The 72,089-nt window shown below is 34.8% G+C and overlaps 2 protein-coding genes, 2 long non-coding RNA genes and 1 pseudogene across 23 annotated transcripts; 4 read left to right on the forward strand and 1 right to left on the reverse strand.

Moving 5' to 3' along the window:
* Positions 1-24,242: 24,242 nt before the first annotated feature.
* Positions 24,243-28,252, reverse strand: LOC139902900 (uncharacterized). Of its 20 annotated transcripts, none has more exons than XM_071885578.1 (10): positions 27,858-28,252; positions 27,439-27,744; positions 27,251-27,323; positions 26,717-26,972; positions 26,486-26,633; positions 25,885-26,389; positions 25,229-25,339; positions 24,842-24,909; positions 24,605-24,692; positions 24,245-24,520 (listed from the first exon to the last, which is right to left on the reverse strand). In XM_071885578.1, the coding sequence occupies exons 4-5, from the start codon at positions 26,943-26,945 to the stop codon at positions 26,545-26,547; spliced, it is 318 nt and encodes a 105-aa protein (XP_071741679.1). In that variant the 5' UTR covers positions 26,946-26,972; positions 27,251-27,323; positions 27,439-27,744; positions 27,858-28,252; the 3' UTR covers positions 24,245-24,520; positions 24,605-24,692; positions 24,842-24,909; positions 25,229-25,339; positions 25,885-26,389; positions 26,486-26,544. The 20 variants fall into 20 exon arrangements, 13 of the variants coding, with proteins under 13 accessions (XP_071741679.1, XP_071741678.1, XP_071741681.1 ...); XM_071885580.1 differs by having other exon boundaries at positions 24,246-24,520; positions 25,885-26,172; positions 26,243-26,304; positions 26,717-27,323; XM_071885581.1 differs by having other exon boundaries at positions 24,247-24,520; positions 25,885-26,125; positions 26,243-26,304; positions 26,717-27,323.
* Positions 28,253-28,677: 425 nt separating this feature from the next.
* Positions 28,678-33,127, forward strand: LOC139902901 (uncharacterized). Its single transcript, XR_011777792.1, has 7 exons — positions 28,678-28,793; positions 29,661-29,768; positions 30,154-30,463; positions 30,555-30,749; positions 30,834-31,051; positions 32,105-32,227; positions 32,693-33,127. It is a non-coding gene; the product is annotated as an uncharacterized lncRNA (long non-coding RNA).
* Positions 33,128-33,538: 411 nt separating this feature from the next.
* LOC139901949 (uncharacterized) lies at positions 33,539-37,280 on the forward strand (annotated as a pseudogene).
* Positions 37,281-37,601: 321 nt separating this feature from the next.
* Positions 37,602-43,513, forward strand: LOC139898389 (uncharacterized). Its single transcript, XR_011777003.1, has 3 exons — positions 37,602-37,759; positions 38,524-38,635; positions 43,323-43,513. It is a non-coding gene; the product is annotated as an uncharacterized lncRNA (long non-coding RNA).
* Positions 43,514-44,738: 1,225 nt separating this feature from the next.
* Positions 44,739-45,528, forward strand: LOC139901950 (uncharacterized). Its single transcript, XM_071884611.1, has 2 exons — positions 44,739-45,299; positions 45,409-45,528. Exons 1-2 carry the CDS (start codon positions 44,739-44,741, stop codon positions 45,526-45,528), a joined length of 681 nt encoding a protein of 226 aa, XP_071740712.1.
* Positions 45,529-72,089: the final 26,561 nt, after the last annotated feature.

A 72,089-nucleotide genomic window follows, 5' to 3' on the forward strand; every position in this document is an offset into this window, starting at 1 on the left:
TTTAGGATGTGTGTAGATTATCGAGAATTAAATAAGTTAACTATCAAGAATCGGTATCCACTACCGAGAATTGACGACTTATTTGATCAGCTGCAAGGATCATGTGTGTACTCAAAAATCGACCTAAGATCGGGCTATCATCAACTACGTGTCAAAGAAGAAGACATTCCAAAAACTGCTTTTCGGACACGTTATGGTCATTACGAATTTTTGGTCATGCCGTTTGGGTTGACTAATGCGCCAGCTGTATTCATGGACCTCATGAATCGAGTTTGTAGTCCGTATTTAGATAAGTTTGTTATCGTTTTCATTGACGATATTCTTATCTATTCCAAGAGTGAGCAAGAGCATGAGCAGCATTTAAGGTTGGTATTAGAATTGTTAAGAAAAGAACAGTTATACGCTAAATTTTTTAAGTGTGCATTTTGGTTGAAAGAAGTGCAATTTCTTGGCCACGTTGTTAGTAGCAAAGGAATTCAAGTTGATCCAGCTAAAATTGAGGCCATTGAAAAATAGGAGACTCCTAAGACACCAACGCAGATACGCCAATTTTTGGGTTTAGCTGGTTATTATAGAAGGTTTATTCAAGATTTTTCCCGAATAGCTAAACCATTAACAGCGTTAACGCAAAAAGGGAAGAAGTACGAATGGACTTTTGAGCAGGAGAGTGCATTTCAATTACTGAAGAAGAAGTTGACTACAGCACCTATTTTATCGTTACCTGAAGAGAACGATGATTTTGAGATATATTGTGACGCTTCGCGACAAGGTTTTGGTTGCGTCCTTATGCAACGGAAGAAAGTTATAGCATACGCATCCCGACAATTGAAGATTCACGAGCGGAATTATACGACGCATGATTTAGAATTGGGAGCAGTAGTGTTTGCATTGAAGATATGGAGACACTATTTATATGGGGTTAAATGCACTGTGTTTACTGATCATAAAAGCCTTCAACATATTTTTGACCAGAAATAGCTGAACATGAGGCAACGTAGGTGGGTCGAGCTGATAAACGACTATGATTGTGAGATTCGCTATCATCCCGGAAAAGCGAATGTAGTGGCCGATGCTCTAAGTAGAAAGGAACGGGAACCAATTCGAGTACGAGCAATGAACATAAAAATTCGCATGAATCTCAACTCACAAATCAAAGAGGCTCAACGAGAAGCTCTTACTAAAGAAAACATAGAAAATGAAATAATGAAGAAGTATGGGAAATAACTCGTTATACGGGAAGACGGAATTCGATATTTTGCAAACCGTATTTGGGTACCAAAGTTGGGTGGATTAAGGAAGTTGATATTGAACGAGGCACATAAGACAAGATACTCGATACATCCCGGAGTTGAAAAGATGTATCAAGATCTTAAGATGCATTATTGGTGGCCTAATTTAAAGACAGATGTTGCAACATATGTTGGGGAATGTTTAACTTGTTCCAAAGTCAAAGCAGAACACCAGAAGCCATCAGGGTTACTTCAACAACCAGAAATCCCAGAATGGAAATGGGATGGTATTACCATGGATTTTATCACAAAGTTACCTAAGACTGCCTGGGGTTATGACACCATTTGGGTAATAGTTGATCGTCTCACCAAATCTGCACATTTCTTGCCTATAAAGGAAACAGATAGAATGGAGAAACTATTACGATTATACATAAAGGAAATTGTTTCAAGGCATGGAATACCTATTTCCATTATATCCGATCGTGATAGTAGATTTACATCAAAGTTTTGGCAATCACTACAGGAGGCCCTGGGAACCCGTTTGGATATGAGCACCGCATATCATTCGCAAACTGACGGGCAGAGTGAAAGAACAATTCAGACTCTTGAAGACATGCTCAGGGCATGTGTGATCGATTTTGGAAACGGATGGGATAAATATCTACTATTAGCAGAATTCTCGTATAATAACAGTTATCATGCGAGCATTAAAGCTGCACCATTCGAAGCATTATATGGAAGGAAGTGTAGATCCCCTATCTGTTGAAATGAAGTAGGAGATCGACAATTAATTGGTCCCGAGATCATACACGAAATGACTGAGAAGATAGTACAAATCAAGGAGAGATTGAGGACGGCCCGTAGTCGCCAAAAGAGCTATGCCGATGTCCGAAGGAAACCATTAGAGTTTCAGATCGGTGACATGGTTATGCTAAAGGTGTGATGACCCGGGAATTTCTGACCAAATTTAAACTTTAATCTTTATATGTTTACGACACGATAAGCAAGATCTGTTATGTTGAGTTTCAAAAGATTTTTTTTAATTAATTTCATATATGCATTTAACCTTTGATCACTCCTGACGATTCACGAACAATTATTTATATATATGAGTATTATTTGTAAATATATAATAATATTAAATCTGTTGATTTAAAAACAAATACTTAGTACTTAAATTATATATATTGTTAGTATATAAAAAAAATACATATATTTGATTTCGAATCTATTTAATAAACGATAGTAATACTTATTTGTCAATCCTTTGATAGTAAACAAGTTAAAGACGAACTTATGTGATTTTAAAATAAACGGTGATCCGAAAATGAGTTTTATAAATTATAGGCCTAATAATAATATATTTAGAAGTTATTAGATAAATTTTACAACGTTATATGTTTTACTTGAGGTGAGAGGAAATAGTAATTTAATTTTTATTTATTATTTAATATAACAACTGTTGAACTATTAAATCATTACAGATAATTGAGATTCATGATTTATAACTGGTTGATTACTGTACGCATATTTGAATTAAAAATGTTACCGTGTTATAATTGATTAATTATATAATATAATATATTATATGAGATACATGTATTATATATCTAGCTACATTTAATTATAAACGGGTGCTCATATGATTAAAGTTAGATTATTAACTATTATTTATATACATATACAAAACTTAATAATTTTTGTTAATTGATGATATGAACCACACAGTTCAAAAGTGAAATGTGACAATAATGTTACCCACACCAAAAGTGGTGACTTGCAACGATGATGAAATAGCATTAATTACATTATTTCTTGTACAATAATGAAATAGACGTTTTTGGGGATTTATAAAGACACGTATATATTCGGTTGCAATTTAAAAAGATGACTAATTATAAAAGATCTTTCGGTTCATATATGAGGAAAAGTTAAAATCTAATCACGTGAAAGTATCAAAGAATAATTCAAAAGGATAGGTGGTCCATTTGAGTCTCTGTCTCACCAACTCCACATACAACCTGTGTAAATTGTTCCCTCTCCCTCTCTATATGTGTACATGTGTGTGTAGTGTGTTCTTCTATGTGAATAATGTGTTCTTCAGTTCTCAATCGTCACCCATCTATATTCCCAAGTTTCTGTCAATTAAAGACAGCTGAAACTCACAGCTAAAGTGCTGTTGTGACGGCCTCTATCCGCCATTCATCATCACCACACTCAACCCTATCACAACCACAACAAACCACCATCAAATTGTCAATCGTCTGTTTGTTCTGTCTTGCAGCCCTTCACCACGAAACCTCATTGAAAACGCTACTACAGTTATCCTTTTATCCTGTTTGTTCAAACCACAAGATGAGCTACGGTTGCTGCTATGTTCTCCATCCGTTTCCTATTTACAACGGGTGTAAACCACCACCCTAACACCATCACCATACACATACCAACGATCACCTCACCATAACTTACTTCCTTCTTCTCCTCTGAAAATCATCGAATCACCGTCACATCTAATAAGGAATAAAAATATGATTATCAACGACCTGCAATTCATATATTACTTTCTCTACTGCTATTGCTACTCGATCACATCATTAGACCCACCTGATACCCGTTAATTTCTGTTTCAGTTATGAGCACCATCCCCATTAGAAACTTCATGGTTTTTGATATCTGTTTTATCTTTTGTTCGAAAACACACCCCAACCCACCATAATAAATTTCATCAAAAACCCTCTACAACCACCAAGAATATATTTAATTCCTGCTATTGTTCTATCAAATAATATTACAGGAATTATAAAGGGAATAAAGGAAGTAAGAGAAATAATAATGAATCAATTGCATACTTGATTAATTAAGGAAACGATTTCTGTATCAATTGATGATGATTAGGTCGATAATGATGATCTGATGCAGACTCTATAATTACACTAAAGTGTTTATCGATTCCTCCCTAATCTCAACGGACATCCATCAAACACCACTTGTGTTAGGGTTGCTGCTCCTCTGTTCGCAAATTGTTGTATCTACTTTCTTCAATGTCTGACGGATTGATCGATTAAAGAATGAAGACCTAGATCGATTGATTTTGCTGCTTTATCCTTTTAGGGCTGGACGAACGTTCTCACACACACCCAGCAATCGAGTTATTTTTTTTTTCACACATCTTGGGCCGTAGCTTGTATTATTGGGCTGAGATTCATTGTTGGACTTCATGATCCATTAATAAATTTTGGGTGTCAATTGTTTTGAAGGAAATGAAAACAGAAATACGTATTAAATATATATATATAAAATATGAATAATAATAATAGAAAAATAAATACAGATGGATGGTTAGTGGCATGTGTCGGGTGTTCGAAAGGTGACGGGTTCGAGCCTCGTATGGGGCAATCTTTTTGGAAAAGCTTTAAAGAGGGTATATTTTCTTAATTTCATTTTTATTATTAGTAATTATTATGATTATTATTAATGTTATTTGTATTATAAATATAATAATAATTATTATTATTATTATGGTTATCATTATAATCATATTATTGTTAGAATTTGTATTATAATTAGGAATATAGTTGGTGTTACAAGTATCATGAATGTTATTATTATTATTATTATTATTATTATAAGTATGATATTATTATTAAATTTAAAAACTATAACATTATTATCATGGATAGGTTTATTAATATTACTAGTATGAAAATAATACAAATTATTATTTTCATAAATATTAATATCGGAACCACTTTATAAATATTAGTATTATTATTATAATTAAAATTGTAATATCATTATTATCATTATTATTGTTATATGAACCATCATAATATTATCATTTTATTTTTATTTTTATTAAGATTATCATTATTAGTACTATTATGATTAAAACTTATTATCACTACTAATAATTTATTTAAAGTTATTGTTAAAATAAAAAGTATTATGATTATTAATAATATCAATACCATTATTAAAAGTATTATGTATATAAAAACAGAAGTTTAAAAATATTATTATTAAAATTATAAGTATATATTAACTATATTAACAAATTATTTTAGAAATATTCATATATAACAATTTAAGTATCTTTAATATAACATTAGACAGATATATATATATATATATATATATATATATATATATATATATATATTAAAATATTAATATAATTATATAAATAATAATCATTTGAATGTATATACAACTTAAAAATATATTTATCAAGATAAAAATGGTATAACTAATAAGTTATATATATACTCATTTGATTACGATTGTATGTATTAATGAATATACAAATCATATAGGTTCGTGAATCCGAGGCCAACCCTGCATTGTTCAGTCGTTCAATGCCGTCATATGTATTTTTACTACAAAATACAGTATTGTGAGTTTCATTTGCTCCCTTTTACTCTTTAAGTTTTTGGGCTGAGAATACATGCAAATGATTTATTAACTGTTTTACAATATTTATATGCGTGAGTTTCATTATTCCCTTTTTATATACATTTTTGGGCTGAGAATACATGCAAATGCTTTATTAACTATTTTACAATATTTATATGCGTGAGTTTCATTAATCCCTTTTTAAATGCTTTTACAATATATATTTTTGGGACTGAGAATACATGCGCTGTTTTTATAACTGTTTTACGAAATAGACACAAGTAATTGAAACTACATTATATGGTTGAATGATCGAAATCGAATATGCCCCTTTTTATTAAGTCTGGTAATCTAAGAATTAGGGAACAGACACCCTAATTGACGCGAACTCTAAAGATAGATCTATCGGGCCCAACAAGCCCCATCCAAAGTACCGGATGCTTTAGTACTTCGAAATTTATATCATGTCCGAAGGAGGATCCCGAAATGATGGGGATATTCTTATATGCATATTGTGAATGTCGGTTACCAGGTGTTCAATCCATATGAATGATATTTTTGTCTCTATGTATGGGACGTAGGTTTATGAGAAATGGAAATATGAAATCTTGTGGTCTATTAAAATTATGAAATGATTATTTATGTTAAACTAATGAACTCACCAACCTTTTGGTTGACACTTTAAAGCATGTTTATTCTCAGGTATGAAAGAAATCTTCCGCTGTGCATTTGCTCATATTAGAGACATTACTTGGAGTCATTCATGACATATTTCAAAAAACGTTGCATTCGAATCGTCGAGTTCATCGAGATTATTATTAAGTCAATTATAGTTAGATGTATTATGAAATGTTATACATGCCGTCAACTTTCGATGTAATGAAAGATTGTCTTTTCAAAAACGAATGAAATGTTTGTAAAATGTATCATATAGAGGTCAAGTACCTCGCGATGTAATCAACTGTTGTGAATCGTTTATAATCGATATGGACTTCGTCCGGATGGATTAGGACGGGTTGTTTCAAAAGGTGTCACCTTGTAAAGGTGTAATACATTTTGGAAAAAGGGGTAAACTGAACCCAAGGTATGTAGGCCCGTTCAAGATCATCGAACGCATCGGACCGGTAGCTTATCGACTCGAGTTACCACAACAACTCGCCGGAGTACATAATTCATTTCACGTCTCAAAACTCAAGAAATGTCTTGCAAAGGAAGATCTCACCATTCCTCTTGAAGAAATCCAAGTCGACGAGAAACTACAATTCATAGAAGAACCAGTCGAAATCATGGACCGTGAAGTTAAACGGCTCAAGCAGAGCAACATACCAATCGTTTAGGTTCGTTGGAATGCTCGAAGAGGTCCCGAGTTTACTTGGGAACGAGAGGATCAGATGAAACAAAAGTACCCACATTTGTTTCCCGAGAACGCAAAATAAGTACAACTTTAAAATTTCGGGACGAAATTTATTTAACGGGTAGGTACTGTAACGACTCGGATTTTTCCGATCATTTTATACTTATGAGATTAATATTTACATAAATTAAACCATACCAACATGATAAGCAATCCAAATTGTTGAGACTTGTGTTTTTGAAAAGAGTTTTACACAACGTTTGACCGTCCAATATGACCGATGATATCACGAACTATATAACATACGATAATTATACGTTTGTGTATATATATGTATTTATATATATTTAACATGATCTAAGGATGGTTTAACATCTCATTGTGTACTAATGACAATGAGTTATAAGTATATTTTGAAACTACTAACTTAAGTTTTCAAAACGATAACTATACGTAACATTCTTTGATATATATACTTATAATCTATAATGCTTATATATGTATCGTATATATAATGTATTTAATCACTTTTTAAGGACTTAAATACATAAAACAATATAAGTATATTCACAAAAGATAGCTATATTTGAATTCTCGTTCCGTTTCCTCAAGATTTCTATACGTATATCTAGGGTATATGTACCCGTATCACACCCAGCTTCTATACGTATTTACTATTGGTATATACACATCAAATCAACATCCTAATCAACATTATTACTGCCCTAGATATTAGGTAACTAGGATTTGTCAAGTAGTGTAACAGACTCGTCCCACATCGGTGGGAGAGGAAAACAAAGCACTCCTTATAAGGGTGTGGATACCTCTTCTGGTGTTTACCCGAGAAGCAAATTCGTGAGGTAGAAGTGCGATCCGGGGTTGTACTCGTGCGCGGGTAGCCCGTCGGTGATCGGCTTGTGTCCAAAGCGGACAATATCATACTACGGGCTGATGGCGATGTTACTTATGGTATCAGAGCTGGAGCCCGCATTGATGTGCACTGCGGGGACGCAGTATCCCGAAGGGGGGGAGAGTTGTAACAGACTCGTCCCACATCGGTGGGAGAGGAAAACAAAGCACTCCTTATAAGGGTGTGCATACCTCTTCTGATATGACGCGTTTTGAGGGTGTTTACCCGAGAAGCAAATCCGTGAGGTAGAAGTGCGATCCGGGGTTGTACTCGTGCGCGGGTAGCCCGTCGGTGATCGGCTTGTGTTCAAAGCGGACAATATCATACTACGGGCTGATGGTGATGTTACTAGTAGCATGAATTATTAGTAAGAAAACAAAATTAGGAATCCTTTTCTTTCTTTATAAACTAAAAACGTTTTTATGAATGAACACTATTTCTTCACTCCATTTTCTCATACCTACACCCTCATTTCTCTCTCAAAATACTCCAAACTTCATACTTGATCATCTCCAAGCATTTTCCCCATCATTTAGCTTCAATTACAAGCCTTAAACACCATAAGAAAACTCTTTCAAGAACATATCAAAATAACCACCCATTTGAAGAAGTTTACTTCCAACCTTTTGATCTAACTCCACCACTCTTTGATTCCAAGATTATTTTTTATCTTTTGCAGTAACTTTGTCCAAGTAACTTGAGGTAGTAACCTTGTTCATAATCTTATTCAATTCATATTCATATAGCTATCTTATTTTGTGGTATAAAATTTTAACAACAAGAACATAGTTTGAATGATTTCAAACTTGTTCGCAAACTAAATAGATCCTTCTAACTTGAATTTTAAAACACTTCAAGACCTATAATATATCATAATGATATGCTAACTTAACAAGATATAACTTGGTTTTACAAAGAACATCTTAAAAACTGAATCTACGTCGTCGGAGTGCAACCGGGGGCTGTTTTGGGTTGGATAATTAAAAACCATCTTGAACTTTGAATTGGAAGTTCATGTTCTGGAAAAATGATATTTCTTATGAATATGTTAACACATAAAGATTTTATGGTTTAACTCAAAGTTTAAGTATTTTTAGAAAAATGATCATTAAATGTTGTTTTTATGATGGAAAATGATCACTTTCATAAGTTTCACCAAAGTTTGACCTATAACCTATGATTTCGAATACAAACTAAGGTATTTTCAGTTCATATTCTTAAAATTTGACTCGATCCAAGGAAGTGGCAAGTTGAACCAACACAAACGGAGTTGTAATGAAGAAACTACGACTAAAACAAGATTGGGTATCCGAAGCTAGTTTAGCTACGAAAATATTTGGAGAAAAAGTAAATTAATCATATCTTTTCTAATTAATATGATATTTTATATATAATTACTTATGATTTGATTTTATATATTTCAGGACCACCCATAAACAACACGAGAAGATTAATCATAAGACCTCATGATTATACGCAACACGTCATTTGACAACACGGTACTTTATGTACGCAACACGTCATTTGACAACATGGTACCATGGGTCGAGATTAATTCTGATCAATACGAATACGATGGGGGTCTTTATTTATTTTATTTAAGCAACTAATTGTGGACCACTAACATCGGACTGCTAACTACGGACTAAGAAAATATTAAAAGTATTAAAAGTATATATATATATATGTAACGATTACTTAAAAAGAAAATATGTTGATATATTATATATATGGTTAGGTTCGTGATATCTATCGGAGACCAAGTCGAATTAAATACCTTCAAGGCAAAAGTGAGTATATAGTCCCACTTTTAAACTCTAAATATTTCGGGATGAGAATACATGCATTTTATGATTTACGTTATGGACACAAGTGATTAAAAATATATATTATACGTTGAGTTGTACCACTGGCATACTTTCATGTAACTTGGTAACTACTATTTACATGAGGTATTGTAAACGCGAATCCTGTTGATAGATCTATCGGGCCTGACAACCCCAACCGGACTGGACGACCAGTATTCAACGGTTGCACAGTACTTCGTTTCGGTGACTACACTTGGTACGGTGTAGTAAGATTTCATAATAAAAGGAATATGCGACGTTGATTAAATGTTAAGTATGGTTATCAAGTGCTCAACAACTTAGAATATTTTTATTAAAACGTTTATATATGAAATCTTGTGGTCTATATTTATAACGCTGCCGGCATTAAACCTATATCTCACCAACTTTATGTTGACGTTTTAAGCATGTTTATTCTCAGGTGATAACTAAAAGCTTCCACTGCAACATGTTGAATTTAAGCAAGATCTTGAGTATGCATATTTGTGTCAAAAATAAAACTGCATATCGGAGGATTTGTAATGTAAAATATGTTGGAAGTCGTATTGTTATTATCACATGTAAAGTTTGTAAGTCTAAGATTATCGCTAAATGATAATTATTATTAAGTTGTTTAAACCTTGTATTTGTAATAAAAGCTATGGTTTGTATTGTAAAAACGAATGCAGTTTTTGAAAAATGTCGCATATAGAGGTCAATACCTCGCGATGAAATCATATGTTATTGTATTCGTCCTTATGGTTAAGGTCGGGTTATGACAGTGCGTTTGATAAAGCTGAATGATTTAGTGCTGAATGATTCAGAATCAGAATGGTCCAGAGCATCTGAATAAGGTTTGCTCTGAATGAAGATAAGCTGTTTGATAATCATTTAAAATGAACGATATGAACTCACTAAAACTACCTTATTAACGTGTGACATGAATAAAAAATTCAATATACTTGTTAGTTAGGTGATCAGAATATGATTTGAGGAGAATATTATAGATAATTTAGGCTCTTAATGGTTAAGAGAGTGTTTTATCTCTGAATGGTTTAGAGCTGAATTCTGAACCATTCAGCACCATATGTCATTCAGAGGTCAGAAACAAATGCACTGAATGCTGAATGGTTCATCATTCAGTGCTGAACCATTCCATTAAGAGGCAAACAAACGCACCCTAATTACACAAAAAACTTATAATTATATATTTGCCTCCCTTTTTACCTTAATTGAAAGACTTTCTGCTCACCTTTTTGTAATTGATAATACCTATAAGGTGATACAATTGTTCGAATCATATATCATGAGTTCTTATACAGATTATGTAAAAAAATTGATTGAAATAAGTTTCCGTATATATGGATGTAGATATTTACATTTACATTTAACATATTAACTATTAGACAAAATTTATAATAGTACCAGGGGTATTTTCGTTCTTTCACCTTTTTTTCCCTTCTTTCTTTCTTTCAAGTAACACCACAAAAGCCCCACAAACTTTGTTCAAAAACTAAAATCGACCCCCAACACAGGGGGTTAAAGCGTCAAATCAAAATTTTCATAAAATATCTTAAATAAACTCCACTCAAATATTTAACAGGTCATATTTTCTCGCTCGCAACAAGTTAAATTTTTCCGACACCATCCTTAAACTCGAAATAATTTTATGAACACAATGTCACTAACTATACGCAAAACGGACACTTTTAAAAAAAGCTAAATATTTAGGGTACTTTTCATATATGTTGATTTTTCACTCGCAGGCTCCGTAACTAAACACAATAAAATACATTAAAAATTGAACCCCCAGCGCGAAGCGAGGGTTCAAAAACTAGTTAACATACTAACTAATAGACAAAATTTGTCTTTTATGTTATGAATAGTACTATTCGCATTTTCACTTTTCACAAAACTAACCCCCTAACTTCCATTAAAATGCAAATCAAACCCCCACTTTATACCTATATTCTAAATTCTAAATTATTATTTATCTCATTACTAAAATCAAAAATAATTAATAATAACACCCACTACGCTTTACCGACTTGTACGCTGCGCTCAAATAGTTGAACCTACATGTAACACCGGCCATTTTTTTTTTTAAATACACAGCGGAAGACTTTATTAACAAACACACTATTAGTCGTGTCATTACATTAATCTGAGTAATTAAGTTTAAGTTTACACCACAGTGTTACGTTATCACAAAACATTATTTATACAAAAGTCCAAATCAGAGTTGGGTTGTCAAACATGTCTTCTGCAACAGCACCCATCCCGACTAGCAGTACCTAAACCTGCAAGGGAAGAATATGTGGGGGATTAGCGCACCGCTAAGTGAATGGAATCTATCTAACAGATATAGCTTAAGTCACACACAAGCTATATACTAACAATAACACATGCTACTACCAACTAGCATACAATAAGACAATACGAGGATCGGCGGCTTGTACGAGCATACGACTCCTAGCTGATCGGACTTGAGTCTACCGATAGTCCCTGCTACTCAATTCAGAGTATAGTTATCCAGATGCAGGGGATGCATCATTCACACTATACTCCACAATCAGTAGCCTATGGACCCAACCTCCCCTAGGCACGTTTGACCTCATACGGACTCTAACCTCTCCTAGGCACGGTCTTGAGTCCCCAGTCTCCCTAAGCCCGACTGGTGCCATTCACACAGTGTACATATAAATCACATACAACATCAGACATACTATATTATTCTAACATGGCAATTTCTACACTATGCATGGTAAAAGAGTCAACCACAGTAGCATGATATGCTACTTAAACTCTATCCGAAGATAGACCCACTCACCAATTACCAGCAACTGCTCAGTTATTATTTCTGAGCTTCCTCCTTGTCCTTATAACCTGAGAACAACACAAACAAAGTTAATGTACATATCCAATAAATAATATAATCATTTCATACAATTAACTAGGTCATAACACCATATATTCATAATTTTATGAGTCTACATCATGACTCCATTCAATAATGGCATACAGGTGCGTGCAAAACATGACATACACACTAAAACTCCTTTTCTGGCCTAAAAACAGTTTGATCTAGTTTCTTAAAAGTTCACCATTGAAAAGTATTCTTTATTACGATTCTAACGATAGTTTATTCATCAAAAACGGAGTTACGTTTTGAAAGATACGCCCGTTTCAATTTCATAAAAGGCACTGTAGCAATAGTGACACTGTAGCAACTCGGTACTGTAGCAACAGTGACACTGTAGCAAATACCGAACACTGTAGCAAATAGTGATACTGTAGCAAAATACTGTAGCAACTAGTTCGAACACATTCGCCGATTTCGTGATTTTTTCCCCAAAAACTCGATTTTTGAGCGATTTCGATCAAATTTTAAGCACATGGAAGCTACTAAACATATATACAACCTATTTCTAACATCAATTAACACATACAAACACATAATATGAAGATTCAAGCTCAAAATTCATCAAAAACCCATTTACACCCAAAACCCAATTTCTATGAATTAAAGCACGAATTTAAGCTAACAAACCTGGATAAATGATCACAAGGATGATATGAATCAATCCTTAAAGCCTCATAATCCAATTTAAGACTTAGATCAATTAGGGTTTGAGATGAGATAAGTTTGGTACGTACTTGTTTGAGAAAAGTCTAGAAATGAGAAAATATAAGCAGTTTACACTCTTAAGTGGGTATTAAAACCCATACCCCACAACACACGGGTATTTACCAGTTATCATATCTGATAACCTTTCGTATCTCCTTAGGCGGTCCTAACGGAGTCCAAATTAAATAAACCAACCTGTTCTGGGACCCTTGTCACAAACTGGTCACAACACAATTATAATAATTAAAATAAAAGCACTTAAGACTAAGCACAAACCCTAAGGGCAAAATAGGCAACTTACAACTAGCCCGGGTTTCAGTCTGTTACAAATCCACTCCCCTTAAGAAGATTCCATCCTCGGAATCTGATCTTGATCAAACAAATGAGGGTAGCGTGTTCTCATCAACTCTTCTGTCTCCCACGTAAAATTAGAACCCAAACTGTGTTTCCACTCAATCAACACCATCGGAATCTCTTTCTTTCTCAGCTTAGTTACCTTTTGGTCAACCACACGGACCGGCTCTTCCACCAATTTCTTATTAAAATCGACCCTTAAATCTTCTAAAGGAAGAAGTTGTGTTTCATCGTCGACTTTACACTTACGAAGATAATATACGTTGAATGTATTATGAATACCAGCTAACTCTGGCGGAAGATCTAACACCACAGTCTGATCATTCAACACTTCACTGATCGGAAACGGACCAATAAATCTCGGTGCTAACTTACCACGTTTACCGAATCTGATAACCCCTTTCCACGGCGAAACTTTTAGATACACTCGTTCACCCACATTAAAGGTTACCGGACGTCTACGCGGATCAACATACATTTTCTGCCTGTCTCTAGCGGCTTTCAACTTTTCTCGAGCAATTGCAACTTTTTCGGCTGTCATTTGAACAATTTCGGGACCTGCAAACTGTTTCTCCCCAGCTTCTAACCAACAAGTCGGAGTTCTGCAATGACGACCGTATAACATTTCATAGGGCGGCATCCCTATACTCGAATGATATGAATTATTATACGCGAATTCGACCAACGGCAAATGTGTATCCCACGAACCACCGTATTCTAACACACAAGCCCTTAACATATCCTCCAAAGTCTGTATCGTTCTTTCACTCTGACCGTCTGTCTGAGGATGATAAGCTGTACTTAAATTTACACGTGTACCAAGATTTTGTTGAAGACTATTCCAGAAATTCGACACAAATCTAGAATCCCTGTCTGAAATAATCGATAACGGCACACCATGTCGACTAACTATCTCTTTCACATACAATTCAGCTAACTCACTTAATGAAGCTGTTTCACGAGTAGCAAGAAAATGAGCACTTTTGGTTAGACGATCCACTATTACCCAAATCATATCATGTCTTTTCTGAGTTCGAGGTAATTTTGTCACAAAATCCATCGTTATATGTTCCCACTTCCACTCTGGAATCTGTAACTGGCGTAACGAACCATAAGGTTTCTGATGTTCTGCCTTCACTTGAGCACATATATGACACTTTTCGACATATCAAGCGATATCTGTTTTCATTGTTGGCCACCAATACACTGTTTTCAAATCATGATACATCTTATTACTACCTGGATGTACTGTTAATCTGGATTTGTGAGCTTCTGTCATGATTAAATCCCTCAAATCTCCAAGCTTAGGCACCCAAACACGACTGTTTAAGGTCTTTAGTCCACGTGAGTCATCAATTAAGTCCACTTTTCGTTTGGTCATTTGTTCAGATTTAATATGTTCGTCCTCTAAAGCACAGGCCTGAATGGTTCTTAAACGGTTAATCAAATCTGAAGTTATATTCAAACGAAGAAATTTCACATTTTCACTTGCCTTTTTACGACTTAGCGCATCTGCAACCACATTTGCCTTACCCGGATGGTATTTAATTTCACAATCGTAATCTTTGACCAACTCTTGCCATCGTCTCTGACGCATATTCAATTCTTTCTGTGAGAAGATATACTGCAAACTCTTGTGATCTGTACATATAACACAATGGGTTCCATACAAATAGTGTCTCCACAGTTTTAAAGCAAACACTACTGCATCCATTTCAAGATCATGCACTGGATAATTCTTCTCATGAGCTTTCAACTGTCGCGAGGCGTAAGCGATTACTTTATCTATTTGCATTAATACACAACCCAACCCAGCAAATGACGCATCACAGTATACCACGAAGTCGTCTGAACCTTCTGGTAAAGCTAATACTGGTGCCTGACACAGTAGCTGTTTCAAAATCTGAAAAGCCTTTTCCTGTTCATCAGTCCATCGAAAGGCTACATCTTTACGAGTCAACTTAGTCAACGGACCTGCTATTTTTGAGAAATCCTTGATAAATCTGCGATAATAACCGGCTAATCCCAGAAAACTCTTAATCTCAATCGGAGTCTTCGGAGAATTCCAATTCATTACCGCTTCTATCTTTGTCTGATCAACTTTTATACCCTCGGCACAAATCACATGACCCAAAAACTGCACTTCACGTAACCAAAATTCACACTTTGAAAATTTTGCAAATAGTTGTTCACGTTTCAACATGTTCAAAACCTGTCTCAGATGTTCAGCATATTCACTTTCGGTCTTTGAATACACTACTATATCATCTATAAACACAATCACAAACTTATCTAAGAACGGGCGACACACTCTATTCATTAGATCCATGAAGATTGCTGGCGCATTTGTCAACCCAAACGGCATGACAAGAAATTCATAATGACCATACCTTGTTCTGAACGCTGTTTTTGGTATATCTGATTCAGCAACACGAACCTGATGATATCCGGATTGTAAGTCTATCTTAGAAAAGAATGAAGCACCCTGTAACTGATCGAACAAATCGTCTATTCGAGGTAACGGATACTTATTCTTCACTGTTCTTTTGTTCAATTCACGATAATCAATACACATTCGCATTGACCCATCTTTCTTTTTAACAAACAATACCGGAGCACCCCACGGTGAAGAACTCGGTCGGATAAACCCACGATCTAAAAGTTCTTGAATATGTGACATCATTTCACGGATTTCAGACGGCGCTAATCGGTATGGAGCTTTTGCAACTGGAGTTGTTCCAGGAACCAATTCAATCTTATATTCAACTTCCCTTACCGGCGGCAGACCTGGTAACTCATCTGGAAACACTTCGGGAAATTCTGATACTATCGGAATATCGGCCACTGTTTTCTTTTCTTTCTTCGCATCAATCACATATGCAAGAAATGATTCACAACCCTTTGCCATTGACTTTTTCGCTTTCATCATGGTTATCAACAGAAAATTATACCCTCCCCGCTCCCCTCGGGCCACAACACGGGTTCCATCGGTCGAACGAAAGGTAATCATTTTCCTATCACACTTAATATTAGCCCTAAGCGAGCTCAACCAATCCATTCCTAATACTACATCAAAGCTAGGAATAGGTAACACTAAACAAGTCACCGGGAAAGACTTCCCTTCGATCTCTATACAAACCCCAGTCACATAGGTTGTGACGGGCGTGGTCTTACCATCAGCTACTTCTACACTAACCGGCTTGGGTAACACAGTAGCTGGTAAATTCAACTTAGCACAGAAATCTAGGGACATAAAACACCTATTGGCACCACAATCAAACAATACGCGAGCAGGTATTGAGTTGATTAGAAACATACCGGTGATCACTTCGTCGGTTGCCACAGCATTCTCAACCGACATCTGAAAAGCTCTAGCCTCTGCTGTTGAAGGGTTCTTCCTCTTCTGCCCACTCGAGGCAGTTGACCCTCCAGCTGATGCTGAACCCGCCCCTGACCCTGCCCCGGAACTACCACTCTTCGACGGACAACTAATTGCACGATGCCCTGGTTTATGACAACTCCAACACACACTATTCGGATACGGGCATGCTGAAGTCTCATGCCCAACAACACCACACTTTAAGCATCTTCTTGTAGCCTCAGAACACTGACCACTGTGAGAAGATCGACACGTGTGACACCAATTCCCTTTACCTGATCCAGATCCAGTACTACTCTGACCACTTTTACCCTTTGATTTAAACCCACTAGACTTCTTGGATTTAGATCCTGATTGACCAGATACTTGCCCACCTTGTTGTAGCACATTACCAAACATTCTGTTTCTGGCAGCCTGAACATCACTTTCTACCATCTTAGCCATCACAACAGCTTGAGACAAGGATGTAGCTGTTCTAACAAAAGTTCGGTACTCTGGCAGAATGATATTAAAAAAATGCTGGATACGAGAAGCTTCGTCTGGCACCCACTGTTTTACAAATCTCAGTTTATCCATATACTTCTCTACTACTTCATCAATCGTCATTTGAGGTGTCATCTTCATTTCAAGAAACTCGATCTTGATTCGGTTCATATCAAATGGATTACAATACTGTTCACACACCTTCCCATGAAACTGTTCCCACGTGATCATACTCACTTGCTCTTTCGGTATACTGGAAATCAAAGAATCCCACCAAATCATAGCCCTACCTTTCAACATTCGACTAGCATATGTTACTTTCAGCTCGGGTTCACACTGGCACGCTTCAAATACCCTTTCAACTTCTCGCAACCAATTGAGAGTTACAGTCGGATCAGTACTTCCAGAGAACTCGGAGGGTTTGCAATCACGGAAGTTCTTATAAGTACATCTTTTGGGTGGTTGCATGTAAGGTTGATGGAACATTTGCATTTGGTATGGATTCATCATCATGGGATTTTGGTAAGTAAAGGTGTTTTGTGGTGGCATATAATATTGGTTAGGTATTTGATTCTGAAACTGGTTCTGGGGCACATTAGGTATCGTTTGGGATTGCGCGATTGGGAATCCAGGTGATGTATAATCAATAATGGCATACAGGTGCGTGCAAAACATAACATACACACTAAAACTCCTTTTCTGGCCTAAAAACAGTTTGATCTAGTTTCTTAAAAGTTCACCATTGAAAAGTATTCTTTATTACGATTCTAACGATAGTTTATTCATCAAAAACGGAGTTACGTTTTGAAAGATACGCCATTTTCAATTTCATAAAAGGTACTGTATCAAATAGCGACACTGTAGCAACTCGGTACTGTAGCAAATAGTGACACTGTAGCAACTCGGTACTGTAGCAAATAGTGACACTGTAGCAACTCGGTACTGTAGCAAATAGTGACACTGTAGCAAATACCGAACACTGTAGCAAATAGTGACACTGTAGCAAAATACTGTAGCAACTGGTTCGAACACATTCGCCGATTTCGTGATTTTTTCCCCAAAAACTCGATTTTTGAGCGATTTTGATCAAATTTTAAGCACATGGAAGCTACTAAACATATATACAACCTATTTCTAACATTAATTAACACATATAAACACATAATATGAAGATTCAAGCTCAAAATTTATCAAAAACTCATTTACACCCAAAACCCAATTTCTATGAATTAAAGCACGAATTCAAGCTAACAAACCTGGATAAATGATCACAAGGATGATATGAATCAATCCTTAAACCTCATAATCCAATTTAAGACTTAGATCAATTAGGGTTTGAGATGAGATAAGTTTGGTACGTACTTGTTTGAGAAAAGTCTAGAAATGAGAAAATAGAAGCAGTTTACACTCTTAAGTGGGTATTAAAACCCATACCCCACAACACACGGGTATTTACCAGTAATCTTATCTGATAACCTTTCGTATCGCCTTAGGCGGTCCTAACGGAGTCCAAATTAAATAAACCAACCTGTTCTGGGACCCTTGTCACAAACTGGTCACAACACAATTATAATAAAATACTAATAAAATAATTAAAAATAAAAGCACTTAAGACTAAGCACAAACCCTAAGGGCAAAATAGGCAACTTACAACTAGCCCGGGTTTCAGTCTGTTACACTACAGGGGTCACTACTATGCTACAGTATTTTTTATTTTATTTTTTTTGTCTACGACGATAAAAGAGGCAACTTTCGTAAAAGAACCAACCCTTCAATGTTATCAAAAGATGTCGAAAAAATTCTTTTTTACAAAATAGATGAAGGCTTTTTTTTTAACTTGCACTCAAAATGGAGCCCCCGGCGCGAAGCGAGGGCTCCACAACTGGTATTAACTAATAGACAAAAGTTTTGAATAGTAACTAGAGGCATTTTCGACTTTCCACCTTTTTTTTTTTTTTACTTTAACTAAATTTCATTTTACCAACAACGCCCCCCCCACTGTTTTGAAAAATTCAAATCGACCCCCAAACAGGGGGTAAAGTGTCAAATAACCATTTTCATAAAAATTTTTAAATAAACTCCACTCAAATATTCAACGGGTCATATCTTCTCGCTCGCAACGAGTTAAATTTTTCCGACACCATCGTTAAACTCGAAATAATATTAGGAACACAATGTCACTAGCTATACGCAAAACGGACGCTTTTTAAAAAACGCTAAATATTTGGGGTACTTTTCATACACGTTAATTTTGCGTTAAATTTTTAAAAGTCGACAATTCCATAGCGAAACTCGGAGATGCACATATATTGTTAATTTAAAATAACATTTAACTCTCTCACGGGTTATACCTTTTAGTTCGATTCGAGTTGCGCTTCAACGACATCATCGTTAGCCACAAAATAATTTTACTAAACGCAATAAAATACATTGAAAACCGAACCCCGGCGCGAAGCGAGGGTTCGATAACTAGTTTTAACTATTTATAAGAATGTCCTTTTGAAAAGTTTATCTGCCAATTGGGTTAAGTTTCCGTACACCTTGGTTAGCAACTATGAAATTGCTCTTTTCTCGTTTCGACTTTTCATTTGTAATTGCTGTAATGGGACTGCCGATTTGTTATGAACTTGATGAAAAACAGAGGTCAACCGAGGTCAAAGATGAGGCAATCTGTCGTGTGGAACAGCTTTGCCCATTCCCTTATGATCTCGTACAGCGTGAACTCAAACGTTATCAAGTAAACACTTCAGATACTCATATAAACACGAATGTTATATTTGGAAAGATGGACTGGTTGGGTGGGTTAGCTAGTGATACCAAGTAGGTTTGGGTTGGAATCGGTCAGTTCATTTTGGGTCGAGATGGGTAAGTTGGGTTGGGTTGACCCGTCACTACAATTTTTAATTTTTTTTTCATTTTCTTAATGTTCTATAAATAATTAATGAGATTCTTATGATAGCAAAAACATTATTTCTACAGAATGAATTTGGTCAATTTAAATGATATTGGAAAATTGTATGCATTTAAAATGTGAATTTTAAGATTTCTGGTCACAGTTAGGAGAATTGGTTGGTTTGGGTTGACTCTATTACTTTTTGTCCAAATTTTGATTTAGTTTTTAACAGTGTTGTAACAAATTTGATAAATAAAAAAAACCTTTCTCTGTCAGTAACTTAATGACCCAATTGACTTGTTATTAGGCTAACTTTTATTTTTGTTTACCCAGTTTTAGCGATTAAACACAATAAATTCAGTCCAAAGTTCTACCTCTATATTTCCCTAAATCGTTAAATACTAACCAACAATTATATTGTACAACTCTTGTTACTTGCACATATTCATGACCCTTGTTTTCAATGGAATTATTATCAGATGCCGAGATCGTTTGGTGCCAGGAAGAACCAGTGGCGAAGCCAACATTCTAAATCGTTGGTGTCACAAAATGGCTATGTTTGATTTCACCTTTTTCTAAGAGTAAATAATCACGTTATCTGCAAGACGTTCTTTATAAATAAAGTTTCCTCATATTCACTTTAATCAGAGTAATAATCTAATATTTTTTTATAAATTTTCTAACAAGAGGAACGTCATTAGCACGTTATATAATATAATATTGACTCCTATGGGAGTAAATTTGCATATTAAATAAGAGAGTAAATATATAATATAATATAATATAAATAAATTAAAAACATAAATAATTTTTTTTAACACTCATAAATATATGACTTTTCACATTCTTTGTAAGATAAATAACTGTAAATTAATTTCATTGATTGTAAAAATTCCCTTAACTTATGAATTGCGGTTTAAACCTACTCAAATGTCACACAAACTTATTATCTTTTTGATAGTTAATTAATTTCAAAGTATTTGTTATGTATATATAAATAGTACATACTCATTTCCACACATACAAGGTAACTATGTTTGAATCTTTCTGCTACATATAGCTGTGATCGATAACTCAGACACAACGATATGTAACAGGTATATATCTACAAACTCTATTAGCTTCTTAATGTAGATTTCAGTAGAATATTTTCATTTTATACAAGTATGCTTCTAAATAAAATTAATATGATTTCATTTGTATCTGTTAAAACTATTTTTTACATTTTGCAAATAAACAAATATTGATTGGAGTACATCAAAGCATTATGTTTGTACTCTTAATTGTCAAATGGAGTACTGTTTATAGTATTCGATTGTTATGTTGAATATGGTGAGCTGGAAATTGTTGAGCTTGATACATGCATTATGGTTGCTTATTAAATTCAGCTGAACTTGAAGGCACGTGATAGAAACAAGTTTTCATTGTAAAATAGATACATGTACTGGAGGTTGATCTGTTGCTAGATTGGGTTCAGATGATCAATGAGGTTTTGTGTCCAACAAATGACAAATGGATAGAAATCCTCTTTATCAATTCATGATCAACTTGTGTTTTTGTTTTCTTTTGAGTTTTCTTCGCATTTATTTTTCTGGCATGTGTTTGTCCTTCATGTTTATAACTAATTTGCTGTTAATAGCCGATTGCGGATAAAGTTTGTAGAGGCTTAACTTAATAATGGTTCATTAACAATTAAATTACGTTAGTATCTTAAGCTGTTTCAAGGTGTGTACGTACATATGATTTGTGCTTTCTATAACATCTTAGTCAAGGGTGATCAGTTTTGTTTTTATATTGTAATGTGGCAACCAAACTGGAAGTAGATTGCTTTTGTCCTGATTTGAGGAGTGGTTATTTATGTTAAAATCATAAGTGTGTTCGTTTTGATGATAAGATTTTATTTATTTGTTGTTTATCTTTGTCCAATAATCTATATATTTATATATTTTTATGTGTTTTTATATATTTTACAATCCAGTGAACCTGAAGCTTTATGATTATTACTTTTCAGAAGAAGGAGTAGATGTTTCTTCACTTTTGTGAGAGTCATGACGAGAAGAAGAAGACTCCTTTTGTCGAAGTTGGAGCTTAGTGGTTCTTTTTGCGTATCTGAAAGTTATTGTTTATCTCTTATGATTTGTATAGATATATGAACCTGCATCAACAATCATGTGCAACAAGTATTACTATATCCACCTAATGTATAGAATTATTTGTTTCATATATTACTAAAAACACGAACCATAACCATCTTCGTGCAACGCACGGGAAATGCACCAAGTATACTTGAAACAACACTACAAAATAGGACATTGAGATAAATAATCCACTCATATTACAACTTTCGTTTAATGAAATGCAAACACTTATTATTATTATTATTTTATAACTATTTTAGTAGATAAATTATGTACAAACTAATGAAATATCAAGAATTGATTTTCCATTATATTTGCATTAAGTGCCCCACCTTTAACATAGACTTTATTGTTAACTACTATGCGATAATATTTAGTAAATGTAATGATACATGACCTATATTGTACTGAAGCTCGTTTTACTTAAATTTTTTTTTTTTTTTTTTTTTGAAAGGCAATAAATTCTATTATATAATTAAATGCTAGCAAGATGCTAAGAATTACAATAGACTCACGAGATGAACATCACACGAAAACAACAAACCTAAAGCATCACTTGAATTGGCCTAAACACGAATTTTAACACGAAATAGCCTAAAACACGGTTTTTAACTTGAATTGGCCTAAACACGATTTTTAACTCCACAAGACATTGGAAGAACCGACCAGCAAGGGTAATCTCTAGATATCTTCAACCCAAACACGATTTTTAATTGTTAATTGTTTGATTTAATTTACATATGTTTTTATTACATTATGAATTATATTTCATCATATTTATCTTCTTCTTTTTTCATTTGCCAATAATTATTATTTCAATACATTTTTATTTTTATTTAACTTTCAAAATAACGTTCATAATATTTAATTTTAAATCCGCAAAATTATGAGTTATAGATTAGTTTAAAATTAGTTGTGGAGCCCTCGCTTCGCGCCGGGCGCTCCGTTTTGAATGCGAGTTAAAGAAAAAGTCTTTCCTTTTGTGGATCTATTTTGTAAAAAAGAATTTTTTCGACATCTAACATTGAAGGGTTGTTCCTTTTGTGAAAGTTGCTTCTTTTAGCGTTAAAGTTAGTTGATCTATTTTGTAAAAAAAAATAATTTTCGACATCTTTTGGTAGCATTGAAGGGTTATTCCTTTTAAGAAAGTTGCTTCTTTTATCGTTGGAGACAAAAAAAAAATATGTAGCACAGTAGTGGCCTATGTGGGTCCTACTGTTTGAGCGCAGTGTAGAAGCCGATAAAGCGTGGTGGGTGTTTTTGGTGTTAGCGATGGGATAAATAATAATTTATAATATAGGTATAAAGTAGGGGGTTCGATTTGTATTTTAATGAAAGTTAAGGGGTTGGTTTGTAAAAAATGAAAAATTGAATAGTACTATTCATAACAAATAATACAAATTTTGTCTATCAGTTATATTGGTAACTACATTTTAAGAGCCCGTGCGTTGCACGGTAGCTCTAAAAAATAGTTTTTCATAATCGTTACTATTTGTACATCATTATTTGTTGTTTATAGCAGTTTACTGACGAAACACTTTAAGAGCCTGTGTGTTGCACGACAGCTCTACAATCAAATACCTCCCGATTATCTACACAATTACCGGAACAATATTATATCCATAATTTATAAACGTAACTATTGGTCTTAGTATATAATTCGAAGACATGTAAACAATTACCACACAAATGAACTTCACAAGCATAAACCTTATATGTTAATATTGACACTCAAATCACACAAAATGAGCCCATGTTGATGACCAAGAGTAACACCAACAGGCGATTTCATATTAGAGTGATAATAATTTATGTACAAAGGAAGTAAGAAACTTTATGTCATCCTATCATTGGCTAACGAACCATTGGATCTTTGATTTAAGTAACAAAACATGGTAAAATCAAAGTTAAGCAACGATTACCCACCTCACCTATCAAAGAACATAAATGTCTATTACTTTAAAAACCACTACTCATTAAATTTAACTCTGTAGAAGAATGTAGAAAAAACATACTTGACGGATTGAAGGATGCTTAATCATATCGGACATTTAAGTAGCTCGTGAACTGCACTTTTTGATGCCATTAAATGCCTTCCACAATCTAATAAACATTAATCTCAGGCAAGTGAGTCCTCCAGATTTGAAGATTTTAAACCATAATCATAACGTGATTTAGTAACATCTTCATATGTATTATCAAAATGGTAACATAGAAGATATCAAAATAGTAAGTACATATCAACTACTTACAAATATTGTTAAGAGACGTATAAAGGGAAAATAAGAGGTCATCCAAAGCTTTTCATCCAAAGTTCTACCTGCAATAGAGGAAGACAGCAAACAGGTGACATGAGACGAAAACTTAGAAATATCATGAAAAACTGCTATGACTCCTTACTCAACCGCCAATTTTGTCACCTTATAAGACCACAAATAAATGAATTTCTAATTATACTCAAGAGTATGTAGATCAAGGATACAAACTGAAAGTCCAATCTTTTATTTTACCATAAGCAGTTAGCTATAATCGCAATTAATGATTAGCTATATCCCAAGTAAAATCTTAATTATTCGTAAAGTTGATTTAATTTAAAACTATCTAATTAGCCACATCAAATCAATGCACCGAATACTTACAGAAATGTGATTGGTTTGAAAGAGCAAAATTGAGAAGCAAAGAAGATGCGAACCACAAAACACAAAACACAAACATACTGAAATAGGTTCGTAGGATCTGAAAATTGCAAACTGCAAAAAAAGAAGAAAAGTGTAAAATCTGCAATAAATACGTTGGTTAAAATCTAAACTAAACACACTTTCTTTCCATACCATGTCCTTATATTTACAGAACATAGAAACCTATATAGATTTAACTGTAATTATCATCACATTATCATAAATGTAGCCTTCATTAGTGGTTCTTTGAATTACATCTGTATGCATAACGTATATCTATATCCATTAATATTAATATTTAATTATAAACCCTATTTATGAACAAAAAAATTAGTTGACAATCGTGACTACGATTATGAGAATTAAAAATAATTATTAACTAATGTAAGTAAACATTCATGATATGACAAATCTGACATGCTATTCAGTATAATATATTTTTTACAAATGCAATAATACTTGATTGTACATTCAATTGGTTACCATACAACTGAATGTACAAAGGAGTTACTTATAAAGAGACGAATGAATTATACATGAGTTACCTAAATACAAACACAAATATTCATCTATTAGTAATTTTGTAACCTGTAGCAACAATCTGGAGCCCGACGTACCTGCTGAAACAGAAATATGTTGACATAGCACAGCTGTTGTAGAACCTGTCCCAACATCGAACGTTGATAATGGGTGAAGCAGTTCCTGTACGGTTATGATACCTCCGCATATTTCTAACTGCCACTTGTCTAGGAAGTAATAAAGTTGTAGCTAAAGAAGCCTCAATTCCACTTGGATTCTCGACATGCATATCCCTGTTTGTAAAAAGAATTCTCCAGCGCTTTCGCCCTCTTTCGCCCTCTGGTGATAGTAGGGATGGCGTTTCAGCACAGGTCCCGTTAAGGAAACCGCTCGAATATCAGTTGGAGTACGTGAAAAACCGCCGTATAGGTAGTAAATCCAGAAACCGAGACTAACCGTGAGAATGCAATGACTGAGTATTGTCAACAGATACGACGTCACCACTGGTACCACGACAACTGCAGTAGATGTTGCACTAAAAGGATGAGTAACTATGTCGGGTTGAATAGCAGATGCATCTGACCTTGACAAAAGAACCAATAACTGGAAATGCATAGCCAGTTCGAGTAAACAGAAAACAACTCAGAATTAAAGGGAGAAAACAAAAACTAATCATATTTAAGTATCCAACCATATTACCTGGAACATATGCAGTAAATCGGGTAATGAAACACAAATTCGTGAAACAGCCGAGTCGTTTATAAGAAGGTTATTATGATGACTACGACACTCATAAAATGTTGAACTTGTTTTTCAACACGCACATCGTTCGACCAAACGACTGCCGCTGCCCAATTTAATCAACAACACTACAAATAAGGCATACACAACCTAAAAATAAGAGAAAGCTATTGCAACCAAAAATAATACCTGAAACACCGACATTAGAAGTTGGGACAGACTGACCGTCAGCTCGACCCACATTGTTTCCATCTGTTACAATTGAAGAGGGTGACACATAAACAGGTAACAAAGACGTACGATTATCACAATCTACCACATGCTCGCCCGAATTCTCGACACACATGTAACCAACAGCAACATTACCGACAACACCCGCATTCTCCGTACGATCTTTCGGACACTCACTACCAGCCATCAAACTAACGTAGGCAGACACAATATACTGCTAACAACATCACCATCAGAAGCATTGAAAAATAAACCCCTCTCAACGTGACCAAAAAGCAAAAACGGTTTAAATTTATTGTTCACAAACTTAAACGTAAGGCTTAAAAATCTAAGGGAAAAAAAGGTAGTAGACGTTAGGGAACAACCATAGGACCGCAGACTTTTGAAACTAATGCGACTGATAAGCATTACCAATATAAACAACCACATACTAAAACTAATTATAAGTAATACTCCGTATAATAGTAAACCAAAGGATGGGTAAAAAATTACCCTACAACGATGAAAGCGGATACTTTCGGAAACCTAAAAAACGCAAACGAAACATCGGCACACACAAAAGAACCTGAAATCAGATAACCAAAAAAACCCAAAATAAAGATGAAGTTAACGCATGAAAACCGATACAAACATACATTGAGAGGCACCAGATGATCGATGGTAAGATGCAGAACAATTACCTTCCGCTGAAATCAATGGCACTTTTGACACGGCCCAATAACACTTGCATGAAGAACATCATGTCTACTTTTTATTTGAGAATCCACAAGCTTACAACTTAAACTAATTAAAACAACCCAAATACGAACACCCAATTGCAGAAACGAAGAACCCATTTGAAAACTCTGAGCTTTTTGATAATATGAATCTTAAGAATAAACCAACACCTGTGACTGCATAATTCACTACAACAAATTGCAAATAACATAAAGGCAACAAATAATAATTAGAGCTGATAATAGTACCTGAAAGATTCGCATTAGAATCTAAAATTGGATGACCAACAGAAACCAAAAGCGAATCAGGCTACCTGTTAATAATAACAAATCAAAACTCGACAATAACAAATCAATATAAAAAATCGATAATAACCAACAACCTCATCAATAGCAGATGAATCATAAACAACCCCAGTACGACGGTTTTAGACAGCGCCTCTACCACCAAATAATTCCTATCGATTTTCTGCATATACCGGTATAGATTATATATAATATCCCTAAATTTCATCAGGTCGCCAGAAACATCTCCGATTATCAAATCGGTTTCGTGGTGGAAAAACCCACCGGAATCGAGAAGCTTGAGATGCGCCGATTTTTTTAAGAACATAGGAATTTCGAAACAAAGTTTATATAATTTTGTGGGTAATTAAAGCGCCGATTAATTGGATGTAGCGGCGGCATCTAAAAGTTTTTCCGGATTAACCAATCGTCGATTGGAAGGATTTGGGTTTGAGGAGTTTTTGAGGAGAGATGAACGTACAGAGTGATTGTTTTTTTTTAATTGTTTTTTTTTTTTTTTCAGTAATAGATGGTAAACATAAGAGTGTGAATGGACACGTGTCTTGACATTGGATTTAAGTAGTATTTTCATTAGGCTTTTTAAAAATTACACGTGGAAAATGGTAGTGTGGGACAATGTCAGACTGACATGTCAGATGAAAACTTCATGCTTTGTAAAAGATAGAGAAGAAGATTAAAACTCTGCTGTTTTATTCATTCGGTTATTGGTTATCCGACACAAAACAAGGCTAATATTACAAACTAAGAAATAAAAAAAAATAAAAAAACTGTTGAAATGGGCTTATTAATAAAGGGATGATTCTCACACACTATTTTTTAATCCTCACACACCCTTTTACCCAATTATTATGGAGGAGTTCAAGGCCGACTTATATTTTACACTTTTTACGTTTCGCCAATTTTTTCACCCAAAACCCTACTCTCCTTTTTCGATTCAATCATTTCTCACGATGACATCAATCAATTAATTAAACTGTTCGCGGCTGATGCTTTTCTTCGACGAATTAATTAAGGTACTTCTAATGCTAATTGCTTCCTGATATACTCGTAACTTTTCGAGCCGACATAGTCGAACCACCACTACCAGATTTAGGGTTATCTGTTTGATTTATCCTTATCTTTTAGATAATCTTTCTTTTGTGGTTGTTGTTATAGCTTATGGAAATGGTAACAGCACGTGTGAAATGGCTAGATCTGATAGTGATATGGGTTTGATTTAATAATAGTGATTCTCGAGTTTTTTTAGAGCCGAAAAGAATGGAGAAGAAAGGGGATGACAGTGTTTTACTATCCTTCCCAATCCGCCCAAATATGGGCGGAGAGTGTTCTTAACAAAAACATAATGTACTATCTTTCATAATCAGCTACTATCATTTCCTTTCCGCTTAAAATAAAAACGGAAGAATCACTATTATTTTTCAATCTGTTTGTTTCCTTTCCTTTCCATTCAAAATAAATCTCGAGAATGCACAGTAAGGGTTAGTGGTATTGGGCAATAGTGGTTAGTGGTATTGGGCAATAGTGGTTAGTGGTAGTTTAATAGGATAGTGCACGTTTAACTTCTTTTATTAAGGTAGTGACTATATAAATAACAATAGTCATAGTAGTAGTTTTAAGCAGAAAGTTCAAAATATAGCATTTTATGTTTATTTTCTTTCTATCTTTTGTTCTTAATTCAATTCATATGTTAAGTATAGTAAGTATGTTTCAACAATTAGTAAGAATGAAAGCAAGGGGTGGACTTGTATGTTCCAACAAACACAACTGTAAATTAAACTATGTAAATTCAATTTTACTTTTGCTATATAACAAGTAATTTAGAGTTACGAAACTAGATTATCTCATGGATCTGATCTTTTATATTCTATGTCGACTGACAGTAAAAATGAGGTACGTGAAGATTCATAGAGCAAACCTTCAATGGCGTCAGATTTCACGTCATCGATTCACATAAGCTATAATGTGAGTGTTCTTGAACTTTAAAACAGGTAAAAAAAGATAACTTCCTAATCTGCACATATATTTGTATTTGATCTGGCTTCTTTATGATATATAAAATGTTGACGTTACAACCCGAATTAGCGTCGAACTAAACGAGTAATGTAAATGTAAATGAAATAAATTTACTTCTCGAAACCCTGTCATCGTTTGCTAAAAATTCATCTGATAACGCGCTTTATTGCCTGTTAAGCATGTTGCGTTGTTTGTGAATTTGGTGTCGAGATTGTTGTTAAAAGGTTTTGAGCCGGATATAGCAAAAGTTATGATCGAAGAAAGAATGATCCCGTGCCTATCTAGCATCGTTAAGGTACTGGATCTGGACCATCCTGATGCTCCTATACTAACAGCGACCATTATTTATACTCTACACAGGTTAACGCAGACTTCCATTACGGGTGAGAAAGTGACATTATCACATGTGTCAAAGTGTTCTAGTTTGCTTAACCGCTGCGCTAAATGGTTACCTGATAGTTTGGGTTACCAATTTGGTACCGCTAAGGCTACTGCACGGAAGGCACAAGAGCAGTTCTTGTCTCACTTAAAAAAATCAGCGCCAATATGTAATTCAAAGGATATAAACAGTGGTGTAAAAATTGAAGAAAATGTGAAGGTAGTTGAGCGGGGCCCGCTTCTGAATAATGATGAAATGAGAGCGTTGACTAGACTTTTACAATTAGGACATGTAATAACTACTCAATCTATAATCTAGATGCCATGTATTATTAGTATTTTTAATAATTAATAGTTTGACGATTTTGATTTCTTTTTGTCAGGACATCGACAATAGACCTCATCTTTGTACGTTCAACCTCTTTCTCAGCTTATGCGATGATAGTTCTAGAAGGGGGCTTTTGTTTCCCTCGTAATCGAGTTGTTAAAATCAGAGACAGAAGGCACAATGAATAATTCCATGAGGCTTTGTGGTTGCTAAGAAAACGTTCTATATGTTCGATCACACATCATTCAAGGTACGATTTCCATTTAATTTTTAAATAAAATAATACTTGATTGTCATTTATAACGTAACTAGTGTTTAACCCCATGATTTATAGATTTCCCACCATTCGTACCGAGTTTGGTTCTTGAAGTTTTAATGTACTTGGTTACAAACGATTCTTCTATTGTTAAATCGTTACTTCTTCCTGAGGCATCAAATGTGAAATTACTTGAGAAAGGAAAACAGAAGGTTTTGGAAGGAGCAGAAGAACAGGATATTCCTGTAGTATCGGTTTTCAAGCTCTTTAATAGGCCGTTTGCTGATGTAGAACGGGTATGTTAGTTATGCTTTTTGCGTTTGATAAAACTGAATGATTTAGTGCTGAATGATTCATAGGTTATGAATGAAGTTAGCTTGTGAATGAAATAACCCGGTTGATAATAATTCTGAAAGAATAATGTGAATGATGTAAAATTACATTATTAACACTTGACATGAAAAAAGACTACAATATAGTTGTTTAGTAAGTGTTCTTGATATAAAAATTTAAAGAGCAGCTTCAAATTTTTTTATAACTTTTAACAGTAGGTTCGTGTGTCAAAATTTTATCACTGCCATTTACTTTATGACCCGATTAACCTGTTTTTTAGGCTAATTTATTTTAGTTTGACCGTTAATGATTAAACACAGTGTTGCAAAACTCGGAGAGTATTCAGTGAGTACTCAGTTTTTGAAACTCGGGGAGTATTCGGTCAAACTTGTAAATTCGGTCAAAACTCGGAATTACTCGAAAAATCAGTCAAAGTCAAACTTGGTTAACATCTAAGTACTCTTTAATTTTCCGAGTACTACTTAAAAATCCCGTCCGAGTACTCCTGGGTACTGATTTTTGCAACCTTGATTAGACATAAACCGAGTCCACCCATTCTACCTCTATGACCCAATTGACCGTTATCGATTAAAACATAAAACGAGTTGAAACATTAGTTAATACATTCTGTCCAAAGTGCCACCTCTAGATTTATCTGAATCGACAAGTACTAATCCAACTGTTTAAATATATAACTCTTGTTACTTGCACATATGCGAATGTTAGAGTTGGAAAAATGGACTGGTTGGGTGGGTTAGCTAGTGATACAAAGTATGTTTGGGTTGGAATCCTTCAGTTCATTATGGGTCGAGATAGTTCAGTTGGGTTGGGTTGACCCACAACTACATTTTTTTTCCCATTTTCTTAATGTTCTATAAAAAATTAATGAGATACTTATGATAGCAAAAATGTGAATTCTAAGATTTCTGGTCATAGTTAGAAACGATTGGTTGGTTTGGGTTGACTCCTATTACAATCTGGTCATATATCTGATCTTTTATGTTCTATGTTTACAGAAAATTTTACAGTAAAAATGAGGTATGTGAAGATTCATAAAGCAAACCTTCAATGGTGTCTCATTTCACGTCATCCATTCACATCAGCTATAATGTGTGACGTGTTCTTGAACTTTAAAACAGGTAAAAAAGATAACTTCTTAATCTCTACATATATTTATATTTGCTCTCCCTTGTTTATGATATATGAAATGTTGATGTTGAAACCAAATTAGCATCGAACTAAACCAGTAAAACATATCACGTGTACTTGCACAATATAACAAGGAAGTTTTGTGTTGGGTGGGTTAGCTAGTCATACAAAGTTGGTTTGGGTTGGAATTGGCCATTTCATTATGTGTCGATAATGATCGGTTGGGTTGGGTTGGGTTGGTTGACACACAACTACATTTTTTTCCATTTACTTAATGTTCTATAAAATAATTAATGAGATACTTATGATAGCAAAAACAATAATGCTAAAAATCGGGTGTAGACACCTGTGTAGACACCTGTGCCGTCATATTACGTTTTTAATCAATAAAATTGAAATATTCATCTTCTATCGATTTCGATTTCTTTATGGTATCTAATGTTACGTTTTTTTAGGTTTCTAGTGTTGGAAGTGCAAATCCGGTACGGTACCAAGGAAGGCGGAGCTTGAAGTTAGAAGGTTCGTTGGAGATACGGGGTTTGTTGAACAAGTTTTCGCTGGGTGGATGCTGTATTTAAAAGACCTGTGGTTTTAATTTAATTTTTGTTCTATGTTTTTATATTATTCCTTTTTATGTGTATTTAAATTTACCGAAAGATTAGAGTTAAGGGTCATACAATATATTATTGGGAAGAAGCAAAGTCAAAGTCTGGTGGTGGTGTTGCTGCTCGTTGTGGGAACTATGATGATGAGAACTCTGATTAGTTCTAAGTGGTTAGTTGAAGTCTTTTGTGGTCATTTGTGGTCGGAAACATGAATGATGTTTGAACTTTTGATGTTTAGATTTGTTAGACTTGTTTTAATTTAATTTATATTCTATGTTTTTTATATTATTCCTTTTTATGTTTGTATTATTACTTTATTAGTAATCTTTGTTGATTGATATCTTGAAAATGATTTATATCTCAGTTGTAAGTTACTTGTAAGTTGCATTCTGGTAAAACAAAAAACAACAATGACCTTGTGGTAGAGTGTATACAAATAACAATTTGATTGTGATCATTCAATGTCATAAGATTAGTTGTAAAAACACATAAATATGGTAGAGTGTATACTTCCTAATTATACAATATACAATAGCTAAGTAAACTTTGAATAACAAAGTTAACTTTGAATAACTGAGTGATGACAACCCGTTTGTTATACCTGAGAGGAACCAACACTACACAGTTAGATTCAAACGTACAATTGGCAGGGTTGTCAATGTTACAACTCCAGCCAATTATTTCCATGTTCCTCGTATGCAGGTGAGTTTACTTTAGTAGGTTCAATAAAAGGTTTTACATTGTAGGTGGAAATGTCAACTTGCGTTGTCTTACATCAAATGGGTTGATTAGAAAACGAAGCAATTGTATGGGTTAAACTAGTTGATGGCTAGTTGGCTACCTAAAGTTCAAAATCGTTAAGGTTCTTACTGTAATAATAGCTGCTATTTGCGATCATTAGTTAACAAAGTCGACATTTTTTTAAAAAGTTAATAATAAATATATGCAGGCCAACACAAAAAGTTAAAATTTGTTTGAGTTTGATGATGTTCAAGGTCACCCTGGCTTTCACAAACAAGGCACTAGATTTAAGCGGCTAGCTGATCAAGGACCATAGTGGACACTCAGATCTCGAAGAGGGAATTAAACGTTTAGTTTTATGCTCTGGAAAGGTTCGTCATGTAAATGACCCATGAAGTCTTTCTTATAAAAAGAGGGTATTTGGCTGTGCATAATGAGCTAACTTTTTTGTTCATTAAGGTAAAAAATTCAAGTAATTAGTTTTATATAGGCCACATCAAAACTGGTCAATTAATTATGCCAAAAACATGACTGTATATTTGCCTCTCTTTTTACCTCAACAAACAATAAGACTTTATATTCACCTTTTTATTGTTAATAATACCTATAAGTTGATACAATTGTTGGAATCATACATAATTAGTTCTTATACGATTTTGTGAACAATTGATAGCATTTTTGTTGTTTTGGCATTACAGTTGTAGACTTGTAGTTATTGTAATGAGACTGTGCATTTTGCAGATTTATTATAAACTTGATGAAAAGCAGAGGTCAACCCAAGTCAAAGATGTAGCAATCTGTCGTACAGCGTGAACTCAAACGTTATCCAAGTAAACACTCGGACACTCATATTAACATGAATGTTAGATTTGGAAAGATGGGCTGGTTGGGTGGGTTACCTAGTGATACAAAGTACGTTTGGGTTGGAAACAGTCAGTTCATTATGTGTCATATGGGTCGGTTGGGTTGGGTTGGGTTGACCCAAAACTACATTTTTTCTACCATTTTCTTAATGTTCTATAAATTAAATTAATGAGATACTTATGATATCAAAAACAATAATGCTAAAAAATGAATCTGACTCATTTAAATGATCTTGGAGATTTGTATGCATTAAAAATGTGAATTTTAAAAATTCTGGTCACAGTTAGAACCAATTGGTTGGTTTTGGGTTGACTCCTATTACTTCTTGTCCAAATTTTGATTTAACTTTAAACACTAGGTTGGCCATTGGTGTGTCAAAATTGATATAAAACTCATCACTCTCAGTAACTTTATGACCCAATTGGCCTGTTTTTTAGGCTAAAATTATTTTAGTTTGACCGTTAGCGATTAAACACAGTGTTGCAAAACTCGGAGAGTATTTAGTTTTTGAAACTGGGGGAGAAATCGGAACGTACACGGTCAAACTCAGAAAATGGTTCAAAACTCGGGACTACTCGAAAAATCAGTCAAGGTCAAACTTGGTCAACATCCGAGTATTCCCTGATTCCCCGAGTACTGCTTAAAAAGTCCCGACCGAGTACTACAGAGTACCGATTTTTGCAACCTTGATTAGACATAAACCGAGTCCACCCATTAGTTAGTAAATTCAGTCCAAAGTTCTACCTCTAGATTTCCCTAAATTGTTAATTACTAACCAACATATTTATTACTACACAACTCTTGTTACTTGCACATATTCAATGGAATTTTCAGATGCCGAGGTCGTTTGGTGCCAGGAAGAACCGATGAATGTGGAAGCTTACAGTTACATTGCCCCTCGTCTTGCAACCGCTGTGAAAGTACTCGATAGAGGTAATTTAGACAACATCAAATACGTGGACCGGGCCTCATCTGCTGCTACAGTAATCGGTTTCTACACTGCTCACGGGAAAGAACAGTCTCAGCTAGAGCCACTTTTTCGGTTTCTGTATTTTGGTTTCAAGTTTAGACTGTTGGCTCATCTACCATCCTTGAGTGGTGTGTGTGATAAACTGATCAGAAATGAGTGTTTCCTAAGATTTAATGTAAACACAAATATTTTTACTTTTCTAGCAAATTAAAAGCATAACTCCACTTGTTCATACTTTATTGTTTGCGTAAGTGTTGACCTCATTGTTTACTTCATTGTTGAGTTCAGTGTTGACTTTATTGTTGTGCATTCACTTCTCTATTGCTATCAAATGTGACGATCACTTTCGTTTGTAAATCTAAACAGCCATGAATTTAAGTACGTATGTATGAGATTTAAGTTAAGGTTTTGAGATTTAAGAATGTTTTATGTTTGAATTTAAAGTTTCTGTGTTTCATCTTAGTAAAGTATATCATCATAGCAATAGAAATTAATGACAAAGAAATGATTTATATAAGTTTCTGCTTAACTATTTAATTTGAGGATACTTTTGACAACAACATTTTATTTTGTCTTACGTGTCATTAACTTATTTTCGCTGTCATATGGTACCATTTTTTAAAAACACCATCACCTCTCGTGTTAATCTAGATCACTCAGTGGCGGAAGCAGGATTTTTCTTCACCGGGGGCGAAATTTTTTTTAAAACCGTAGCAATTTTTTTGGGCAAAATACGGAGTTTTTGGGACAAAAATTGGAGGTTTTTAGGCAAAATTTTGAGGTTTGTGGATAAAATTTGAAGGTTTGTGGGCAAAATTTGAAGGTTTTGGGGTAAAATTTAGAGAATTGTGGGCAAAATTTGAAGGTTTTGAGGCAAAATATGTAGGTTTTGGGGCAAATGGCTTTTGGGTTTGGGGCAAAATGAAAAAAATCCAAATTTTTACACTAAAATTTCGAAATCGACTGGGGGCGGGCGCCCCCCTGCCCCCCCTCTAAATTCGCCCCTGCACATTGGTTGCTAAAATATACTGTAGTAGAAATTAAGATAACTTCGATAAATTTTATATTTGAATGAGCTTTCTTAAATTCTTAATATTTCAGTGGTTTTTGGTCATTTTCCCCATTACTTAAAAAAGTTGCAAATTATAAGGCACCTATATTTAAAAAACAATTTATGCAACACATTTAATTCCTTATTGTTGGACTCTTGGTGATATAAGAATAATCAAGCTGGTATTGCGACGGAGAAGCTCCAGCTCTTTTATGAACGATTTAAACGACTGTCATAGCTCTTTTGGATTTTAGTGTTTCGGTTTCGTTCTTTAGGTTTGTTTGTGTTTTGTTTGCATTGTAGTCCGTTTTCGGATTTGTTGTTTGGCATATCACGTCTAGTTGCGCTTTAGTTTTAGTGGTTTGTAATTCATGTTTGGTTTGGTGGCGTCTCGGGCTGCTTTGTATCTCTATTTTTCTTTTTTTCTTTTTTTATGATGAAAGGTTCTTTCATTTATAGCTATATCTTTTGTTTTTTTTTTTTTTTTTTTTTTTAGAAATTGGTTTTTGTAGCAGTTGTGTACTTCGCTTGGCTAAGAAAGAAATGTCCGGATGTATAAGAAGACTTCGGTAAGTGTGCAAGGGTTGGATGAGATTATTGTATCAAAAGTTCGGTTGAAGTTGTTGTATATGCGATTTAAAGATTCTCATCGCGTGCAGCAGATGCGTTTGTAGTGGCGCATCTCGTAGTCCTTGTTTGGTTTTGACTTTGTGTTTGGCTGGTGTAGTGTGGCTGTTGCCCGTGGTTTGTATTTGTACGTTTTTGTTGATTCCTTAATAAAATTCATCGGGGCTTTATCCCCTTTAACCTAAAATAAAGTCAAGCTTACAAAAATAGTAATAATAATGTTAAAGATCAGGCTATTTTATTACCTTATGTAATACATTATACCATTACAAACATTTCACAAATACTTTCCGCGGCAACGTGCGGGCTTGATCCCACTCGTTCTCAATAATCTCCATTTAAATAATCAAGCGATTTGCCTAACATGAATAGGCCTTATGTTCTCGGCTGAGTTAAATCAGACTATGTATCCAAGTATCCAGTTATGGGGCATATATGGGTCGACCCATTTTTGTGGTTCAAATATAGATCTTGACTACAACATAAAATCTGATGCATGAGCTGACTTTTCATACCAATATAAATCAACATACCAAACCCTATCTGGATCTCCTCTCATATCTTCTTTTACACTCACAGCCGCACACCACTTAACCACTTTCAAAATCTGAACAAAGTATTTCACAAAATCTGAATATCGACAAGTCACTGTTTCAAGGACAAGGTTCGATATTCGCTTATTTTTTTACATTTGTTTTTCTGTAGTTTTGAATCTGAATTTAGTAAGTTTCTTTCTAAGATTGAAGTTTAATTTTTTCGAAATAAAAAAAATGATTCTAGTATGTCGTTACTCGTTATTATCAGTTCATTCCTAGCTTCGGGTAATTTAGTAATTTAATGTTTTTAGATACTCCAATTCCTTGGTAAATTTTACCAACAAAGAGCATAACAGATTTAAATTTATTGGATTTTAATTCCATTAAATTCCATTTCTTCGATACATGTCATTCCATCCGAAAAAAATTCCACCAATCAAACGCGGCCTAAGGTTCATTAGTAGAGAAGAAAATGGGTTAGTTGTTGGCTAAAATAAAGGCACGTGGTAAATGTTTACAAGCAGTTAGTTTTAAATTGGTTATTACTATTAGTAAGTCTTTTAGAATTTGTTTGTTAGTGCCTAGGTGTAGTTTATTAGTTTTTGTTTGAAATGGGATTCTAGAGTTATTGGTACTGGGCAATAGTGGTTAGTGGTAGTTTAATAGGATAGTGCATGTTTAACTTTTTTTTATTAAGGAAATGGCTATATAAATAGCAATAGTCGCAGTAGTAGTGTTAAGTAGAAAGTTCAAAATGTAGCATTTTTTGTTTATTTGCTCTCTATATTTTGATCTTATAACAAATAATTAAACTTCATAACAAATAATTTAGAGTTACGAAACTACATTGTCTCATAGATTCTGTATTCTATGTCGATTGAAATTTTTACAGTAAAAATGAGGTATACGAAGACTTATAAAGCAAACCTTCAATGGCGCCTGATTTCGCGTCATCCATTCCCATAAGCTATAGTGCGACGAAGTGTTCTTGAACTTTAAAACAGGTAAATAAGATACTCTATATAAGATAACCTTTTAATCTGCACATTTATTTATATTTGTTCTTGCTCTTTTTTATGCAAGATATATGAGATCTTGATGTTGATTTGTATGACGCTGTATAGTTATCAACTTAAAGTCACTTACTTATTCACTTTGTTGATTTTCTGAATTTGTTTTCGATCAATTTTTCTTCTTTTGTTTTTAAAAAAATAAGTTTATAGAGAATACTCCGATATTACATTTTACTAATAACAAGAGTGAATAGTGCTGTCTAATTGGCCGCGTTACTATTCTCTCCCCAATTTTTTTTTCCCTTTTTACGAACTTTAGTTTCTCCACAATTAATCTATATACAAAACTTAAATTGGGCAACACTAAATTAAGGAAATATACTTTAGTTTCTCCACAATATATATACAACACTTAAATTTGGGCAACACTAAATTAAAGCAATATATATTTACAGGGAACGAGGGGGTGCTAAACGATCTTTGTTTTTTATATTTGTGTATTATGAAAATTGACTTTTGTTTAAGGGTTATTCTTTTGTGTAAGTATATTTTTAAAGCCTGAATTACGTGAGTTTGATTTGTTAAATTACACAAGATTAAATTATGCGAATTATTTTTGTAATATTTGCGCAGCGGAGCGCGCTAACCATTCTTTTTGTTTACTGTCATTTTAGATAGACGATATAACCAATATAATTTTTTTCCTTTTTCACTAAAAATTCTCGTAGGACCCTTTTTATATTATTTTTTTAAACCATGTTGTAACGACCCGACTTTCTCGACTTGCTTTTGTGCCTTGTGTTTTAGCGAAACTGCGTATTTGTGCGTACTGTGCTACTTTATACTCTGGAATCTTTATACACATGGCTTACTTTCATTTATGTGTTAAAACGTGCCTTTAAGTACGTAGGATACTTAACTTGATCACCGGAAACCTTTATGACCGTTAGTGTCACTTGACGTTACGAACAAACTGCGTACTGCGTACACGTTTAACTTTTGTCGTAATCGGAATATTATGACTACGAAATCTTAATTATTATTTTATAATAATAATTACTTGGGTTTATGGATGCTTAATTACGCGTAGTAATTTACTTATGCTTACTAGTTAGTCTTGTTGAACTTTCTACCTTGTTGGGCCTTAGCCCACCCTACACTAGTTAGTGGACTATTTAATCAGCCCAATTATTATTAGCTAGTGACCCATTAATATGTAAGACAAATGCCCATTTATTAGAGGGAACATGCTAGCATTTATATCAAGTATTATCCTTAATGTTGCATGAGATTCTAACATAAGCACCAACTTTAGACAACCATTAACCAAAAAGCAAACTTTTGTCCCCCTTGTCCCCCCTCCAAATTCACGGCCCAAACCCCCTCCCCTTACCCCATTCACCTATAAATACTAGCCTTATTTCATTCATTTTACGCTTGCTTTCATTTGTAATTCACACACACTCACTCTCTAATTCTCTCTAGTTCTTTCTCTCTCTAAAAGTGTAAGTATTTTGAACTTTTCTTCTTCTTCTCCTTCTCATCATCACGAAATCATCATCATCATCATGGGTCTAGCTTTTTAGCTTGATTACATCTTGTAGATTCAAACATGGATTTGAATCTTTCAAGAACATGGAAGATTCAAGCTTTCTAGCTTTGAATCTTCACCCACTTTGTAGATCTATATTTTTTTAACTTTAATCTTGTTATTTTGTTTTAAAGATTCAAACTTGTGTTTGTAATCTTCATATAACTTAAAGATCTAAGCTTTATGCTTCAAGATCTTCAAGAACAATCAAGATGCAAGCTTTCTAGCTTGGATCTTCATATCTTTTGTTGGATCTAAGTTTTCTAACTTATGATCTCATTATTTTGTTATAAAGATCAAAACTTGTGTTTATGGTCTTCATATAACTTAAAGATCTAAACTTTATGCTTCAAGTTCTTCAAGAACACTAAAGGTTCAAGCTTTCTAGCTTTGTGACCTTACAACTTGTGTGCAAGGGATCCAAGCTCTCTAGCTTAGGGTTCCATCAATTCATTTGACTTAGATTATGTTCATACTTGCTTGATTTAAATAAAGTTTGTAGCTTTAGTTGTAAATATAACTTGTAACTGTGTTAAGACTAAGGATTTGATGTAACCTTGGTTCATCATCCATCTAAGACTCTTAAATGAGTTGTGTTCTTACTTGGTCTTAACATATTGTGTTGATGGTAGAATCTTGGTCAAGGTGATGCTAACCCATCAACGAGTTGTACACTTAGCTACAAGCATCAAGGATGAGAACCGTGATGAGCATCAAGCACTAAGAACCCCACCGGAGCACCTTGCTTACTGTTTTTGGGATCTGATCAGACCACCTGGGCTACTGGAAAGTTAATTTTCAGTTAGTTCGGTTCGAGTAGATGATTTTCCGTTTAGACCTCATCTTAATCCGAGTTACGGTTTAGGATTTATGTCCTTTCGAAAGTCATTACACCCTATTAACGTTGTGCTGAAATTTCTGACCTACTCGCACTTAAACCGTCGCCACGGTCAAACAAAGACGAGTTTGGCTCTGGAAATTGGTCAGCAACTAGGGGACTCATATACGGAGCCATAGCCACTGATTACACGTCTTTTCGATTTACGTAGAGGTGGTAGCAGCTGACCGAAGTCAGCCTATTGTTTCGATCTCTATTCTTGTCAAACTTACTTAGCTTTTATGATGATGAACGATGATGATGACACTTAAACTTATTTTATGCACTACTAGAACTTATGAGGATAACATACTGACCTAGTAACCTTTGACTTAGGTTGACGACCTTTCGGACCGACTTACTACTTGCGTACTTTCATTATCGACTTTACCGCTCTTATCACTGTGAGTTATAGCATCCCTTTTTACTTTAACTATTTTGGGACTGAGAATACATGCGCTTTTTACGTTTTACATACTAGGCACGAGTACTTAAACTTTATATATGTGTGGGTTATACAACGGCATAAACTTTCCCCTTAGCTCGGTAACGTTTAGTCATTGGTTTATGAACCGGTGAACGTGAATCTTAGATATGGATCCATATGATTTGACACCCCTACTCGGGCTAGTCGCGCTAGCATTTAACGGGTGTTTAATACTTCGTAATCATACGCACTCGCCAAGTGTACTTTTAGGGGGTTATAAACGTTAAGTTAGTTGTCAAGTGCCCACGGTTAAGCATATACTTTTCATACTGTTTTGGAACACTGAAATCTCGTGGCCTACCTTACATTATTGTTACAACTTAAACTATAGCTCACCAACATTATTGTTGACGTTTTTAAGCATGTTTTCTCAGGTGCTTAGAGGTTTGTTGCTTACGCTGTTTAGACTTGCTGTATTGGTGTTTAAACTTGCTGTTAAGGACCTGCTGTGCTAGAATTCCGCTGCATAATCTTAGAGATGTCTCAATCATGGAACTTTTCTTTTGCATTTGTAGTTTATGTTATTTTCAAATAATGACTTTGTAACGACCTTTGTTTCACGTTATCTTTTGTAAACGTTATCTTTTATGAATGCAAAACTGGTTTTCAAATAGCATGTAGTACTTGACCGTGTAAAGATCATGTTGTTGATGAATTGTACACGATGGTTTTGTACGGGGCGTCACATTTGGTATCAGAGCATTGGTTGTAGGGAATTAGGTTGCATTAGTGAGTCTAGACCGGACCGAGTAGGATTCACTAATAGGACTAATCTACAACTTGCTAGTTTACTTGTTTCTGCGGAACTTACTGCATGCTGCTGCTTACTTTTACTGCTATATGACGTATACTGCTACTTGATATACGGATGGACTTGCAACCGTACAGATGCATGTGCAACCGTACGGATGTAAATCAGTGATGCATTGTTGTGTAATTTAGCCGTTTCGTAGCCGTTATGCTGTCCGCGTGACTTATGATGATCAAGATGTAAATTCTGAAAATGCACAAGTGTTAAGTAGAATTTTTAGCAGCGCTTTTTAATACCGATTTACTGTATTGTGTTGTTTTGAGCTAACGGACAGAAACTAACTTGATTTGCCTTATGTTCATGTGATAAGGATAAGGAAGCCGCTCAGTGATAGATTATCTGAGCTAGTTGCTGGTATTCGATGAGTGAGTCTATCCCCGGATAGAGTATTAAGTAGCTGACACGCTACTTGTTCAGACTCTTTACTCTTATGTTTATATCCTGTATGAATACCATGTGTTGTTAGATATTGCCATGCTAGTTAGGAAGATTGCATGACTGATTATCTGTAATCTTATGTGCGCACTATTAATTAGACACCAACCGAGGCGGCAAGGTTGGGAACCCACTGAGGCGGCAAGGTAGGGTTTGTGTGAGGTCGACCGTGGTAGCCTGGTCGGTTTATGATGTTACTGATTGTTCAGTATAGCATAGAAGGACGCATGTGTTGCGTCTGGACGGTTAGGCAGTGGATTCAATAAAGCGGACTATCGGTAGACTGTAGCCTGATCAGCTAAGTCGTGTGCTCGTACAAGCCGTCGATCCTCATATTGTCAGTTGTTGTTTTATGCTAGTTCAGGACGTTAGCATATATGTGACCCTTGCATGTTCAGTTGTGTATGGTTGGTCTTTTAGATTGTATTCATTCACTTAGCAGTTGTGCTAATTTCCCTCACATTTTCACCCTTGCAGGTTTAGGTACTGCTGAATAGGATAGGTGTTGCGGACGGGTTAGAAGACATGTTTGACTATGTGTTGACTCTGTTGTTTTCTATTTTGTAATGTTTTATGTAACACCGACGTTTTGGAATGTTGTAATAATGTTAACTAAGATGATTTAATTAACTATAGTTTGTAAACGTTAATTAGGGTTAATTTGATAATTATAAGTACTTCCGTTGTGTTTTAAAAAAAAATCAGGGTGTTACACTTGACTAAACTTATGTAGACTGGTCATCAAACACATCTACATATGGTTAATAAGACCGGTTAGGAGCTCTAATCGGCAGGTGCTAGATCTGTTCAAAACTGGTCTAATTCTACAAACAAAACCGGTCCTTTTTGTTGTGATTACAATAACAAATGTTTATTCATTTTTTTTCTTGCAACATGCTTGAATCTATATATAAAAATTTCAGCAGTACATTTTTTTTAACAAAACAATAGTTTTATTAATAATACAGATAAGAGAATTACGATATAATTCCATTGTCTGCAGATACACATCGTGATTAAGAGTAAGCCATTTTAGTTTAAAGTCAATTTACCACTAATTCTACTTGAACAAGAACTACATAAAAGATAACTTCAAAAGCCTTCCACTTGAATCTCCATTGACTTTCTGGTTGATTCTCCGCTCGATTGTTATTCTGATTTTTTGTTGGCATAAGTAATTAGCTCCAAATATCATATTAAATAAAATGTTCATGATACCAAATATTGCGTTGCCCTGTTACTTAGGTAAGTAGATTAGGAAGTCAAAATTAAAGCGTTAATGATTTATCGGATACAACAGTACAAGATATGCACACACAAAAAACATCATCATACCTGATTTGCAGAACTCGGTTCATCATTTTCTTCCCTACTTATTACAAGGTCTGCAATGAGTTAAAGCCTTTAAATAAACTGTCTCTATAAAATATTGATTTCTATGCTAAAAGATCATGTATATTAAACAGATAACACAGATACTATTCCGTACTATATAAAAATGAAGTTTTAACATGAAGTAATTATCTAAGAGATGTGCTCTTAAATCATGAATGAGCATATTTTGCATTTCAATCCATACGAGAAGATTGCTTCACTTTATTGATCATTGGTCGAATAGATTTTGGATTGCTACTTTGCTAAGGTACAATTCTAATCAAAAACTTATACTTATCATCAATGTTTACGCCCCTCAAAGTGAGCAAGACAAGCTCTTTGTATGGAATCAAATTGGAATTATGTCCAATCAATGGTCTGGGCCCTTATGTATTTTAGGTGACTTCAATTCAGTTTGTAATGAAGAGGAGAGGTTTCGAGAGGCCATTAGTCCGATTGAATTGTTAAACTTCAATAACTTCATTTTATCGGCTAATTTGATTGACCAACCTATTAGTAATGACGAATTCATATGGGAGGGTCCCGAAGGAAAAAAAAAAATCACGAATAGATAGAGTGTTGGTAAATTCTTTATGGCTTCAGTTTTTTCCGGATTTAATATTGCAAGCAGGGGATCCAAAAACCTCGGATCATAAACCAATTATTTGGGGTAAAAAGTTGCAAGATTGGGGTCCTAAACCATTCCGGTTTAACAATTCTTGGTTGGAGCAAATCGGTTTTTTGGACATGTGGTGTCATGTATGGTCTTCTTTGTCCCAAGAAGGTTGGGGTGCTCTTGTATTGATGAAGAATCTTCAGTCCCTCAAAGGCGAATTAAGAAACTGGAAAAAGCAACAACTGCAAATTTCTCATTCTGCTCTCAAACAATGTGAGTCTGAGATCAAACAAATCAAAGAGAAGTACAAATTTCGTGATCTAAATGCGTCTGAAATCGCTCAACTTGTTTTATGTAAAAATCGAAAAAAACAATTGTCTTTAAAAGATGAAGCGAAGAAGAGGTTACATTCTAGAATTAAATGGTTAAAACTTGGTGATAAGAACACAAAGTTTATCCATTTGGTATCTCGGATCAAACATCAATCGAATCTTATTTCTGGAATGGAAATCGATGGCCTGTGGGTTGAAAATCCCCTTTCTGTTAAGAACTTTCGCTGTAAATTATTTCCAGGCTTTATTTTCTCCTCCACAGGCCCTTCTACAACCTACTGCTTTTTGGGATGAGATTAGTCTGGCGAAGTTGACAGCCCAACAGGCTAATTCCAAGTCCTATTCGATGAAAATGAAATAAGTAAGGTTGTTTTGATGGAAATAAAACACCGGGCCCGGACAGATTCTCTGAAGTTTTTCAAAAAGGCTTGGCATTTTTTAGAAGATAATATCCTCGAAGTTTTTTCTCAATTCTATTCTCGCGCCTCATTCCCGAAAGGGTTGAACTCCTCATTCATCGTTCTTATTCCTAAATCAAATTCTATAAGAAAAATCGAACATATGCGTCCCATTAGCCTTATCATTGCACCGTATAAAATTATTGCTAAAACTTTAGCTAATCGGATGAAGTTGGTTATTTCGTTTCTTGTTAGCAATAATCAAAACGGTTTCGTTCCTTCTAGAGAGTCACTGGATGGTGTTATGTAAGTAAATGAGGTGGTGAATTTGGAAAAAAAATCGAAAAAGCCAATTATTCTTCTTAAACTTGATTTTTTAAAGGCGTATGATAGTGTTTCTCATGAATTCCTTTTGGAAGTTTTAGTGCATATGGGGTTCGGGTCTCGTTTTATAGCATGGATAAAATGTTGCATTTCCAATGTTAATTTCTCGGTCCTTCTAAATGGTTCCCCATCAAGCGAAGGTGTCATATTTCGAGGCTTAAGACAAGGTGACCCACTTTCATCTTTTTTATTTATTCTCGTCACCGAGGTTTTTAGTAAATTATTATCCAACGACCTTGCAAATGGTAGTCTTCAAGGGTTCAAAGTTAATAATAACTTGAGAGTTAACCACTCTCAATTTGGGACGATACCATCCTTTTTGTACACCCCTCATTCCAAGAACTTTCGCGTATCAAAGAGATACTTTCGTTGTTTTCTCAATTGTCGGGCCTCAAGATCAATCAAACAAAGACAAAATTATACGGAGTTCATATTTCAAAGGGTGATTTAAGATCTTTTGCCGACTTCATGGGGTGTGAAGTTGGTTCTTTTCCCTTATAATATTTGGGTATTCCTATCGGGTTCGCAAGCAATTGGGTGGCTATGTGGGACTCTATTATTTTGAAATTCAAACGAAGATTGGCCGGGTGGAAAGGTAGATGTATGTCATTCGGAGGTAGGCTTGTAATGGTCAAAGCGGTCCTCTCAAGCTTTCCTTTACATTTTATGGCAATTTATAAAGCTCCTTCATCGGTGATTAAACGTCTAGAAAGTTTTCGAAGGAATTTTCTTTGGGGCGGTGATTCGGAGGTAGGAATTTTGTTTGGACTCCATCGGCAACAGGGACCTTTTGTAACATCCCGCCTTTTTTCATTTACTTTCCGTTTGTTCATTTTAAAGTCCGTTATATGTTTAAAACATCTCCCGTTGATACGCGTTTTAAATTATCTCGTTTAGGTAATTCACGCACCCGAACGAAAGTTGAGGGACTAAACTTGACATGGGATCAAACCCTTGACTAGGTCAAAGGGTCAAACCCCTTTCATCCATTCATTTTCATCCTCATCTTTTACTACTTCCTTTTTTCTCTCAAATAACATCAACAAGAATCATCATCCAAATCCGAGCTAGCGGGTGTTTTGCAAAACAAATTACATTTTTGGGATCCTTGCAACTTCCTCTTCGATTCCATACCAATTTCATTACATTTGGGTAACTTTCTAAAATCACTAGATTTTGTGTTCTTGATGTTTTTAACTTATAAAATTGTTAGTTAGTGTCTATGGCTCAAGTCTAACATGAATATATGATTTATATGCTCGATCTCGTTGTTTTAGTGTAACTAGCATGAACATGAATAGTGTGTGCTTGATTTTGAGTTTCGGATGATTTAATGTTGTTGTTATGATAAAGTGCAAGTATAAAATGTGTTCCTAGTATCACTAGCTTCAATTTGATGTGTTGGTTGCTTTAGAAAACTTCATGAACTTGATTAGTGATTTTGGTGAAATTGAGTTAGGGTTTGATGAACGTGAAATGGACTTTTGATGCTTGGAATGACATAAAATGTTATTAGTAAGTATTAGGTTGTATTGTATGCTTGATTACCTTCGAGACGGCATATCATTCATGTAAATTGGTTGCCGAATCATTGATTTGCATTTATGAACTTGAATGCATTAAATGATTGAACATTCAATGTGATTTTGGTTGTTGTAAAGGTAAATGTGATTAATGAAATGTGTTTAGATGTTTTCCTCGTCAAAATACCTTTCCGATGATATAAGATACATGTTTTGGTTGTTTGCGGATCATAAAATGTGTTAGTTTAGTTTTTGGTTCGTGCACTTAGAAGTTTTCTGCATCAGACTTGAATACCAATCTGGACGCCGTCCAGATCCTTGGACGCCGTCCCAGATTTCAAAGCTGGACGCCGTCCAGATATTTGGACGCCGTCCCAGCCTTCAAAACTGGACGCCGTCCAGATACACTGGCAGGCTTCTGTCTTCGTTGGTCATTTTACGGAAAATGTTTGCTATGCTATGGACCTCCGATTCACATGTAACTTGTTCTAACATGCTCATATATGATTAAAAACCTCAGAAAAATAGTTCGGGACCCGACCCGAACGTGTTGACTTTTTCGTTGACTTTGACCCGACCTAAGTTGACTTTTAATCAAACTTAACCAAATGTTTGTGCAATCGTTCTAACATGCTTTTATACTTGCACCTTGCATGAAACATGACAATTTTATTCACATGCTATTATGATCGAGTCTTAACGAGCCATAGGACTAATTGAACACTTTGACCTATCGTGTTTACCGATATTGATATAAACCTATTTGTTTAGGTCAAGACTAGCATTGTTCTTTGCACACATTACTTGTTGAAGTACTTATTACTCGTGCACACAAGGTGAGATCATAGTCCCACTTTTACTCTTTTGCACTTACATTTGGGATGAGAAAACATAAACGTTTCTTTTTACTAAGTGAACACAAGTACAGGAAAACAAACATTCTACATACGAGTTTGAACAAAAATCCTCAATTCGATTATCATTAGTTACACTTGCCGGGTGTAAGCGAGAACTTATGTTATATGGCCATATGGGTTTGACAAACCCTCATTCAAACGGTTCGCTACCGTTTACGAATGAAATATATTTTCGAGAAACAGTGTATGTTCTAACACTATTGTGATGGGGTTCTATGGAAGGAATGTTAAGCATTAATAATTGGGTGCTCGTGAAACAAACTTTTGGAATGTATTACTATTATATCATTGTTGCAAATCTTGTGGTTCACTTGTACTTACTTACTCAAACCTATGATTTCACCAACGTTTTCGTTGACAGATTTCTATGTTTTTCTCAGGTCCTTGAACATTTGTGTGATACATGCTTCCGCTCATTACTTTTGATACTTGCTTGGATGTCGAGTAAACATGCATACGTGGAGCGTCTTTTGGCTACTTTCATTTGTGTCGCATATGTTTAAATTGTACTTTAAACTTTGTTATGTAGCTAGTTATCGAACTACCTTGTAAACCTTGAAACATCTTTACTTTTGAAATGAATGCGACATACTTTTGGTCAAACATTGTTTTAAAGACTGATGTTATGAGAGGTGTATATAAAATAGCTTTATATTTTACAAGGAAATACTATTAAATACGATACAATTTTACACAAGATATTTATTTATTTATAGAATGGATATACATAAACCTTGCTACAACACTTATAGGCAGTGTACCTAATCGTACAGTAGCGTAGTTTTTAGTAAGTCCGGTTCGTTCCACAGGGAAAATCTTTAAACAAAGCTTAACGCTATATTAGTTTACTTTTATAAAAATACAAATATATATAAGTAATATTATTATTATAAAGGGGGGTTTTTACCGTTTAATGACCGGTTTGTCGATTTTAAAACTTTAGTCGCAGTTAAAACAAAATGTAAAATATTAAATAAATAAAAGACTTAATTTAAAGCGTAAAGTAAATAACGATAATGAAATTGCGATAAATAAAAGTGCGATAAAATAAACTTGCGATAATTAAAAAGTACGATAATTAAAAGTGCAATTAAATACAATAACAATAAATAAAATGCGATAATTAGAAGTGCAATTAAATATAAAATAAAGGAAATTAAATATGAAATAAAATAATTATGCTTATTTAAACTTCCGTAATTATGATGTTTGACTTGTTGATTTTAGTTTTATGCCCATGGATTAATTGTCCTTTGTCCTGGATTATTTAATATGTCCGTCTGGTTTTTGTCCATAACAGTCCATCAGTCATAAATATAAAGTGCGAGTGTCCTCGTCAAATTATTCTTATACCCGAAGTTAAATATTCCAACTAATTGGGGACTTAAACTGTAACAAGATTTTAATACTTTGTTTAATAATTACACCAGGTTATCGACTGCGTGTAACCCAAGGTTTTAATACTCTGTTATCAATTATGCCAAGTGTCCTTGTAGATAATTTCACCCCTGTTTTAATAATTCTAGTGGCTATTAATCCATTCCCGTGTCCGGTTAAATGAACGATTATTCGTACATATACATATTCCGCCCATCGTGTCCGATCAAGTGTATATGGTTATTTATAGGGACGTCCAATTGTGAATCTTTATATTAAAATTAACAAACTATCATTTAGTTAAACAAATATAAAGCCCATTAATAGCCCATAGTCTAATTTCCACAAGTGTCGTTCTTTTGTCCAAACCCCAATTATGGTACAAAGCCCAATTACCCAATTTTAGTAATTAGCCCAACATCATGATTACTTCGTTTTAAATAAGCATAATAATAACTTAGCTACGAGACATTAATGTAAAAAGGTTGAACATAACTTACAATGATTAAAAAGAGCGTAGCGTTACACGGACAGAATTTCGACTTACACCCTTACAACATTCGCTAACATACCCTTATTATTAGGATTAAAATTAAAATTAAAATTAAAATATAAATTATAAATATAAATATTACGTATAGATAGATGGATGGATATATATTGATATTAAAATTCGTCGAACTGCGTTGGCTTTTATAGGCATTTTCATTTTTTTGGGGCTCCGCGAGTCGCGGTACTTTTAGCCTTCGAACTCCGCAAGTCGCGGAGTTCGTTTTTACAGCTCATTCAGCCTTGGCTCTTTGTTTGCCGACGATTTTAAATAATAATATAATAGATATATATAATTTTTAAGAATTATTTATATATTATATTATATTCATGTGCATAGTTGACTTGTAATTTTTAGTCCGTTGCGTCGAGCGTTGAGAGTTGACTCTGGTCCCGGTTCCGGATTTTCAAACGTCCTTGCGTACAGTTTAATATCTTGTACTTTGCGTTTTGAATCTTGTACTCTTGTAATTTCGAGACGTTTCTTATCAATAATTGGAACCTCTTTGATTGTATTTTGTACTTTTGAGCTTTTTGGTTGTTTGCGTCTTCAATTCGTCGAATCTGTCTTTTGTCTTCACCTTTTAATATTTAAACGAATATCACTTGTAAATAGAACAATTGCAACTAAAAGCTTGTCTTTCTTGAGGAATAATGCTATGAAATATATGTTCGTTTTTAGCATTATCAAATATTCCCACACTTGAGCGTTGCTTGTCCTCAAGCAATATAGTCTTGAAATACTAGAATCACTTCTTTATTCTTCACACTTTGTACATCAGTGATTTCTATACGGCGGTATAAACAATGGTAGTAACGATATAGTTTACAGTCCCACATGAATATAAAATTTAGATCCATTAAGGAAATTGGATCTTTATGAAAACATTTGATCTTTTGAAAATTAAATCTAGCTTTTACCCTAGATAAGTTTTCCGGAATAACCCTTCACCGGTGTTTGCAAATTCTTTTTGTGGGTTTGGTGGGTTTCAGATTTGAAAATTTTAGCTCAAAACTTGCGGTTTTGTGTCACCCACTTGCTAACCTTGTATTAGGAAAGCAACACGTCCAGTATACTTGCTCCGTATATTACCTTTCGGTAAACTACCGTCCGGTTGTAAAGGAAAGCGTTGAACAAGCAACTGTTAAGGCAATGTCCCCTGACATGCTTTTAATTATGGTCTATAACGTGTCGGACGCAATTACTATCATTTGTAGGAGCAATAGTAAAGCTCACCCTTATAATTTTTCGGTCTGGCACAAGGTCCTGTATTTGACCATGCTATGCAACCACCGTTCTTACGGTTGACACCTGATTTAGTTCAGGTGACCTAATGAATTCCAGGTGAATTCCTAGGATTTTACGTTCAATGGTAATGAACGCATTGAAAATGGGTTTTCAGAAAACAAATCGGTTTATAATTTGATCAAAATATTTTCTCGTTCAAGCTCGAGTTTAGATATCATCAAATTCTATGAGTTTGTAATTCTCAATCTTTAAGGTCAATCTCTAGGATTGAGTAATATCAGTCTTAAAAACTGATTTTTGATCTTTAAGGAGATTATCCTTTCTGGAGATCTGATTCATTAGTCTTATCCAGCTAATTTGCACGGTGCCCCCCCATTGTACGAGATAAATCCTTCTCATGGTTAGGATAAATCTGACCACTTGGCGACCCTGTTTAATGCTGAGGTCCGTGGATTTCCTGCTGATTTTAGAGATGACTTTTCTAGGTTTTTCGTCAACCTACAGCTGGTCTGGACGACAACTTCTTGACCTAAATCAAGAAGCAAGTTTCTTTTTCGGAAGACTTTACTTCTTTTTAATGATGGAATTGATTCATCGTGTAGATCCATCTTTCTTACAGTAAATCAGGTAAAACTTTTTAGTTTAGTCCAAAGCAAAAGTATTTTCAGTTATTTGTACAAAAATATGTGACATATGTTTTGAATAACTTGGAGAATTTTCCCACACTTGGCTTTTATTTTCCTTTTTATTGTCCTCTATTCCATTTTAAATGAATTTTAACATTTTGGTTTGTTTCTCAATTTATGTCCTTTCCGAGGTAACAATAATTTCGGTGTTAACACCTAGTTTTATCGTTCATAAATATGTATAAACATGATTTTGAGTTCATTTAATTGAAAATTTTGAAAATTTTTACTAGAATTGGGTAGTCAGTATATAAGACTAGGGCTGTTCTTTATTATCAGAGAGCACTAGATTCTAATACAACTACTACTTTACTAGTATTTCTAATGGTAACCAAGTGTACAAAGTAAAAATTTTTAAAATCCGAAAGAATTTAACGCCTTCCCACACTTAAGATCTTGCAATGCCCTCATTTGCAAGAAATCAGTAACAATTTAAATTATTGAGGGTGATTAGCGTAGAAATGATTAAATTTTACCAAAGTTTCCAAACATATTTGTGTTTGTGTTGAATGATAAATGGTGCACATCATTTGTTCATTCCGTCTTGTTGTTATTTCACATATATTTTGCATCTTGTCATCAAAATTAGTTGCTTTTGCTGAACTTAATGCCAGTCTTTGAAAATGCATTGTTTTACCCTGTTGTGTACATAATATAAACTGCAAACATATATACATATTTTTGAAGTTTGGTATATTACCCCACATTCAAAAATTATTAAAATCTAATAATAAAAGTTAGAAAATTATAAAAACTATTACAATATTAACATAAGTATTAAATGTATCAACATTACAAATTATAAAATAAATAAAACTAAGTAGACTAGGGATGATACTGATACCAGTAGGGGTTCCATGCATAACCGTATGTGTTATAGAATGCTTCGGCTGGGTTATACGTAGGATACGGTGGTTGCATCTCTATAGACCAGGGAGGAAATACGGGCGATGGAGTAGGAATATAGTTTCTACCTACATGTTGGCAATGAGCTATGATTTGGTTTTGATGAACTTGTCAATCTTCAAATGCTCGATGTCTAGCATTTTCATACTCTTGTGAAGCTATAAACCTTTGCATTTCTGTCATTTCATTTCCCCCTCCCACATTACCTGGCTGTTGGTTTCTCTCAACCTGTGGATGTCTACCATGGTATTGTACTGTGGCGTTATTTCGCCTCTTCAAAACCTTCGCACCATGGTATACATTTAAACCTATTGTATCGCGGGGTTCTGGTTCTTCGACTAATAATCCCCTCCGACTTATATCCACACCGAGATATTCAGCAATCAAAGTAATAAATATACCACCTCCTATTATGCTATGCGGTCTCATCCCCCTAACCATAGCTGATAAATAATAACCCACACAATAAGGTATACTTACAGCGCTTTGTGGGTCTCGAATACACATGTGGTAAAACAAATCCTGTTCATTTACCTTTTCCTTGTTCTTACCTCGTTGTGTAATCGAATTGGCTAAAAATCTATGAATTACTCTTAACTCTGCTCTATCTATATCCAAATAAGAGTAATTTCCCCCTTTAAATCGGTGATGGCTAGTCATTTGACTCCATACACCATGCGTATCAAAATTTTCGTCTATCTTTCTACCATTTAGTATCAACCCTCTGCAATCGGCAGATGCTAACTCCTCAGGCGTATATATACGTAAAGTCTGAGCCATGTCTAGTAAAGACATGTGGCGCATCGAACCTCCTAACAAAAATCTAATAAAAGATCGATCGGTTAAACTAGCTACCCGATCATTTAATTCTATACTACACAACAATTCTTCACACCATACTTTATATACAGGTCTACGCATGTTGAATAACCGTACCCAATCGTTAAAAGTAGAATTACCATACCTCTGTGCAAGTAATTCCCTAATTGGCCCGGCCAATTCTACAGCTTCTAATGGTCCCCATTCTATGACCCTAGGTACTTCAACAGCTTTAGAATGAAGAGTATGCAAGCCCCTTTGGTATTTTGGATAATCTATCCAAAGTCTGTCAAATCTCAGGTTCGGGTGCAAATCTTCCAAGTGCATATCAGAAAATGTCATGACTGGATGAGGTATATCTTGTTTGTAGTAGTTATCCACCTCCTGTTGTTCCGCATTCTCAGCAGGAGCATTGCGAGCTTGGGATGAAGATTCACCCCTTTCAGTCTGCAAAACACATCAAACACAATTTTTGTGCATCCAAATATGCATTAGTGTCAGCAAAATCATCAATCAAAATAATTACAATGACATGATCAATTTATATCAAATTAAGCTCATTTTCATATTTTCATCAAATCTACACTTTTTCAAATAAGCATATACGAAAATGTTCGCCAAGTTCATAAGCATTCAACTCAAATAACATGTCAAAATAATCATTACTTGCAATTAAACAAGTTTCAAATGGCATTATCTCTCAAAAATCAAGTTCATGAATTTTAGACTTGAAAAAGTCCACTTTAATTCTCAAAATCATGCTTAGGCTCAAAGTTTGGATCATTTAACTACCTAAACATGTTACACTACTTAATTTAGCAACAATTCATGACAAAAATCGGCCATAACCTGTTTATATCAAAAAGGCCCAAATTTGCTCAAGAACACAAACCCTAAATTACGCAAAATTTGAAGTTTAAGGCTTCTAATCATGTTAAATAGCATCAATCTAGGTTATACAAGCATAATACATAAGCAATTTAAGCATAATTACACTAAAAAGCATCAAAATCGAATTGGGTATAAAATTGCTCAAGAACACCAATTTTCGGATTAAATGGTATTTAGGTGTAGAAATTTACCGTTTTTCTTGAGTAATTCCTTGATAGCATCCTTCTCAACATGATTTTAGTAAAAGATTTGATGATTAACGGTGAAAAATTGTGAATTTGGGAGGTCTTTTTCGTGTATTTTCGCAGTTTTTGTGGTGTGTTGGGTTGTGCAACTGATCAGTTTTGGCGTTTTATTTTTTTTTTCTGTATTTTGGTCCCTCCGCGAGTCGCGGTATTTGACCCTTCAAACTCCGCGAGTCGCGGAGTTTGTATATATATATATATATTTTTTAAACATCTTATACTAATTAAACCAATTAAGTAATTAATTTTAAAATTTTGTTTCCCTTGTTATTTAGGATGAGGTCGTTTCGGATCGATGTCCTAGTCCGTCCTTCGACAAAATTTTAAAATTTGTCTTTTTGTAGCGATTGTTTTAAAAGCTAAGATTTTTGGGTTTTTTTTTTTTTTTTTTTTTTATGTTTTTGGCATACTTTAATTCAATAAGATTAAAAATAATGATAATAAAAGTTCTCGTCTCTCCCTCGGGTAAAGCAATTTCGGTTCAACGACCTAGTCTTCAACTTACGACGAATTTTAAAAATCATATTTTTAACTTAATGAGATAAAGTAAATTTTTATTTTTAAATTCACACCAAACTTAAAATAAAAATACATAAAATTTAAAATTAATATTAAAAATTCACACCAAACTTAAAATTTGAAATGCATAAAATTAAAAATTCTTATTTTAAAAATTAAAAATTCACACCAAAATTAATTTAAAAATTCATATTATAAAATCACACCAAACTTATATTATATTTTTCAAATATTTACAAGTTTAAATATATTGTTTTTACAAAGTTTACAATATTAATTTAAAATTTATATATTAATTTTAAAAACATGGTAAAAATAAAATTAAAAATCTTTTTGGATTTTTATCCCACTTTAATCAATCAAATATTATCAAAAATATGCGCCCCTCTTTTCGGTAAAGTAATTTCGGTTCCATAACCTAATTTAACTCATGACGAATTTTTGAAATTTTTTGGGTTGATTGATTAAAGATATTTATACCTTAAGAATAAACGTTAAATTTCGCCGTGATGTAATAAATTTTTGAATGATATCAATAATTTCGGTCGCCAAACCTAATTTTATTCAATACCAATTTTATACTTTATAGCGAAAAAATTAGCGTTTATTATCAAAAGGTTAAAAATAAAAATAAAAACTGTACAGACTTACCTGTGAGATAGTATTCTTAGTTATATGATCTATCCCATTCATAAGATAGTCGGTTTAATTGGTTTTCCATGGCTACATAGGCGTAACCTCGAGCATTCAGTGTTTTTTCTTCTTAACATATGAACGGTCCGTCTCTGCATAAAGTAACAAATTCGGTATTTGAATAAGTTTGATTATTTGAACATTTACCTCCATGTGACCATTTTCCGCATTTATGACATCTTTCTAGGTGTCGTGCTCTTCTTTTCGCTGCGGATTTTGATTTTCCTTTACCAAATTGTAACTTATTATCTTCGCATCTGGATTCTTTTCTTACTCCGTCCAATCTTTCTCTGATTACTGATACTATTTCACTCGGTAGTGTGTCATTATTACGTTTAGTGATCAAAGCGTGTAGCATTAGACCATGGTTTAGTTCACAGGCAGTCTTCATTTCCTAAAAAAAATAAAAATTCAGAATGGGGGGAGAAGACTAGTTCTTTAGGGTCTGCTAGGAAAAGACCATTCGGGTTCCATTTTCGAGAACTACACAAAAACAGACAATCTAACTCTAACAGAAATACATATTATCCTTTAAAGACTTGATTCTCCCCACACTTAGTTAGCTGTGGTATCGAAATTGTGATTAACTTCATTGTCGAATTCCATCGGACTATCTATGTAGTGTTTAACTCTGTGACCATTAACTTTAAATTCAATCCCATTTGAATTTATTAATTCTACTGTTCCGTATGGAAAAACTCTTTTGACTATGAATGGTCCAGACCATCTTGATTTCAATTTTTCAGGAAATAGCTTGAATCGTGAATTGAAAAGAAGAACTATGTCTCCTTCTTTAAATTCTTTTAAACTTCTGATTCTTTTATCATGCCATTTCTTCGTTCTTTCTTTATAGATTAACGAATTTTCGTATGCTTCATGTCTTAATTCTTCTAATTCGTTTAGTTGACTTAATCGTAGACGTCCAGCTTCATGTAAATCAAGATTACATGTCTTCAAAGCCCAAAATGCTTTGTGTTCAATTTCTACTGGAAGATGACATGCTTTTCCGTAAACGAATCTAAAAGGTGTGGTTCCAATTGGAGTTTTGTAGGCTGTTCTAAAAGCCCAGAGTGCATCCTCCAATTTAATGGACCATTCCTTCGGATTTGATCCTTTTTCTCTAGAATACGTTTTAAAGCTCGGTTGGTATTTTCAACTTATCCACTTATTTGTGGATGATAAGCAGTGGAGATTTTATGAGTTACTCCATATCTTTTAAGAACTTTCTCAAGTTGATTGTTACAGAAATGAGTACCCCGATCACTTATTAAAGCTTTCGGTGTTCCAAACCTTGCAAAAAGACGTTTTAAAAAGTTGACTACAACTCGTGCATCGTTAGTTGGGAGAGCTTGTGCTTCCGCCCATTTAGATACATAATCAATGGCAACGAGAATGTAGAGATTATTATGAGATTTTGGAAATGGACCCATAAAGTCAATACCCCAAATGTCAAATACTTCACATACTTGTATGACATTTTGTGGCATTTCATCACGTTGACTTATTTTTCCGGCCCTTTGACATGCATCACATGATTTGCAAAGAAGGTGTGCGTCTTTGTAAATTGTAGGCCAATAGAATCCAGCTTCATAAACTTTTCTTGCTGTTAATTGAGGCCCATAATGCCCTCCTGTTGGTCCTGTGTGACAATGGTTTAAAATTTTACTAGCTTCATCTTCGAATACACATCGGCGTATTATTCCATCTGGACAACTTTTAAATAGATGTGGATCTTCCCAGAAATAGTGTTTTATATCACTGAAGAATTTCTTTCGTTTTTGGTACGATAATCCTTTTTCAAGGAATCCACAAACTAAGTAGTTTGCATAGTCTGCAAACCATGGGATTTCATTATAATCTATCTTCAATAGATATTCATCAGGAAAGTTGTCTTGTATGGCCGATTCATTTAGAACTTCTAATTTGGGATTTTCCAGACGAGAAAGATGATCAGCGGCGAGATTTTCTGCTCCTCTTTTATCTCGGATTTCAATATCAAACTCTTGTAAGAGTAAGATCCAATGGATTAATCTTGGTTTGGCATCTTGTTTCGAAAATAGGTATCTAAGAGCAGAATGGTCGGTATAGACCACCGTTTTAGCTAGAACGAGATATGATCGAAATTTGTCAAAAGCAAAGACAATAGCAAGGAGTTCTTTTTCAGTAGTTGTATAATTTGTTTGTGCTCCTTGTAACGTCTTACTAGCATAATATATAGGTTGAAATCGTTTTTCAATCCTTTGTCCTAAAACGGCTCCCATTGCAAAATCACTTGCATCGCACATTAGTTCAAATGGTAGATTCCAATTTGGTGTTATCATGATTGGTGCATTAGTGAGTTTCTCTTTAAGAATATTAAAAGATTTGATACATTCATCTGAAAAGATGAATGGAGCATCCTTTTCTAGGAGTTTATTCATAGGAGTGGCAATTTTAGAAAAATCTTTTATGAAACGTCGGTAAAAACCGGCATGCCCTAGAAAACTCCTAACTCCTCTAACATTGGTGGGATGTGGATGTTTAGCAATTACATCTACTTTAGCTCTATCCACTTCAATTCCTTCCTTCGAAATTTTATAACCAAGAACGATGCCTTCTTTAACCATGAAATGGCATTTCTCCCAATTAAGAACTAGATTTGATTGTTCGCATCTAATAAGCATTCGTTCCAGATTAACTAGACATGATTCAAATGTATCACCGAAGACTGAAAAATCATCCATGAAAACTTCCATGCATTCTTCTATCATGTCTTGAAAAATCGCCATCATACACCTTTGAAAGGTTGCAGGGGCGTTGCAAAGTCCAAATGACATGCGTTTGTAAGCAAAAGTACCATAAGGGCACGTGAATGTGGTTTTCTCTTGATCTTCGGGTGCTATTGGAATTTGAAAATATCCGAAAAATCCATCAAGAAAACAATAGTAACTATTTCCGGCTAATCTTTCCAACATTTGATCAATAAAAGGTAAGGGAAAGTGATCTTTTCTGGTGGCGTCATTTAATTTTCTATAATCAATACATACACGCCATCCTGTTACAATCCTTGTAGGAATAAGCTCATTTTTTTCATTTGTAATGACAGTCATGCCACCCTTCTTAGGCACGCATTGAACTGGGCTTACCCATGGACTATCAGAGATTGGATATATTAAACCTGCATCTAGTAGTTTAATAATTTCTTTCTTAACTACATCTTGCATATTCGGATTTAGTCTTCGTTGGTGTTGCACATATGTTTTATGACCTTCTTGCATAAGGATTTTATGTGTGCAATACGAAGGACTTATTCCTTTAATATCATGAATCTTCCATGCAATAGCTGGTTTATGAGCTTTCAACACAGAAATGAGTTGTGATTTCTCATTTTCAGTAAGAGAAGACGATATTATTACAGGTAATTCAGATTCACCATGTAAATAAGCGTATTCCAAATGGGTTGGAAGTGGCTTTAACTCTAATTTCGGTGGTTCTTCTATCGATGATTTATATCGATATCTGTCTTCTTCTTTTAGTATTTGAATTTCTTCTGTTGTTGGTTCATATCCATTAGCCATAAGTGTAGCTAACATTTCAGTTTCATCAATTTTTCAGTTCCTTCTCCTAAAGAACATTCTCCTGTTCCTTGTAATTCTGGAAATTCTTCTAACAATTCTGCATGTGAGTCTATAGTTTGAATATAATAGCATGTAACATCTGCAGATTGCGGTTGTTGCATTGCTCTATACTTAGGGTCAATTTCTTACCGAACACGTCTATCATCGCTTTAGCCGTGTTTAAGAATGGTCTTTCTAATATGAGAGGAACTTGAGAATCTTCTTCCATGTCCAGAACAACAAAATCTACTGGAAATACTAAAGTACCAACTTTAACTAGCATGTTCTCCATTATCCCTCTAGGATATTTTATTGATCGATCGACTAGTTGTATACTTATTCTTGTTGGTTTCAATTCTCCAAGGTCTAGTTTAGCGTATAGTGAATACGACATTAGATTTATACTAGCATCTAAGTCTGCTAATGCTTCTATTGAACTAAGACTACCCAGAAAATATGGAATTGTGAAACTTCCTGGATCAGATAATTTTTCTGGTATCTTATTCAACAGCACTGCTGAACAATTAGCGTTCATAGTAACAGCCGAGAGTTCTTCCATTTTCTTTCTATTTGAGATTAGATCTTTCAAGAATTTAGCACATCTAGGCATTCCTGAAATCACATCAATGAAAGGAAGATTTACATTTATCTGTTTAAACATATCCAAGAATTTGGATTGCTCGGCTTCAAGTTTCTCTTTTTTCATTTTACTCGGGTAAGGAAGTGGTGGTTGGTATGGTTTAACATAAGGTTTAGCCTTTTCATTAACCTTTTCAACTACCGATTCTTTTTTCTTATCTTGATCAGGTTGTGGTTCTTGTGGAGTAGGAATAGTTTCATCAGAAGTTACAGTTATTTCAGGTGGTTTAAGTGTTGTATCACTTCTTGTGGTAATGGCTTTAGCTGTTTCATTCCGGGGGTTAGCATTTGTATCACTAGGTAAACTTCCCGGTTTTCTTTCACCTATTAACCTTGCTAGGTTACTTACTTCTTGTTCCAAGTTTTGAATAGAAGCTTGTTGATTTCTAAATGCTTGAGCATTTTGTTCATTGGTTTGTTTTTGAGATGTGAAAAACTGCATTTGAGTTTCAACTAGCTTCGTCATCATATCTTCTAAATTCGGCTTTTTATCATCGGTTTGTTGTGGTGGTTTGTTTTGAAAATTAGGTCTTTGCTGATTGTAAGTATTATTAGATACTTGTTGATTGCTAGGACCTTGTTGGTTGTTGTATGGAATATTTTGATTATAATTCTGGTTTTGATTGTAGATCGGTCTTGGCGGTTGATAATTTTCTGATAATTATTTCCAGGCCTTTGGTTTATGTATGAAATATTCTCTCTTTGTTCCATTGTTAATTCAATACTGAGACAATCTTTTGTCAAATGTGGTCCTCCACACTGCTCACAACTAATTCGTATTGAGTGAATATCCTTAGTCATCTTTTCCATTCGTCTCTTCACAGCATCTATCTTTGCGAAAATGGAATCTAAGTCATGGCTAGAATCGGCTCTAGCTGCTTTAGATGATCTAACGATATCTTTTTCTTGGTGCCACTCATGTGAGTGGGAATCAGTGTTATCAATAATTTTATAAGCATCAGTTTCGGTTTTCTTCATAATAGAACCACCAGCTGCTATATCGATGTCTTTTCTTATAGTGATGTTGCATCCTTGGTAGAATATTTGTACTATTTGACAGGTGTCTAAACCATGTTGCGGACATCCTCTTAATAACTTTCCAAATCTTGTCCACGCCTCATATAGAGTTTCATTCGGTTTCTGTGTAAACGTAACAATTTCTGCTTGAAGTCTTACGGCTTTAGATGCCAGAAAGAATTGCTTAAGAAATTTTTCAACTAAAACGTCCCATGTATCAATCGCCCCTTCAGGTAACGATTCCAACCAATCTTTGGCTTCTCCCTTTAAAGTCCAGGGAAATAACATGAGATATATCTGTTCATCTTCCACTTCTCTTATTTTAAATAGTGTGCAGATCCTATTAAAGGTACGAAGATGTTCATTTGGATCTTCCTTCGGCGCACCACTAAATTGGCATTGATTAGTCGCCATGTGTAGAATTTGTCCTTTGATTTCATAATCTGGCGCATTAATGTCAGGATGAGTAATTGCGTGACCTTAGCCAGTGCGTTTAGCTCTCATTCGGTCTTCCATACTTAAAGGTTCCAGATTCTCCATAATTGAATTTGTTGAATCAGAATCACTAGAGGATTCTGATTTAATGGTTCGTTCCTCAACAATCTCTGTTTGAATGATTGGTGGTTCCGGAGGAAAGTTTAGTGGTTCAGGATCTATGAATCGTCCCTGAATATTCTCTGGATTCTCAATTGTGAGGTCGGGTTCAAAAAATGGATTATCGGAAATTTGAACTGGAGTACTTGGTCGACTGGATGACGATTCTAAAGAAAAATCAACGGCGGTAATATTTGCTAAATGTCTTGATCTAGTTAAAGGTGGTGAACGTACAAAAGGTGGTGAACGTCTTGCTCGGTGCATTCACTGAATATCCTATTAGTTTTTTAAAAAGGAAAGAAAAATTATATAAGTTATCCAATTAATAGACTTTTTTGATTTTGCCCACGTTTCGAATAGCCAAAAGATGCAGCAGAGGGGCATGATTCGTTTGGTCTCAATATAATTGAGGACTGTTTGGCTCCAATAACCCGGTCCACGTACAAATCCAACTATTACTACGAACCAGAAAATTTTGATGTCTATCAATTTAACCACTTAAAATAAATTTTCGTAATTTTAAGAAATTTAGATAAGAAGTAGAATAAAAATCTATGTCCTAAAACTAGAATAGCGAGAAATAAGAAAGAAAAAGAGTGTGTCGGAAAAGGTCGAAAAATAAAAATAAGAAAGAAAAAGAGTAACTTATAGAACTTAAAAACACTCGACTAACCCAACCTTATTACTATCACTAACTTAAAATTATAATCGCAAATTGAGATTACTAATTGGACTGATAATTGATACATAGGTAAAAGGCGTCTAAAAATATTAAAGCTTACAAGTAAAACTATATCCCAAATGGCAATGTCTTAAAAAGAAACTAAAACTTAAAAAGGCGTCGCAAAATTCTAAAGCACCTAAATCTTAGTCTAAAGAAAAAGTACTTAAGGGATTTTACGGCAAAGCCTAAAAATCTAGAAATAAAAATATAACTATGGCAAAAACTAAGTTTAAAACTAAAAACTAGCGAAAAATACAAATATTACGCTAAAACAATTAAAAAGGGAAAAAATATAAAAATATACTAAAAGTTGTGAAAATTACAATTTTTATAAAAATATTATTTTTATATTATTTATTTATTAAAACTATTAATTTTACATTAATTAAACTAATTTAACTAAATATATAAATTAAATAAAAAGAAACTTAAAACTAATTATAATAATAAGTAATTTAGGGTTAATAATAATAATAATTAATAATTACTCCGTAATTAATGCTGATTAGGGTTCCTGTGTGGCCCGTGTCAGACGGCTCCGCGAGTTGCGTTATTCGAAGCTGCAAACTCCGCGAGTCGCGGGGTTCCAAAATTCAATTCAGGTACAGGATTTAATTCGACGTTTTTTTTTTATGTTTTAATAAAAACAAAATATTTAAATAAAACTTATATTTTTATAAAATAAAAATAAAGAAACTTTACAAAACTTAAATATTTAACAAATTCTTAAAAATATTTATATTTTTGTTTTCTTTTTATGTTTTCGAATAATTAAAAACGTATTTTTACAAAAGTGAATTTTAATAAAAGTAAACTAAAAATAAAAATCTTTTTTATTTATTTATTTATTTAGCGTTGCGCTTCCGGCTTTTAAGTTTGATTGTCCCCGGCAGCGGCGCCAAAAATATACTTGATGCTATGCGAGGTGTATATAAAATAGCTTTATATTTTACAAGGAAATACTATTAAATACGATACAATTTTACACAAGATATTTATTTATTTATAGAATGGATATACTTAAACCTTGCTACAACACTTATAGGCAATGTACCTAATCGTACACTAGTGTAGTTTTTAGTAAGTCCGGTTCGTTCCGCAGGGAAAATCTTTAAACAAAGCTTAACGCTATATTAGTTTACTTTTATAAAAATACAAATATATATATAAGTAATATTATTATTATAAAGGGGGGTTTTTACCGTTTAATGACCGGTTTGTCGATTTTAAAACTTTAGTCGCAGTTAAAACAAAATGTAAAATATTAAATAAATAAAAGACTTAATTTAAAGCGTAAAGTAAATAACGATAATGAAATTGCGATAAATAAAAGTGCGATAAAATAAACTTGCGATAATTAAAAAGTACGATAATTAAAAGTGTAATTAAATACAATAACAATAAATAAAATGCGATAATTAGAAGTGCAATTAAATATAAAATAAAGGAAATTAAATATGAAATAAATTAATTATGCTTATTTAAACTTCCGTAATCATGATGTTTGACGTGTTGATTTTAGTTTTATGCCCATGGGTTAATTGTCCTTTGTCCTGGATTATTTAATATGTCCGTCTGGTTTTTGTCCATAACAGTCCATCAGTCATAAATATAAAGTGCGAGTGTACTCGTCAAATTATCCTTATACCCGAAGTTAAATATTCCAACTAATTGGGGACTTAAACTGTAACAAGATTTTAATACTTTGTTTAATAATTACACCAGGTTATCGACTGCGTGTAACCCAAGGTTTTAATACTCTGTTATCAATTATGCCAAGTGTCCTTGTACATAATTTCACCCCTGTTTTAATAATTCTAGTGGCTATTAATCCATTCCCGTGTCCGGTTAAATGAACGATTATTCGTACATATAAATATTCCGCCCATCGTGTCCGATCAAGTGTATATGGTTATTTATAGGGACGTCCAATTGTGAATCTTTATATTAAAATTAACAAACTATCATTTAGTTAAACAAATATAAAGCCCATTAATAGCCCATAGTCTAATTTCCACAAGTGTCGTTCTTTTGTCCAAACCCCAATTATGGTACAAAGCCCAATTACCCAATTTTAGTAATTAGCCCAACATCATGATTACTTCGTTTTAAATAAGCATAATAATAACTTAGCTACGAGACATTAATGTAAAAAGGTTGAACATAACTTACAATGATTAAAAAGAGCGTAGCGTTACACGGACAGAATTTCGACTTACACCCTTACAACATTCGCTAACATACCCTTATTATTAGGATTAAAATTAAAATTAAAATTAAAATATAAATTATAAATATAAATATTACGTATAGATAGATGGATGGATATATATTGATATTAAAATTCGTCGAACTGCGTTGGCTTTTATAGGCATTTTCATTTTTTTGGGGCTCCGCGAGTCGCGGTACTTTTAGCCTTCGAACTCCGCAAGTCGCGGAGTTCGTTTTTACAGCTCATTCAGCCTTGGCTCTTTGTTTGCCGACGATTTTAAATAATAATATAATATATATATATAATTTTTAAGAATTATTTATATATTATATTATATTCATGTGCATAGTTGACTTGTAATTTTTAGTCCGTTGCGTCGAGCGTTGAGAGTTGACTCTGGTCCCGGTTCCGGATTTTCGAACGTCCTTGCGTACAATTTAATATCTTTTACTTTGCGTTTTGAATCTTGTACTCTTGTAAGTTCGAGACGTTTCTTATCAATAATTGGAACCTCTTTGATTGTATTTTGTACTTTTGAGCTTTTTGGTTATTTGCGTCTTCAATTCGTCGAATCTGTCTTTTGTTTTCACCTTTTAATATTTAAACGAATATCACTTGTAAATAGAACAATTGCAACTAAAAGCTTGTCTTTCTTGAGGAATAATGCTATGAAATATATGTTCGTTTTTAGCGTTATCAAAGACTTATGACCACGTAACGGGACCTAAGTAGACGGCGCCGTCAATGACGATTTTGTCGGGTCACTACAGATGGTATCAGAGCGTTGGTTGTAGGGATTTAGAGTTCATTGGTGTCAACCCCGAGTCATAGGGTACATTAGTGTGTCTAGATTACAACCGGCATATAGACTTGAAGTAGGAATTACTTGACTACTTGTGCATTATACTCGAACGTTTCTACTTATATCTACTCTTGTTTCATCTTAACCTCACGTTGTTTAATTTGATTGACGCGCCACCTTGACTATATGAAATGATGTCGAATGTACATATGAATCAGGGTAATATAATTTCCGGGATAATATCACGGTGACTCATATGAACGTTCCGATATTGTGGCATAAAGAATTTAAGGCGAGTCAAGGAAAATTTTTCTCTCTACCCTTATTCCATATCATGATTAGTATTATTGAAAATACTAATCAACGGTATTCTTGTTTTTTGAAGGAACAATGCCTCCTCGTCGTGTGCCACGCCATGAGACTCCCGAACAAGCTCTACAACGAATGATAGCCACCGCTGTGGAAGCGGCCATGGCCGATCACTCCTCCAACAATAACAACAACCACAACAATAACAATCAAGGAGCCGGTAACTCAAGCGAGGGATGCTCCTATAAAGCCTTCATGGGGTGCAAACCTCACACTTTTGATGGAACCGGGTGACCGGTTGTACTCACTCGATGGTTCGAACAAACGAAAGCCGTTTTTAGCATAAGCGATTGTCGAGACCAAGATAAAGTCAAATATTCCACCCACACCTTTGCCGGTATCGCCCTCACGTGGTGGAACACCTATGTACAATCGGTGGGTACCGATGAAGCTCACGCCCTCTCTTGGGCTGACTTGAGGAAAAAGATGATTGTCGAATATTTCCCTCGTGAAGAAACCCGAAGGCTCGAACAAGAGCTAAGAACTTTAAAGGTGGTCGGAAATGATCTCAAGGCTTATAATCAACGATTTTCTAAACTAGCCTTGATGTGCCCAAATCTTGTGAACCCCGAAGCTTTAAGGGTTGAACTTTACATGGATGGTCTTCCAAAGAGCATCAAACACAGAGTAATGTCATCCAAACCCACTAATCATCAAGAAGCTTTGAACATGGCCCGCAAATTGATAGAAACGGTGGACGAAATTGTAGTGCCGGCACCTAAAGTCGAGGATAAGTCGGGTAACAATAAAAGAAAGTGGGAAGCCCCCCAATCAAGCAACAACAACTTTGCTAAGAAGCCTTACACCTCCGACGGCAAGAAGGGTTATGCCGGGAACCTACCTCTTTGCAACAAATGCAACAAACATCACTTTGGTGAATGTGGCAAGTTAATTTGCCACAGGTGCCAAGGAGTTGGTCATAAGGCCAATGAGTGTAAAAGTGTTACCCCCATCGCTCGAAAGGGGCCCAATGTACCAAAAACGGGCACTTGTTATGAATGTGGCCAAACGGGCCATTATAGAAATGCATGCCCGAAGAGGAAAGATAACCCCAATACTCGCGGTCGAGCTTTCAACATCAACACCGAGGAAGCCCGAGATGAAAATGACTTAGTCACGGGTACGTTTCTTCTCAACAACTCTTATGTTACTTGTTTATTCGATTCGGGTGCCGATAAATGCTTTGTATCCAAGACTTTGACTCATTCTTTTAGCACTCCACCGTTTCCATTAGATACCACTTATACCATTGAAGTGGCCAACGGGAAACTATTGAGTGCCGACACATATTACCGGGGGTGCACATTAAACATTTTGGGTAATGAGTTTGAAATTGACTTGATACCCATGGAACTAGGAAGCTTTGATGTAATAATCGGTATGAATTGGTTAGCCAAAATGAAATCTCACATCCTTTGTGATCTTAACGCAATCCGAATTCCTATCGAGAATGGTGAACCTTTGATTGTTTATGGCGATAAGAGTTGCACCGGACTCAACCTCGTTTCATGCCTTAAAGTTAGAAAACTACTCCGTAAGGGTTGTTTTGCGATCCTTGCTCACGTTAAGAAAGTCGAGTCCGATGAGAAGCACATCGATGATGTGCCAATTGTTAGTGACTATTCCGATGTATTTCCCGACGAATTGCCGGGTCTTCCACCTCATCGACCAGTTGAATTCCAAATCAATCTTAGTCCGGGAGCCGCACCTGTAGCACGTGCACCATATAGACTCGCTCCATCCGAAATGCAAGAATTGCAAAGTCAAATCCAATAACTACTCGATCGTGGTTTCATCCAACCTAGCCATTCACCGTGGGGCGCTCCGATTTTATTCGTTAAGAAGAAAGATGGATCCCTACGAATGTGCATTGATTATCGTGAACTAAATAAATTGACGGTTAAGAACCGATATCCTCTTCCTCGCATCGATGACCTCTTTGATCAATTACAAGGGTCTTGTGTATATTCAAAAATCGATCTCCGTTCGGGTTATCATCAACTAAGGGTTAAGGAGGAAGACGTCTCCAAAACCACTTTCCGGACTCGTTATGGTAGTTATGAATTCCTTGTCATGCCATTTGGTCTCACTAATGCACCGGCAGTGTTCATGGATCTTATGAACCGCGTGTGCAAACCGTACCTTGACAAATTCGTTATCGTGTTCATCGATGATATTTTGGTCTATTCTAAAAACGAAGAAGAACACGAGAAACATCTCCGACTTGTGCTTGAACTTTTAAGACAAGAACGACTCTATGACAAATTCTCTAAGTGTGAATTTTGGTTGAAGGAAGTTCAGTTTCTTGGTCATGTTGTAAGTGATCAAGGTATTAAAGTCGATCCATCAAAAATCGAAGCCATTAGTAAATGGGAGACTCCTACTACTCCTACTCGCATTCGTCAATTTTTGGGTCTCGCCGGATACTATCGTAGATTCATCAAGGATTTCTCTTTGGTTGCTCCTCCTCTAACCGCGTTACCTCACAAGGGAAAGAAATTCATTTGGGCAACCGAACAAGAATCCGCATTTCAAATCTTGAAAACGAAGCTAACCACCGCTCCTATCTTGTCACTTCCCGAAGGAAACGATGATTTTGTTGTGTATTGCGATGCCTCGAAACATGGTTTTGGGTGTGTGTTGATGCAACGAACGAAAGTCATTGCTTACGCTTCTCGACAACTCAAAATTCATGAACGAAACTATACGACACATGATCTCGAACTCGGAGCCGTTGTCTTCGCACTTAAAATGTGGAGACACTATCTTTATGGAACCAAAAGTACCATCTTCACCGATCACAAAAGCCTTCAACACATCTTCGATCAAAAACAACTAAACATGAGACAATGACGGTGGATTGAAACATTAAACGATTATGATTGTGAGCTTCGTTACCATCCCGGAAAGGCAAATGTAGTAGCCGATGACTTAAGTCGAAAAGAAAGAGCGGTGCCTCTTCGTGTTCGAGCTTTAAACATCACCATCCACACCAACCTTAATAACCAAATTCGAGTAGCCCAAGACGAGGCTCTCAAGGATGAAAACATCTCTTTCGAACACTTGAACGTCCTCACCTCTCGATTCGAAGTTAAAGAAATCGGACTCCGATATTTCGCCGGGAGGATTTGGGTGCCTAGTTATGGGGACCTACGAAGCCTTATTTTAGATGAAGCACATAAGTCACGATACTCGATTCACTCCGGTGCCAATAAGATGTACCACGACCTTAAACAACAATATTGGTGGCCGAACATCAAAAGGGACGTAACTACTTATGTTGCCAAGTGTTTGACATGTTCCAAAGTCAAAGCCGAACATCAAAGACTGTCCGGACTACTTCAATAACCCGAAATCCCGCAATGGAAGTGGGAAAGAGTAACGATGGATTTTATCACCAAACTACCAAAGACGGTTGGCGGTTATGATACTATTTGGGTTATTGTTGACCGTCTCACCAAATCCGCGCACTTCCTAGCCATGAAGGAAACCGACAACATGGAGAAACTAGCACAACTTTACATTAAAGAAATCGTAGCCCGACACGGTGTACCCTTATCGATTATTTCAGACCGAGATGGCCGTTTTGTTTCTAGGTTTTGGCGTACCTTGCAAGAAGCGTTGGGAACGCGTTTAGACATGAGCACCGCATATCATCCCCACACCGATGGGCAAAGCGAACGTACCATTCAAACCTTGGAGGACATGTTACGAGCTTGCGTGGTTAATTTTGGAAAAGCTTGGGACAAGCACTTACCTCTCGCCGAGTTCTCTTACAACAATACTTATCACGCGAGTATTAAAGCCACACCTTTTGAAGCGCTATATGGCCGAAAATGTCGTTCACCTCTTTGTTGGGCCGAGGTAGGCGATGTGCAAATCACCGGACCCGAACTCATTCACGAAACCACCGAGAAGATCGTACAAATCCGAGATAGACTTCAGACGGTCCGGAGTCGTCAAAAGAGCTATACCGACAAACGACGCAACGAACTCGAATTTCAAGTCAGCGACTGAGTAATGTTAAAAGTCGCACCTTGGAAAGGTGTAATTCGTTTTGGAAAACGGGGGAAATTAAATCCGCGGTATATTGGTCCTTTCGAAATCTTGGAGCGTGTTGGAACCGTTGCTTATCGTTTAGATCTTCCGTCTCAATTGAGCTACGTTCATCCTACTTTCCATGTATCCAACTTGAAAAAGTGCCTTGCCGAACCCGATATCGTCATTCATCTCAAGGAGCTTACCATTGATGACAAACTTCATTTCGTGGAGGAACCGGTTGAAATTGTGGACACCTCCGTCAAAACGTTAAAACAAAGCCGAATTCCAATTGTCAAAGTCCGTTGGAACGCCAAAAGGGGACCCGAGTTTACTTGGGAAAGACAAGATCAAATGCAAAGGAAATATCATCATCTATTCGCAAACTCGGAAATGCAAGGTTCAGAGGAAGAAACAACGACTGCTACGCCTACTTAAATTTCGGAACGAAATTTCTTTTAAGGAGTAGGTAATGTAACATCCCGCCTTTTTCCGTTTACTTTCCGTTTGTTCATTTTAAAGTCCGTTATATGTTTAAAACATCTCCCATTGATACGCGTTTTAAATTATCTCGTTTAGGTAATTCACGCACCTGAACGAAAGTTGAGGGACTAAACTTGATAAGGGATCAAACCCTTGACTAGGTCAAAGGGTCAAACCCCTTTCATCCATTCATTTTCATCCTCATCTTTTACTACTTCCTTTTTTCTCTCAAAGAACACCAACAAGAATCATCATCCAAATCCGAGCTAGCGGGTGTTTTGCAAAATAAATTACATTTTTGAAATCCTTGCAACTTCCTCTTCGATTCCATACCAATTTCATTACATTTGGGTAACTTTCTAAAATCACAAGATTTTGTGTTCTTGATGTTTTTAACTTATAAAGTTGTTAGTTAGTGTCTATGGCTCAAGTCTAACATGAATATATGATTTATATGCTCGATCTCGTTGTTTTAGTGTAACTAGCATGAACATGAATAGTGTGTGCTTGATTTTGAGTTTTGGATGATTTAATGTTGTTGTTATGATAAAGTGCAAGTATAAAATGTGTTCCTAGTATCACTAGCTTCAATTTGATGTGTAGGTTGCTTTAGAAAACTTCATGAACTTGATTAGTGATTTTGGTGAAATTGGGTTAGGGTTTGATGAACGTGAAATGGACTTTTGATGCTTGAAATGACATGAAATGTTATTAGTAAGTATTAGGTTGTATTGTATGCTTGATTACCTTCGAGACGGCATATCATTCATGTAAATTGGTTGTCGAATCATTGATTTGCATTTATGAATTTGAATGCATTAAATGATTGAGCATTCAATGTGATTTTGGTTGTTGTAAAGGTAAATGTGATTAATGAAATGTGTTTAGATGTTTTCCTCGTCAAAATACCTTTCTGATGATATAAGATACATGTTTTGGTTGTTTGCGGATCATAAAATGTGTTAGTTTTCTGCATCAGACTTGAATACCAATCTGGACGCCGTCCAGATCCTTGGATGCCGTCCAGATCCTTGGACGCCGTCCTAGATTTCAAAGCTGGACGTCGTCCTTATATTTGGACGCCGTCCCAGCCTTCAAAACTGGACGCCGTCGCAGGCTTCTGTCTTCGTTGGTCATTTTACGAAAAATGTTTGCTATGCTATGGACCTCCGATTCACATGTAACTTGTTCTAACATGCTCATATATGATTAAAAACCTCAGAAAAATAGTTCGGGACCCGACCCGAACGTGTTGACTTTTTCGTTGACTTTGACCCGACCTAAGTTGACTT

Source organism: Rutidosis leptorrhynchoides, chromosome 3 (genome assembly GCF_046630445.1).
Source record: "Rutidosis leptorrhynchoides isolate AG116_Rl617_1_P2 chromosome 3, CSIRO_AGI_Rlap_v1, whole genome shotgun sequence".
Classification (NCBI taxonomy): domain Eukaryota; kingdom Viridiplantae; phylum Streptophyta; class Magnoliopsida; order Asterales; family Asteraceae; genus Rutidosis; species Rutidosis leptorrhynchoides.

What these genes read in the sequence shown, in the direction of transcription:
- LOC139902900 (XM_071885578.1), bottom strand. Translation starts at nt 26,945, where the DNA reads ATGGCTGGTAGTGAGTGTCCGAAAGATCGTACGGAGAATGCGGGTGTT. An exon ending in TTCTAATGTCGGTGTTTCAG is followed by an intron (nt 26,634 to 26,716) that starts GTATTATTTTTG and finishes TAAATTGGGCAG; the next exon opens with CGGCAGTCGTTTGGTCGAAC.
- LOC139901950 (XM_071884611.1), top strand. Translation starts at nt 44,739, where the DNA reads ATGACGAATTCATATGGGAGGGTCCCGAAGGAAAAAAAAAAATCACGA. An exon ending in ACACAAAGTTTATCCATTTG is followed by an intron (nt 45,300 to 45,408) that starts GTATCTCGGATC and finishes AATTATTTCCAG; the next exon opens with GCTTTATTTTCTCCTCCACA.